This window comes from Thamnophis sirtalis, unplaced genomic scaffold (genome assembly GCF_051295495.1).
Source record: "Thamnophis sirtalis isolate CommonGarterSnake01/CBP01778 unplaced genomic scaffold, rThaSir2_p1.2 scaffold_8, whole genome shotgun sequence".
In the NCBI taxonomy this organism is placed as follows: Eukaryota; Metazoa; Chordata; class Lepidosauria; order Squamata; family Natricidae; genus Thamnophis; species Thamnophis sirtalis.
In genome coordinates this window covers 41,999,187-42,071,275 of record NW_028261388.1, presented here as the reverse complement: position 1 = coordinate 42,071,275, position 72,089 = coordinate 41,999,187, and positions in this window count along the sequence as shown.

Here is a 72,089-nt window from a genome sequence, read left to right as displayed (position 1 = left end):
TCCCAGCTACCCACTCTTACCTAAGCCAATTGCAAAATAAATGAATATGGAATTCCAGGGAGAAGTTTAGGCAGAAGGAAGAAAATATACCACGCTTGAAGTAGTGGTACATGTAATTTTTCCACTCTCAGTCCAACAGTTGTTTTATTATTATTAGTTCAGCATTTTACTATTTATTCATAGAAGCTTTTAAGGATTTTTTTACATCAGAAAAAAGATTAAAAACAAAGTAGAGGATGAGACAAAACGTTACTGTTCCTCATGGGGTTGTTTATTCCAGTTATGGCTATTCTAAAAGTTTGGTAATTTTACCTCCTTTACTTCATCATTTAGCTTCACTTTCAAAGATAACTTTGAATGTTCTTTGTTATTTTACCTACATTTATATTGCATTATGTAGTAGGCATGGATTTGATTTCAATGATATGATTTGTGATATTAAACTTTTACAATTTAGTATTGAACCAATTAGCATAAATATTCTTTACAATTTATAGTGATATCACCTAGTTACAATTACAAGTATTTTATAATAGTCCTCCTGGCCAGGATGCTATTGAAGTAATGAGTTGAATATGTACTTTTAAAACTCAACCATGCTTAGCAAGTGAGAATTGTAACTACCTGAAGGAAGTTTTAAAATATTCTGGAGCTCACCTTCTTATAATTACTGGTGAGTCTCCCTCTAGTCTAATAGCACTAAGTTGCAAATGGCAGGTATTATCAATAAATGTTCAAGAGTTCTAATTAGTTTGATTTTAAAAATTACACAGATTATAATACTACCAGTACCATGGTATAGAAATATCAGCAGGGACACAACGTTGTGTGTTATATACTTTACTTTATATACTTTACAGATAGTTGCTGGCAGAAAAAGCTTGATTTCTTAAACTGAAAGAAAAATCTTAAGCAGTCTTTTTTGGAAATCACAGAGAAGAAAAGTCAGGAACAAATGAAAGTGTGTTAAGGTGTTCATCGCAGATGTTAAATCCTTCCTTCCTTCCTTCCTTCCTTCCTTCCTTCCTTCCTTTCTTCCTTCCTTCCTTCCTTCCTTCCTTCCTTCCTTCCTTCCTTTCTTTCTCCCTAAATTGAAGTTCTTCTTTACAATAAAGTATATGAAAATATAATCTGAGTAAAAACTTGAATGATAAAATAAAATATACAGTAATAGCACCACTTAATTAAGCAGCAGCACAGCAGTTACTAAAAAATAAACCAACTTGAATTACAATAAAAATAAAAAAAACTTAACAAAATAGAAGAGTCTTTACTTGGTGCTGAAATTATGCTAATCTTGGCCACTGTTGATCTTTGCCAATAAAGAAAAATCTCATACATTTCCTCTTGAGTTGAAAACTGTTCATGGCCTTGTTGCTGTTGAATATCTTAGTAATGAATCTCCTCAAGCAGTATGAAAATTTCAGATAGATAGACAGAGAGATAGACAGACAGAGAGACAGACAGACAGAGTTAAATGGGTGGATGGATGACTGGGTGGATGGATGTAAGGATGATGAGAAGAGAATCATTACTGGAAAAGAAAATGTTAAGTTTTTCCTTCTTATGTACCTTGATCCAAGTACAGATCAAGGGTTCAATCCTATTTGTGCATATAATTTGACCTTGAGTTCACTAGTGCTACTATGGAATTGCTTTCTTAATGGTATTTCTCTGGGAATGATGCCAGGAGTAAAAAGGCCTAGCTATTGCATTAGCGTGCTTGCAAACACTCCAGAGATAATGAGTGTATATTTTACCTAGTTCCAGACCTAGGTAAAATATAGCAGCAAAGACAGTTCATGGTCTCAAAAGTTTTCCTTTGTTCTATAATTTGGGATTGACCAAAGACCATATGCTAGTTTATGTTGAGTAGACATGATAGTCTTCATGCAATTGTACCCATGCATATTCTTCATGTTCTTTTGCTGTGCCATGTGCTTCAGCTGTCAAAAAAGCTGATGCTCTCCTAGGCTGCATAAACAGAGGACTAGTTTCAGAATCATGTAAAGTGATAGCATTGATCTATACTTCACTAGTGAGGCTTCACATTGAATACTATGTCCAGTTCTGGTCACCATGACATACAAAAACTGTTGAGATCTTAGAAAGAGTCCAAGAGTGTAGAGAAGAACAATATACATGATAACAGTTCTTCAGGCTAAACCATTTTAAGAACTGAGGGAACTAGGTATGTCTAGTCTAACAAAGAAAAGTGCTACAGATTATAAGTTCAGCAGTCTTGCAGTACTTGAGAACTTGCCACAGAGAAGAGGGACTCAATTCATTTTCCAAAGCACCTGAAGGCAGTATAAAAAGTATCAGGTGGAAAATCATTCAAGAGAGATTCAACCTAGAATTAAGGAGAAATTTTCTGACAGGCATAACAATTAATCAGTGGAATGACTTGTTTCTAAAAATCATGGGTGCTCCATAACACATTAGAGGTCTTCAAAAAGATGCTGGCTAAGCATTTGTCTGGCATAGTGTAGGATCTTCTGGCATGGACAGGGGATGGATTAGAAGAGCTCTAAGGTCATTTCCAACCCTATTATTCTATGTTCTCCTTGATAAAGCAAGTGTACATTTGTCAGTCAATCAGAGAAGAATTCATTCCTGTGGAAGTTTTAATGCAAATGAAATACCATAGGAAAAGAAATTAAAGTCCATCATAGCAATAGCACTTAGACTTATATAACACTTCACAGTGCTTTACATCCTTCTATATTGCCCCCAACAATATGGGACCTCATTTTACCAACCTCAGAAGGATGGAAGGCTGAGTTAACCTTGACAATATATATTAAGATATATACTTCATGAGCCAGAATAATATAGATTGTATAACTTACTTTAGTCTTTGTACAATATTTTCAACTATTCCCAGTGGATTTTATTGTTATGATTTTGTTGCAATTTTATCATGATATTTAAGATTATATATAGCTATCCTTTTAATGTAATGCTATATTTCTATACGGTACTTTTTCCAAATACAATTAACATGTAACAAGCTATTTTTTCACATAAATATTGCTATGCCTATTAAATTAATTTAAATAATTCTGTGAAGAATGATGCATAATCTGTTAAAACAGTTTATATTGCTTTAAGGTAAATGAATATATATTTATATGTTATATTATTTATGACATTTAAGTCTGGATTCTGATACTTTGTCCATATGTTTATTTTTCCCATATATTTTCATTATTTTCTTTACAATGTAGAACATTAATTATTAGCAACAAGTAATTATCTTATCTTAAAAAAAAAATTCAATGTATGTAGATAAATTCTTAAGAGATAGTCATGCAATTGGTGAGACCAACTTCCCTACCTGATAAGAAGTTTCTTCTTATTTCTATTTCTTTCAAAAACATATAACAGTTCACCTTGGTAGCTGCTCTACTTTTGTTTGTTTGTTTGTTTTTTAGTTTGGTCACTCTCTGATCCTAAAAACACTTGCTCAGTATAATGCCTATACTAATGATTTTTCCATTTGAGCAAAAGAAAAATGAAGTTGGAAAAAAACTGATTAATAATTAGTGTCCTTTTGCTTGGTCTCAGTCATCAGAAATTAAGTTTATAGCCACAAATAACTTCTGGTAATGTAGCTAAACACTTTAAAAAATCCTTAGAAAAGAAAAGAAAAATGACTCAGAGAATTGGTTTTCCAAGTTTCCAAATTTAATAAAATTTGTATGCCGCCCACTCCCGTTGGGACTCTATTAAAATTCCACCATTCCATCTAAGCGAGGCTGGATATCAGTCAACAGCCCCAGGCCTGCCGGAACAGCCAGGTCTTGACGGCTTTACGGAAGGCCAGGAGAGTGGTAAGGGTCCGGATCTCTGTGGGTAGATCGTTCCACAGGGCCGGCGCAGCAACAGGGAAGGCCCTCCCCCGGGGAGACGCCAGACGGCATTGTCCGTTGGACGGCACTGGAGAAGGCCCAACCTGTGCGATCTTGTTGGTCATTGGGAGGTAAGCAGCAGGAGGCGGTCTCTCAGTTAGCTAGGTCCTAAACCATGTAGGGCTTTAAAAGTAATGACTAGCAACTTGAAGCGCTTCCGGAGACCAATGGGGAGCCAGTGCAGCTCGCGGAGGATAGGTGTAACATGGGTGTATCTGGATACACCCCATATCGCTCGCGTGGCTGCGTTCTGGACCAGCTGAAGTCTTCGAACACTCTTCAGGGGCAGCCCCATGTACAGCGTGTTACAGTAATCCAGTCTTGAGGTGACGAGGGCATGAGTGACTATTCAAAGTGCCTCCTGGTCCAGGTAGGGCCACAACTGGTGCACCAGGCGAACCTGGGCAAAAGCCCCCCTGGTCACAGCCAACAGATGGTGCTCTAACGTCAGCTGTGGATCCAGGAGGACACCCAAATTGCTGGCCCTCTCTGAGGGGTGTATAATTTCACCCCCCAGGCTAAGAGGTGGAATGTCTGGACTAACCTTGGGAGGCAACATCAATAGCCACTCAGTCTTGTCTGGATTGAGTGCAAGCTTGTTTTCATTGTCATATTGTTCAACGGCACAACTATTAGGAGGTTTGTCATCAACATGTTCTCCAAAAGACTGTTGCAGAAGTACTACATTTGGAAACACGAAAGATAGCCAAAGAAGATTAAACTGTAAGTAATTCAGATAACTTTGTAATAAGATAACTCATATTGTGATAATCTACCAATATGTAGGCTGTTGTCATAAACATGTTATACAGTACATGTGTACAATATGAGAATAAAAAATATATAATCTACCCTGCAGTAGTCTGTCAAAAGATCTATCACATTATAATTGCATTTCATTCTGTAGTTGGGCTATTCAGAAGTTTAAAGCTTATTTTTGCATCATCTATTCTGATTCAGATGTAATTTTCACTGACCACAAATGATGAGAACATTGTTACAACCCATATGAAGAACATTAGGTTTGGAAATGCTGGTTTACTAAGTCAGCATTTTTATTTTAACTGCATTAAAGCAAATAATCACCAATATTGAATAAATTTTCCTGATATTCCGTGTATTTCTAAGATTAAATTGGCATTCTAATCCTAATCCTTGAAGTCCTAATATGTCTAAGGATCAGGTATCTAAAGTAGTTCAGCACTGGTATCAAGTTTAATTAAAACCAAATCTGTTTTAAAATTGAGGAAAAAAACTTAAATATTTGGGTATAATCTTGAGTAATATGAACTGTATGTTGTTTCAGAACAACTATGTTAAGGTATGGATTGAAGTTAAAAATACTATATTTGATGGGAAAAATTGCATTTGCCATTGTTGGGAAGAATTTCTGTGATTAAGATAAATGTTCACCTAGAATGTTATTTTTATTCCAAACAATACCTATACTCATGACTGATGTAGTATTTAAGCAATGCAGAATATGTATATTTCCAAATTTGTTTGACAAGGCAAGGAACCAAGAATTAAATACAAAGTGCTACAGAATAATAAAGAAAGAGTCCCCAAAATTCATTTTATTAGGTGTGCCATACTGACAATTTGGAAAAGGTAAAGGTAAATCTGTTTCCAAAAATACCTTTACGGTTCTCATTCCAGAAACCTTTTTTAGAAGTTACCGGTAAGCAATATTTTAACAAAAATGGTAATATATTGATCTGTTGAATTTTTCTCAAAGAGAATTCAAGTTAAAAACAAGAGAAAACCTGGAATTGAGAGGCTTTATATGCTTTTATGCTCAATTAACAGGAAAAAATAAGTTTGGTAAGAAAAAATATGAATCTGAAAATGTTAAGATGTTGGTGTGCATTTGTGTACAAATAATAACCATATTATTGCTAAGCTGTATAATGTAATTGAAAATGGAAACAGAATGAACAAGTTAAACATTTTATTATAAAATGTGAAAGAATGGATAAAAACTATAGTTAGACTAATGGGAGAATATATGGAATAAATGGTTTAAATTTACATTGAATTACGATTTAAAAGAGATTTTTTTTAAAAAAAATGTTGCAAATTCTGTCAACAAGAAAATTTTAAATAATTGTTGGAAATGTAATCAAGTTGTAAGTACATATATTTAATATTTGGTGGACATGAAAAAAGCTGGAAAATATTGGGACCAAGTATGTATTTTGATTTAGATTTTAAAAGAGAATACACAATTAAAACTAAAGACTTTTTTCAGGTTTAATGGAAATATCTTATGAAAGTTTGCTTTTATATATGAAAACAACAGCAAAACTTTTATATGCACAAATACCTACAATGGAAAATGGACACTGAACATGATGGAATGGCAGCAATAGCAAAATTGACAGCTTTGATTAAAGAAAAGACTTTAACCAATTTTATTTCTATTTGGAAACCTCTTCTGGATTTCTTTTTGTGAGAAACTGAAAGGAAATAAAGAAAATAAATATAAATCAGTCCACTGCTGATGAAGACTGAAGGTAAATCATGATTATCCAGCAGGAAAGTGGCCTTCCCTCAGGGAAAATAGAAAACCTCATTTGTGACCATTCTTTGTTACAACCTTATGAACTCCAGTTGGCCTGCTGCACATCTGACTTCTTGTCTGGCTGGAAAAGTCTGCACCTCAGTTTTCCAAAATCATGGGATTTCTCTTGATCACAATATTTATTTTATTTTATTTTATTTTATCTTCCTATCTATTCTAGTATAATTGTTCATTGCCTCCTGAGCATAAAAAAATGAATGATGTCACCTTCTTCCCATCTTAGCCCCCTGCAAATGTAGCTTTTCTTTATGTTGTGGAAATAGTCATAATTTTATGGTAAGAAATCACACTCTTTTCCACTGTCCCAAAACGATCTACAGCAGCCCAAGGCAGAAAAGTGTGTTGTGAATCAAGGAGATTTTAATAAAGATCACCAAGCGACATCTCTGCTAAGCAATCAACTGATAAATAGTATAAAATCAATTACCTGGGCAAGAGTAATTAACCAGAGAAAGAATTCATTCACCCACTCTTCCCCAAACCAAGAATGGGCTGCCCAGTCACCATCTACACAATAAAAAAAGCAAGTGAGACCTAAGGAAGGACAATTAAGGTTGGCCTTTTAACAATCTAGAATCAACACATACACAGTCCCTCAACCCAAAACCAAGGACTAGTCCTCCTATAAAACAACCTCTCTGTAGCCCATTTTCTTTGTAATTACCTCTACAAACAAGCCTGTTGCTTTAGTGAATAAATGGATCGCTTCTTTCCACAGCACTTTGCCTGGTGTCTTATTTCAGAAACCCAGTTTGGATTGGAACCTGGAATTCTTCCAACAATATTTTCCAGTTTCTACTGGGGAACAGAGATTTTACTGGAAAATAACATTTTGTTAACATTTGTCTGTACATTAACATTTGCCACTGTTTCCCTCATTTTCACCACTGAAATCTTATTGCAATTTTTCTAGAATACAACTTGCATGAAAAGCTGTAGAAATGAGTCTTTGAAATATTTGCCTTATATTTAGGTGGGTTATTGTATTTCCAATGGATCCTATCAAAGTAGTGCTGGTTTGGCACCCATGGAGACTTTCAGCCTCCAATGATTTATAACATTTTCTGAGGTGAGTCAACTCCTCATATAGATTTCATTTTTTCAGCAGACACTGAGTATCTTAGTCACTGTACTTATAATAGATCTCCTTTAAGAGGCATTCCATTTTTTACCTTATTTCTCTTTTACCTTTCTTTCACTCAGATTTTTGCTTTCAACCATTTTGTTTTTATGATTCTTTATTAAAAGCTTCCTTTTACAAACATGCAGATTTAGAAGAAAACTTGCTTTCCTTTTACATTTATTCTTGAGATCCTTAACAAACGTACCAAGTAAACTTTTATATTATTTTTAAATTACTGTTTTGTATTTGCATTATATCCTTAAATATTGAAATGTTATGGTTTTTTCAGCCTATAAACTGTAACCCACTATATGAAGTACAAAATAAACAAATAAGCAAGCTGATATTACATTTCATGACATATCTATTAATAAATTCATATTTATTTACTTATTGGATTTATACTGTGCCTTTCCATCCAATGAATAATATTCAAAGTGGCTAACAACTAAATCAAAATATTATTAAGACATTATTTTAAAAAAAGACTAAAATGTAGCAAAACCCCAGTTAAATAAATCCAAATTCTCCTCTCGGTAAGTACAATAAGCTCAAATACCACCAGTTTGCAGAAGGCTGTTTCTTACTTTTACTTTTTTCTTTGTTGGCTAATCACAGCATGGTTTAAGCAATTAAATGCTTTCCTGCATAACTGTGTGGTCATTTTTGATTTGCTTGACATGAAGACACAGCTGTACTAATTATCACTGTGAGGGGTGGTACTAGACAGTAGTTAAAAGATTTCTGAAGACGAGTCTCAGAAAAGTCTGTGTCTTCTCTAGAAAACAGCAATTGGAAAAGAGCCAATTTAGTTAACTGGACCAGAAGCAATTGGACTGAATTCTAATCTTCTCTCACACTTGAAAATTGTTGGGATGACTTTGGGCCAGCTAATCTTTCTCATCTAACAGTTTGGAGGAAAAAATTAAGTGAGATTCCTATGTGATCCATCTTGAATTGTACAAAATAAAGGTGGGATATAAATCAAATAAATAAATGTCAATAAACATCATAATAATATCAAATCATCACTGTATCAACATTTCCCTGAACTCTTAAAGCTTATAAAATCACCAATATAGAGATAACAAGAATGTTGAATGTAATATGTAAATGGTAAATTAGAATAAGCAACTTAAAACAAAAAAGGCCAGATAGACACTCTGCTTAGTTATGTAAATGAACATCAGATCCTAAAATGTAAGTTAATATTTTGCCACTATTTATTTTAACACCATTTTGCCTTTACTGTATCAACATTTTCATTTATTCCTCTCCTCCTTTTTTGAAAAGATTTATGGATGAATTCAGTGTAGATTTTTTTACTGGTTCATATTAGATGGATTCAGTATACTTTTTTTATTGGTTCAAATTAGAAGGTTAAAGAGTACTAACTGTTGAACATGCCAACTGTGAATTTTTAAAGTGGCTTAAGATTTACAGAAGATTTCAACGTATTTTATAAAGTGGTTAGGACATTGAGAATGACTCCTTTGAAGCATGCTTCTGTATAAGAGCCTTCTTGTCAGCTTGAGGCAAATGAACTAGGCCATCATTTTTGTTTCCTGAATGTGACACTCAAAGAAATTCCTATAATTCCCATTTATTGAATTTATAAGCATGTCTGTTTTGTAACATTTTAAAAACATTCAGTTGAATGACAAAATTGGATTGGGAAGAGAGGGAGAAGCATATCATCTTCAACAACCTCATGATTAGCCAATCAATGAACAATCTAATCTTCCACTTTTCATGGCACTACATGTGTTAAAGTCAAATACTTGTGCTGCACTTTGTCCAGAATGAAAACTCCGGGCACTTCATACATCAGAGTATTTGCACAACACCTTATCAGGTTGACAGTTTTAAAAATAATATACTTTCCACACACAGACACAGACACAGACACACAGACACACAGACACACAGACACACAGACACACACACACACACACACACACACACACACACACACACACACACACACACACACACACACACACACACACATATATATATATATATATATATATATATATATATATATATATATATATATATATATATATATATATAGTGGCTTTTCTCTAATGATGCAAACACCCATATATAATGAGCGAGTGGAACATGGACTTTTATTCTGATATATCAAATTTTTATTTTGCATCACATTTGTGCATGACAAGACTTTTTTTTCCTTTCATCAGCTATCAATCACATTGGAAGCTGGATTTAAATTAATAACCAATTGTAAAATATTGGTGGCAAATGACAAGTTATCTAGATTTTTATATAATAGTTTTAGCTTTTAAATTCATATTTACGGCTATCATGATATATTTACTATGTCATAAATTAAATATTAAAAAAACTATCTAAAGGTTTATAGAGTTGTGGTATCCGAACCAAAGACCCTGTGGCACTGCAGCAAATTTAGATGGGTGAAACATGATACTTTATTACATAATAAATAAATGGAATGGTTAGTGACATTTTTTACAGTGCTCGAGGGCAAAATTGAGAGCTCCTTGGGAACTACTAAGGAGGGCAAAATAGCTAAGACACCAAAGGTGCCATAAACTGAAAGAGTTTTTGGAAACTTTTTCATAAGATTATAGAATCATAGCTTGTATGACAATAAAACAAGAACAACAGTGTTTCTATTTGCAGATAAGTTAAAAGGATATCTATGGAACGATTATCTGAAGGACTTATATGTCAAGCACTGTGCATATTAAATTCTTGAAAAGAGCCATTATTTAATGAAGTAATAATGCACTTTAATAAAATTTTCACAATAATGAAAGTTTGCATTAGGTATAAAACCATTAATTATGGCCACCAAAATAAACTGTATTAAGTTTAAAAATACTACTAACCACAATGATTTCCACAATTGACGAATGGCTGAAAAAGTTTATAGCATTAGCAGAGTTGATCAAATTGTCTGCTTTGATTAGAGAAGACAATATAATTAATTTTGTTTCTACTTTGAAACCATTTCTGGACTTTGTGCTTGAGGTGGAAAAAAAGGAAAAATTGATTTTTGGTTTTGGTGATTAGATATGTTTTCTGTTATTGAAATGGCTAGTATATATTATTATGTAAAAGAAGAAAGTTGAGGTTGAATGTTATTATCTCATTCTACTGCACCAAAAGAAGTCAGAAACTAATGCTTTTCTTTTTCCCTTAACTCTACATTTTTCCCTCGTCATCTTTCATCTTTGATTTTCCTTTGATTTTCCTTTTTCTTTGTATTTTTATATTTTATATTTTGATAAAAACTAATAAAAATACAACATGAAAAAAATTGCTTATCTAAATCCATTTCAACTGGACTTTCAGAGTATTCTTCAGAAAATAATCTCTGTCAGAGAAAAGTTAATGAAAGTACTTTTAAGATAATGGTTTTCAATACATAGATTTCTGGCTGGACTGGGCCCTATACCATACTTGTTCAAAAAGTTGCTGATTTTGTAATATTCTTAAAACTGTGTGTCTAAATCCACAATTGGATCCCTAATTGGATCAGTTCTTAGCAACTCCAATTCTCCAGTCATGCCAAGGAAGGCCAAAATCAATGCTTGCAACAAGCAGCTGTTTAAAGTAAAAGTGGGCCACTTAAGTGCTAGAAACTGCTGTCAAGCAGGTATAGTTAGATGACAACAGAGTCTGCCTGACACGAAAATGGAACACCCTTAGAACACTTTTTTTTCTGTTGGTGGTAAGGAATATGTATGAAAATGATTCTAACATAGATTTTGCAGGCAAAATATGACCTGAAAGCACATTCTTATCCAGGTATTTGCTTTATTGTTAGACATTCCCAAAACTATTTCTTGCCAAATACCATGGACTTTTTTTTGTACAGAAAGGAATAAATGTTCTATGAGCACCTATTAGCTTCCGTAATAATCATTATTCCTACCAGCAGACAAGCATAATGGAATCATTTATTTTATTAAATATTTCTTATGGTAATTTTAGTTCCTTATTAGGAAGCCTCACTAGCCATTCCTTTCCCTTGTCATTCTTGTGATCTCTAATGTGATGTCTAATGAAGTGCCTGCTGTTTTATATATCTTTTCCTAAATTCCAAATTGTTAACACAAGTTACAAGTCTGTATCTGCCGTGTTTTGGCTTTGTTTTATCTTTCTGCCTTTAAACTTCCATTAAAAAAATGAATGGTACTTAAAATAGAAGAATTAAGAAGTGAGATGGGAGAAAATAATAGTTTTTCAGCCAACACAGAAAAAAATATATCCATAGGCTGCAGCTTGAATTTTATTACACTTTATCCCATTGCTGTTATTTGGATCCTTTTCAGTCAGGTTTCAAGCCAGAATATATTATTAACATATATTATATTGCATTGATTACACCTGTAAGTGACCTTTAGTTGGCCAAAATTGCCCAACACCACCAATTGTAGTTTCAGTTTCACTAAGTAACATAAAACAAGATGACTGAGCAGATTTTGCAGCTTTGGCAATTCAAGTTAGTGTTAGTAAGCAAATCCAGTGACAGGTTCCTACTGGTTCGGATCAGTTTGGATAGGTTTGGCTGAGTAGGTTGTAACTCGGCCGTCCATGCCTCCAAACCGGTTCTATCGGCGGCACTGTAGTTGCTGCCATCTTATTTTTTGCTTTTGTGCATGTGCAGAAGCAAATTTTTCACAACTGCACATGCACACATAGCACACATCAAACGTGTGCCTGAAGCATGTCCTGGAGCGAACTGGCAGTAACAGAAGCCAGAACCCACCTCTGAGCAAATCCGATGGTATGAATAAGTGGGACGTCAGGTGATTGCCATTTCTGATCTCCTGCTGGTTTCCCCATTGACTTTCCTTGAATTTGTCATTGAAGGTCTCAAATGGTGATCACATGACTGCAAGATGCCACAATCATCCCAAGTATGTGATTGCTATTAAGGCCAAATCACATGATTGTGAAGATGCTTGAAGGTCTGCAACTATGCAATTCTCCTAATTCAACACTGCTGTCAGTTTGAACTATTGCTGAGTAATGGTCATTAAAAGAGGACTACGTGACCATTAATTATCTGATTCCTTACATGTATAAGAACAAATATATATAATTAACTAAAGGTTTTATTTTTTGCTCACATCTTCATCAAGACTGAAATTGTGTGCATCTTTAATTAGTAGTAACTCTTACAAACATATCTAGTTCAAACTTCCTCTTCAAGATACCACATTTTGTTATTTTGTTTTTTTTCTTATGCTGCCCATCCCTGCTACTACTATACTAATTCTTAGCTGTGAGATTATTTATTATACATACATATATATATTTAGCAGATTTTTTTCAAGCCTGAATGAATTTGGCTATCATTATTAAATATGTTATCAAAATGATATTTACCCCTCCCAACATTGCAATTATTTAGCAATTTTGAACCATCTCATTTGAGTTACAGGGCATCCATACAGTCCAAATGGTATTTTAATAACTATTTGAGCCTGTTTCCACTTGGCTGGAGTGGACCAAACTAATTTCTAAGATATGCCAAACTTGATGATTGAAGATGCATCATTAGAAGAACAGTGTGCTATGTGGAAGACAAACTGAGTGCAGCAAATTCAGTTTTCTTCATATGTTTAAGATGTGCTGTTTCAAGATAACACATCTTTATATCTTTCCTTTTAAAATATAACATAAAAATAAACCCGTTTAAAATACCTCCTTTTTAGTGAGGCTAAATATTTCTGTTGGTTATTTACCAATTCAAAACAACATTGACTTTATTTCAATGAGGATTCAGTAAGTAGCATACCACAGATTCATCAGATTTGGGAACTTCTAACTAGTGCCATATGATTTCTTCAAGGAGGAAAGTCAACTTCTTTGTAAACTTAATCTGTCTTTTTATCTTTGATTATGCAGACGCAATCAACCTATTACCTTGTCTAGTGATTTTTTAAAAAAAACCTCTCTTCATAGGATTATTTCTTGGAATTATTCTGATGTCTATTGATTATCCATCTTTCAGTGACATCTCAGTTGAAAAGTTCCAAAGAAATCCTTTCCTTTTGCTTCTTATTCATGCTTTTTGATTTAGAAAAACAAACATACAAATCAACAAAACACAGGTAACTTTCTTTCATTATTTCTTTGTCCAGAATTCACTTGAAACATGGAAAGTTAGACAAACTGCATACCATGGAAAAGGTGATTTACAATAATAAAAAGCCAGTGTGTACATTCTTGGGCCAATTTAATAAATAAAGGTGAGAACAATATATCCCAACCACAAATTAATTTTTCTTTCTTCCCTCCTTCATTCCTTCCTTTCTTCCTTTCTCTCCCTCCCTTCTTCTTTCCCTCCCTCTCTCCCTTAGTTATTTCCTCCACATTAGAAACCTAAAAATAACCTATTTTCACCAAAGATTTCTTAAAAATAAATTTTGTTCCTTTGGGTTTCAGAATATTTTAGCTGTACTGATTGAAATTCTGATTCTTTTCTTTTTATGGCCCTGTACTTGATCACATTCTATTCTATTCTATTTTATTCTATTTTATTCTATTTTATTCTATTCTATTCTATTCTATTCTATTCTATTCTATTCTATTCTATTCTATTCTATTCTATTCTATTCTATTCTATTCTATTCCATTCCATTCCATTCCATTTTTTGTTGACTGGCTGACGCAAGCAAGGCTATTGCTACACAATATTAATGATTGTTACATCTACTGAAGTTTTACTGAAAAACTTCATCAATTTATTTGATTTTTCATTAAAAATCTAAATGGAACTTAAAGACATTTCTTACATAATGCAAGTGTTGAAATATTATTCTATAAGAACAAATATGATCAGATTTTAGGGAAATTGTAGAAATATTTCATCTTGAAAGTGTTTGGAAGAATTAAACAAAACAAAACAAAACAAAACACCCAAATTATTTAATATTATCAATACTATTTAAAATTTAAACTGTGATACCCCCCCCCACTTTTTCCTAGTCATCCAATTCCACAATAGCAAGCAGTAGTCTTGAATGCTGGTTCAGGTTGTTTGGGTTGATACTGTCTTTAAAAAGCAGGTTTGCAATTGTGAGGTAATTTTTTTACTTTTAGGATGTCTCTGGACTTGCATCAGTTATATCCATTTTCAATCAAATTGGATACAGTGATACTTATTCTTATCTTTGTTATATTTGTCTTAAATACTTTAAAGTGCACTATTGACAAAATCACAGAAATTCCAGTTGGTATTAAAATGCAGCAATTAGCCACCAACAGTGCAAGATAAATCAATAAAAGAAAGTTTAATTTTACTTTCTGACAGTAACAATGATTCAAAGTGCCTCCCAACTGTAGCATGCACGAAGTCCTCCATTTAGGCAACTTTAATAACTATTAATGGAATTTTTTCTGGCCTTTTCTAAGTTTAAAGTAATCTTGTATTGTATACATATTTGGGCACTACATATTTAAGAAATATTACAGCTCAAGAGATAGACAAGTCATGGGACCATCAATATTTTTTTGGATTTCTCAGGTATTTCTGAATTACTGCTGGCTAAAAAGAAAAGAAAGAGAAAAACAATGGAAGAGTACATTTAGAAATAATCTAGGGAAATTCAATAATCAACATCAAGGACTGTATTTTATTCATCCAATAGAAATATCAGTTAGAGTTAAATTAAGTGTTTAATTAATGTTTAATTGTTCCATTGATGCTGGAACAATTTTTTGTCTACTTCATGTTATATTTTTTCAGCAATCCTGGTTGGTCATATAAAAAAATCAAATTAAATATTAACAGAAGTATCTTTAAAGAGGTTTAAAAAAAGTCAAGATAGTTGCATACTTCAAACAATGGAGAGATACTGAACTTCCCACAATGTAGAAATGGATATTGAAAATGGCACAAATGGCAAAACTTACCTATTGGTTAGAAGAAAACAGTTAAGTACTCTTCTGAAAGTCTAGAAATATTTATAGACTTTTTGCTAACAGAAATAAAATGAAATGATATATGGACATTGATTGAAAAATATAAGGAATAAATAAGGAGCTGAAGGGATCATTGTAACATGTAAGGGTGAGGGAGAATATGTGTTTATAATATCTGTTGAAAAGGGCAGAATTCATATACTTTAGGATCTTTAGTTATCTCTTCTCCTTGTTTTGCATCTTTATCTTTTTATTCTTCCTTTTTTAGATTTGTTTTTTACTTATGAAAACATATACATATACATATACATATACATATACATATACATATACATATACATATACATATACATATACATATACATATACATATACATATACATATACATATACATATACATATACATATACATATACATATACATATACATATACATATACATATACATATACATATACATATACATACATACATACATACATACATACATACATACATACATACATACATATATATATATATATATATATATATATATATATGTTGTATTTGTGCTGATAAATAAATAAACGGAGACTAGTATAGATCTATTTCAAGCTATTTAGCTCTCATCAGCTCTTTAAATAGCTTGAAATAGATCTATACTAGTCTCCCTTTATTTATTTATCAGCACAAATACAACACAAATGTAACAAAGGCAACAGTAAAAATATTGGGTTTCTGTCTGGATGGTCTCTTATGACGAGCCGATGGACAGAGAATGGAAGCAGTGAACTTCCTCCCATATTTGGGCATACCAGGAGTTGTGACTTTAAATACATACATACATACATACATACATGCATACATACATACATACATACACACACACACACATATATATATATACACATATATACACACATACACACCCACACATCTGTTTGTGAATGTATACATTGGAGATAGATAGATAGATAGATAGATAGATAGATAGATAGATAGATAGATAGATAGATAGATAGATAGATAGATAGATAGATAGATAGTAAGAAGAGACACAGACAGACAGACAGACAGAGACAGAGAGAGAGGAATTGTGCCCAGTTGGGATGAGGTTTTGACATCAGCTGAGACACAGGGATGGGGGAGGATGTTGAGTCATTGAAGTAGTATTCCTACCTGAGAAAGTAGGAATGAGAATTGCTCATGGAGTTTAATTTGCCAGTTGGTAGTATCAGCCTGCAGTAGTTCAGAATTTATGAGTGTCAGAGAATCTATGGACCTGTCCCAAGTCATTGATGGCCCACACATTGAATTTGTTCTTCTCTCTCACCTCGAGGCAGTTATGATATGATCTGGTAATAAAATATGTTGATATCATTTTGTTGCCATATATAGATTGATTGCCTTACTTGCAATAAAGTTGGAAAAATGATCTTCACTTTCATTGTACCTATTGATAGTTACCCAATAGTCATTTTTAAAATGACCAGGTTCCTGCTAGGAAGAGACAGATTATAAACCATTTACTGACAATGCAAGGGTTATTCTGGCAATTTGGCAGATAAAGTCATTCAGATCCATGCTAAATTAAACTAGACAGGTCCAGCCAAGGTACATGGGGACTTAATCTGGCATTATGATCTCAGGTGGAGTGAAATCAGTAACTCTTGAGGAAAGGAACATAATTCTCTGTTATTTATTTGCTCATTGGTTTGGAGACCAACTGTTATTAATATAGCAAGATGGGTAGAGTAGTTGGGTCTATGTGGTGTTATTGGGTTCTTTGAGACAACCCAATGGGTTAGTGTCAGGGTTGTCTGTTTGGAAAGAAGCAGTGGTACACACGCTCTCCCTTGAAGAGGCTGTCCTTTGACTTAATTATCTTAGACATCTATTATCCATTCTTCAACTTTGCATTTTTAGGCAAGGTTGTTGAGATGGTGCTCAGGTTACAATTGTAGTTGCAAGGGAACCTGAGGGAAGCAGATTATATAGATCCATTTCAATTGGGTTTCAATTGGAGTTCAATTGGTTATAGACTTAGTCACTCTTGTTGAAGGCATGTAATTTAGCCAAGATGAGTGTGGAACATCCATTATTGTGTTCCTTGATATCTCAATGGCTTTTGATACATCAACTATGACATTATTTTGAACTGGCTCAAAGGGTTGGGAAATGGGACACTGCCATATGAAAGCATCAGAACCATTCATGAAGAGTGTTACTAGCTCACTAAATTTCCTTAGGAATGGTAAAACAAGGCTTCAAGGATTCTAGGGAAGGTCAGGACTGTAACAGTTACTTGACAGTTACTTTGTTATGCAAAGATTTAAATTTGCCTCCTATTAACACTCCCTCCAGTCAGGTCACCAATGGGACCATGTAATTATAGTTTTCTCCCTTCTTACAAGGCTGGGTCCACTTAGTGGGTTTTTTTTTTAAGACAGCTTTAATTAAAAGCAGAAGTTTAATAAAGGGGTACAAGGAAAATAAATAGTTAATTCTAAACATTATAGACCAATTCAAATATTTTTCAATTTCACAATAACGTAGAAAGTATTTTTAAGAAAAATGTAATAAATTTAAGTATCCTTACTATGTTTTGTTTTGTATTTAGAATAAAAAATGACATTACTTCTAACTTACTTTTTATTAGCTATAAAAGTTTGCATTTTTCTCAAAAAATAATTTCTTGGGATAAACAGACTCCTACCAACATTTATGAAAATTCATTTGATGATGGTGTCAGCAATTCTGAATACTTAACTAGATATGCTCTTCATTCAAGACTATCAATGAGTAAAAATTTTCAGCTCAGTTTAATGTACATAAAAACAAAACAACTTTTGATACAACTATCTACAATAGTCATGGTTTCAGAAATTGCATTGCTACAGACATCCAGCTACTTTTATGAATAAACAGAGACAAACAAATACAAATTGAAACTGAATTTTCACACATTGTAATAAAGCTGTTGAGCATACCTTAGCTAGCTTGGTATCACAGCGAGCCATAAATTAGAAACTACAAACTACAGTGGCTAGGTTCGCACGTCATGTGAAGGCAAAATCAAACAATTCACACATGTTTTAATGTGTTTTATGAGAAACAGTTGAGTATCTACTGGATCTGTACATGATGCAATATTTCCAATTCTTCCTTACTAAACTGAGAAAATATACTGCGTATGATGGAAACAGCATATAAGTGCAGCAATTTTATGGGCAAAGTGGGTCTGAGGTTTTTGTTCTAAATACATAATTCATTCAGGCAAGAGTGATAATCACATTAATAGTTCAGTCTTATACATATTTATTCATTGAGTTCACTGAGTTCTACTCCCAAGAAAATGCATGTAGGATTCCTGTGTTAATTAACTTATGCTTTTTCAAACAAACAGGCTGCTTTGGTTGAGTACATTCCATTTACAACACATGTATGCTGCAACTACATTTCTGTCATATTAATATATAATGGTCAAACTATAGCAATAGCAGTTAGACTTATATACCGCTTCATAGGGCTTTCAGCCCTCTCTAAGCGGTTTACAGAGTCAGCTTATCGCCCCCACAGTCTGGGTCCTCATTTCACCCACCTCGGAAGGATGGAAGGCTGAGTCAACCCTGAGCCGGTGAGATTTGAACCGCTGAACTGCAGATAACAGTCAGTTGAAGTGGCCTGCAGTACTGCACCCTAACCACTGCGCCACCTCGGCTCTACATTAGCTTTACTATACATTAGCTTTAAGGAAAAAATCATAAAGTAGTGAAATTTGGGATCTCACATATACCCACGTATAACCCCAAAATAATAGTCATTTTATAATGGTACGTTACTATATATATATAGTATATATGTGTGTATATGTATGTGTGTGTACATACACACATATACCTATACCTATACCTATACCTATACCTATACCTATACATATACATACATATACATACACACACACACAGAGACACACACACACACAGACACACACACACGTATTTAGGATTAATAGTATGTAAAACATAGTCACCTTTAATTGCATAATAAGCTTTTTGACTTGAAGCTTTGTTGCTGAGTCTATTCAGTCTTTAGTCAAGTTTGGTCCCACAAGGTTTTATTTCTTCATGTCAGGGAATACTAATTTAGATTCCAATACTAATTGTTTCTTTGTAATCATGAAATCAACATCTGGTGAGTTTACAAACCTCAGGTTGCATTAAGATGAAAGATGCCTAGAACACACTGTACTGAAAATATAATCATTGTTGGGTCTTTTCTACACTGTAATACTATTATCATATAATATCCGAATCAGAAGTTAAAGTTTGCTCTGGGAGAAATCCTCTAAAGTAATTGCAGAAGAGATGACAGATGTGATAAGCCTGAACTTTTGAAACAAAGAGAAAAACATTTAACTAATACAGACATACTTGTCAAAACAGCACAGAGAAACAGAAATCTGTTTTTCACAGGCTGCATTATTATGACATCCAGCACAATATTGTCTACTTTTGTTCTTAGAAATTGTCCAGAATCACAAGTAATGTGGTGTTTTTCCCCCCATTTCCTGCTGCCTGATGCTTTTAACAATTAGGACTCAAAACTTGGAGTTGCCGCCTGCTTCATGTAAATCTTGTTTTCTCTTTTATACAATTGTTGCTTTAATACAATCTCAAAATTATGCATTTTTTGGGGGAAAAAATCTAGAGAGATAAAAGGCCTACATTTAAAACTGTGTGAAAGTCTCCGTTTTAATAATCAGTCCATGCATTCAGTCAACAATGTATTTATCAGTGCATTTGTTTTGCCTTTTTAATATCAAATACAAGACATATTTTGGATAAGTGTGTAAAAATGTGTATATTTAAGTCAGTAGATCCTACTTGAATGCATTAGGCTCTCTTCTGATATACTCCATCTGTAAATGAGTAGATTACACAATATTGTCCATAAATTAGCAAGCACTCCAACTAACTATTCTTGATTTTAAATAACATGCATAGCATGACTTTTATCTTTTCAGGATTAATTTAATTAGCAATTACATTAGTGCTGGCAAATTTTGTATCAGACGTAAATTGAATATTTTGCTATATCATAATTGTTTGGGTAATGAGGGAAAAGTGTTTGAGATCTAATATATTCATTGAAAATAAGATTAATTAGTTTAGATGAAGAAGCGGAAAGGAAAATTAAAGCTTTAACAGTATGTACTGATCATGACATTCTTTTTTCAATGTACCTTCATTCACTGACCAGTTTAGCTTTAAGAGTCCAAATACTATATAGTGTATACTTTGAAATGATCAGATAAACTATTTATACATTATAGTTTGAAGATGTAGCCGCTGATGAGTTTTCAATGAAACTCAACAGAATGAAGAACTGTTTACAAGTCTGCTGATACTTTTTTCCCCTCAAAGAGGGAAAGTTTTATTTTACATCTAAATTGAATGCATACCTTGGTTTCAACCTTTGGTATTCTTAAGCACAGGATCAGCATACCAAAGTTCCAGAAATACGAAGCATAGATAATTGCCTAGTCCTAAAATTTCTGTGTTAAGAAGCTGACACAAAAGAGGAGAGGGAAAGAGACTGGTATAACTGAGAAAATAAGTAAGAGAAATATATAAATATTTGAAAGGCCAAAGTTCTTGACTCTGTATTAATTTATTTAAAAATATACAGAAATGGCATAATTTCTTTAAACTCCATGTAGAGAAAAATCTACAATAAATTGTTATAAAACTTAAAAAGTAGAACTTGTTTTTGGAATTTATTTAAAAGGAAAAGAGAATTTGGATAACATTCGGTTTGATAGATTGTAAGTTTTCTGTTTAATTAGTTATGTAGGCCAAGGAATATGTAGCAAAGTTTTAGTTTTTTAGAAGAACTTTAGTAGAAAAGCATTCATTCAATGACCAGCAGTCTTCATATTTCTCTCACTTATTCAGAGTGGAAGAAAACTTTGCAAATTGTTCTGGAGATTTTGATATACCATTGAGTAAAATTGCATTGTTGCCTTAGAGTTCAGATTCACATACTGAGAGAAGGTAATTGTATATTTTCCTCTTATAACATATGTGTTGCCAAGTGAATTGATGTAGCATGCTATCTTTTCCTGTCATTCACAAATTCTAATGCATGCCAGTTTATTAGTCTTCCTCTGTTCCATCCCAGTCTCTTTTCTTTTAAATCTTACCTCTTATACTAGAGCCAAGGTGGCGCAGTGGTTAAATGCAGCACTGCAGGCTACTGCTAGATCAGCAGGTCAGCGGTTCAAATCTCACCGGCTCAGGGTTGACTCAGCCTTCCATCCTTCCGAGGTGGGTAAAATGAGGACCCAGATTGTTGGGGGCAATATGCTGACTCTCTGTAAACCGCTTAGAGAGGCCTGAAAGGCCTATGAAGCGGTATATAAGTCCACTGCTATTGCTATTGCTATACTGTATATGTGACTGCCCAATCAGATTTAGACATCAGTTGTCGCTGTCTTCATATTTCATTTTAATTTCTTATCTTTGGGCGATATGCAACTTTGCTCAGAATTTCTCATAAATGACAAATCATTTATATATGTCATTGCTTCTAGACACTTGCTAACCTTTGTTGAGCCATTTCCTATATATATATGTGTGTGTGTGTGTGTGTGTGTGTGTGTGTGTGTGTGTATTTATTTGTGCTGATAAATAAATAAAGGGAGACTAGTATAGATCTATTTCAAGCTATTTAGCTCTCATCAGCTAGCCATACCCTTACTGGGATTTGAACCTGGGCTATATTGCACACTAGGCATACTAGGCAGAGATCTTAGCCATTAGGCCACAGGCTCTTATCCGTTTATCAATGGTAAAAAAATCTTATATATATATATATATATATATATATATATATATATATATATATATATGTATGTATGTATGTATGTATGTATGTATGTATGTATGTATGTATGTATGTATGTATGTATGTATGTATGTATGTATGTATGTATGTTATATTTATGCTGATAAATAAATAAAGGAAGACTAGTATAGATCTATTTCAAGCTATTTAGCTCTCATCAGCTAGCCATACCCTTGCTGGGAATCGAACCTGTGCTCTATTGCCTCTTAGGCAGATGTGTTAATCATTGAGCTACAGGGCTCGACTCCTTATCAGCCAGGCCAGGGTGAAAGGTATATATTTAAAGTCTGTATATTTGGGCATACCAGGAGTTGTGACTTTAAATGTATATTTAAACACACACACACATATATTTAGAGTCACAACCCCTGGTAAGCCCCAATTATGGGAGGAAGCTAACTGCTTCCATCATCTGGTAAAGTCTGGTATATTTGGGCATACCAGGGGTTGTGACTTTAAATAAATAAACACACACACACACACACACACATACACACATATATATATAGTGTCACAACCCCTGGTAAGCCCCAATTATGGGAGGAAGCTAACTGCTTCCATCATCTGTCAATCGGCTCGTCACAAGAGTCCATCACGACAGAAACCCAATATTTTTACTGTTGCCTTTGTTATATTTGTGTTTTTTATTTGTGCTGATAAATAAATAAAGGGAGACTAGTATAGATCTATTTCAAGCTATTTAGCTCTCATCAGCTAGCCATACCCTACTGAGATTCGAACCTGTGCTGTATTGCATCTTAGGCAAACGTCTTAGCCATTTAGCCACAAGTCTCCTCCTTATCAGCTGAAGCCAGGGAAGAAGGTATATATTTAGTGTCACAACCCCTGGTATGCCCCAATTATGGGAGGAAGCTAACTGCTTCCATTCTCTGTCCATCGGCTCGTCACAAGAGACCATCATGACAGAAACCCAATATTTTTACTGTTGCCTTCGTTACACATTTGTGTTGTATTTGTGCTGCACAAATACAACACGCACACACACACACTATATATATATATATATATATATATATATATATATATATATATATATATATATGTATGTATGTATGTATGTAGGTAGGTAGGTAGGTAGGTAGGTAGGTAGGTAGGTAGGTAGGTAGGTAGGTAGGTAGGTAGGTAGGTAGGTAGGTAGGTAGAGAGAGAGAGAGAGAGATACAACCCCCGGTATGCCCAAATATGGGAGGAAGTTCACTACTTCCATTCAATACAGCACAGGTTCGAATCCCAGTAAGGGTATGGCTAGGTGATGAGAGCTAAATAGCTTGAAATAGATCTATACTAGTCTCCCTTTATTTATTTATCAGCACAAGTACAACATATATATATAATCTCCCATCACCCATTTTCTTGGATATCATTCTTGTTTTTCTGAATTTATCCAGAGATGGGATTTCTTCTGCTTACTATATTCCTAATTTAAGTACAAATTGGAAAAAAAATGTTCAGCTAATAAATTATAAGATGATATAATAATAACTTTGTTTATTACAGTTTTGCTATTTTTTTTATAATCTGTTAAAGGAATTAAGCAAATGTGATTTTTTTAAATATTAAAATTAAAACACAAAAACATTCTTACTCCTGGGAGAGCTATTTTGCCATTAGATGAGATAATTTTGGGTTAAATGGGCAAATGATTTAATGTAACTTCTTGCGTTCCTAGAATTGTAATGCAAATACTATGATTATTTCATTAGCTGTAACATCTGCTCTCAAATATTTGCCTACTTTGCACAGGCAACTGCTTCCAGCTAAGCCAAACTATACATCTTACACTCATGTCAGAGAGTCAGATTATAGGACCTTTAATTCAGGGAACGTTTACCAGCCCATGTTATCCAAAATCAGTGTTCCATTTATAAGCGTTCAGCACAGTGTGTTAAGTGCTGCTAAAATCTGTCACAGAGTGATCTGAGAAGATACATGGAAGCAGTCAGTGAAGCTCCTTTTCAAGGTTAATAGCTCACAACTGTTCTGTCTGTTTTATAAGGAGGGGAACAGAAAAAATTCTATAAAGAAAGCCATGAATGTGATTTTACTAACTAATCTGAGAACAAGAAATATAGAGGTACCTACATGAAGTCTACAAGTTCATGCATAGTTGATAGCCCTGTAGCATTCTTAGTAGTACAAACTAATGTGCTTGTTGTCTGTTTATATTCAGTCTGAAGTTTGATAATCCACAATACAGTGCCATGTATGTATAAGTACATGAAAATCAGGTTTTATGAATATTTAAGTCAGTCCAAGTTTTAAAATATTTCAAAAAAGTTTTAAAGCATTTATTTTCTCTCATTAACAGTATCTCGGGATTTATACACAGTGCTTTATAATCCTACAACTTTCAACAGCTTCATTTCCATTTATAAAAAGACACAAATGAAGTTGAATTATGAAATTTCTTTCCAGATCGCAGCCACTTTGTTCACTTTATCACAGTGATGATTTTGTGTTCTTTTCACACATCCCAGATTTGCTTATCTCCTTACCCCTTTATCATTGCTGGGGAAAGTAAGCACAGATTATCTAAATTTTCATGGATCTCCAATGGCATGGGATTTCCACTGATTTCCATTTTCACTGACTGACCTTTATACCGGATATCAAACCAAGCTTCCTCCCAGAATCTAAGTATAAGGAATCTTATCTTATTAAAGGGAGGGAGGGAGGGAAGGAGGGAAGGAGAGAGAGGGGGGAGAGAGGGAGAGAAGGAGAATAAGAATGAATAAGAATGAAAGTCACTGTTTATCACTGGAATTGTAAAATATTAGCCAAGAAAAAGAAAAGAAAAGAAAGACACATCCAGTGTTTAGAATGAAGGTATAAAGGGAGAAAGGGAAAAATGCACCAGTTTATTGTTCTAGCAATGAATTTAGGACAACCTTTCACAGTTCCAGAACTTATGGATATACGGAACAATAGTGCATAATATGTTAGATGTGTGTTTATATACTATAGCTGTGTCTACAGCTTTATTTCTTTTACTTCCAGTGTTACAAAGTCAGCAGCCAATACTTTTTAAATATTCTCTGAGATATCTAATAATATGTAGAAAAATATATGGTGCTAAATGAATGTATTGTAAGATCATAAGTATTTATAGTTCAAGAACTATATTAAATACTGAGTAGTCCAAATGCTTTATTTCAAAGCTTCAAAGCTACTGTTTGCTTTCAAAAACTCATTAAGTGTCTGCAAAATTTGGAATGTAAGTGTTGAGATTAGTAAATGCTATTTAAAGTTCAAGACCAAATTGTGAAATTAAAAAATGTTTTAATACTATATAGTGTCATTCCCATTCTTTATATACACTTTTGCAACAATTCAGATATTTACAAACTTCATTAGCAGTTATAGGATCTAAATTATTAATATCCTTGTCAGGTATTTATTTATTTATTTGTTTGTTTTATAAAATGTACAGTATTTGGCTGTCCATTCACTTCCAGGGACCTTAGGTGGCTTACAATTTTTTTTAAAAAAAAACAATGTACAAAGCAGTGGTGGGTTTCAAAATTTTTTGGAACCTCTTCTATAGGTGTGGCCTGCTTTCCGGGTCACTGATGGAACCTTTTCTAACCAGTTTGGTAGATTTGATGAACCGGTTCTACCAAATAGATGCGAACCCACCTCTGGTACAAAGAGTAAAAACAATCTCCTATCACCTTGGTGATAGCAATTAATCAAACAAACAACTTGATGGGCTAAATTTATTTACCTCAGCAAACTTTTTACCATGAGAAAAATAGGACTTTGATATTATTAATTATTAAAAAATAATGAATAACCTTCAAGGCAAATGCTCACATTCAATATGATTTGAACACAAAAATATGGACATAAACTTACTTACACATATAATTATAACAGTACAATAGAATAAAAAGAATTGGTGAAGATCACAAAATATCAAGAATTGAAAATCTAAAAATGGGTATAATAAAATCTTGATCAGTTCTTAAAAACATGAATATTAATAAAACAAAATTCCATTTCTTAATTGCACTATTTGGATCCACATATATACTATGTCAATACATTATGACATGCTATATTTTTAGAAAGAACTCAATGCTCATGAAGGCCAATACAAGCTAAAACCTGTCAGTATGATTTCTCATTTCTAAGTATATAATAATACTGACCTGAGAGCTCCTGGACATCTGGTGACAAATAGGCTACAGGACTCAGGGGCAGCAACTGCAGGTATTTCTGGAAGAAAAGTTGTTTACTTGTTGCAATTATAGAGATAGAGAAAAAAAGAAATAATGGTTTGCTGTTACAAATCAACTCCAATGAGAACAAGATATATTAATATAATGTACCCATACCAGAAAGAACAATATCCAGAATAGTAACTACCAGAACAAAGATCAGCATAGCAATAGTCAATTATAATATAAAATAAAGTATTCACAGAAATAGAATAGGACAAAAACTCAAAGCCTTCCCAGAAGTAGTTGACATTGTAAAAGCAAACCAAAGAGGGTCAGCAGTAAAGAAAGCCAGGTCATCCTTGATTTACAACCACAATTGAGACCAGAATTTCCAGTGCTAAGCAAGGAAGGGGTTAAGTGAATCATGCCTGATTTTACAATCTTTTTTTTTTCAATTTTTTTCCATGGTTAGATGAATCACTGCAGTTTTTAAGCGAATCATCAGGGTACTGTCGTGGCCCAACAGCGGCGGGCTGGCTGTTGGTAGAATCTGACAGCGATGAACTGCCTTGGAGGCTGAGGAAGACTCTGGTGGGTGTTCAGGGTCAGAGCAGGGACTAGAGAGGCCCGTTGGCCACTAGGTGACGTCTGAGTCAGGGAGCAGTGAGGAAGAACAGAGGGTGGCTGTCCCTGACGTATGTATGTGTAGGGCTGTGAGGAAGAGGGAGCAGCTTTGGAAAAAGGGTCACAGAAAGGAATAGGAACAGGTGGCTCCTGATTAGCCCCTCCCAGAGAGCTTATAGGTGGGGCTATGGGAGGGAATTTTGCAGAAAGCAACAATTTACTGATCCAGCCATAGAGAAAGATTTGGAGAATTTCATGAGTTCAAGCCTTGTTTCATAGCTTTCTGGGCTCCCAGCCAAGGGGTTGCTTATCTCCCTCCTTAGTTGTGGCAGACAGCCAAGTCTGTGTCCGTATATATTGTAGAGGCTTGGGACAGAGCATATACATTAATTGAATCTAGCTTCTCCCATTTATTTGGTTTTCCAAAGCCAGATGGAAAGTTTTCAACAGGCAATCACATGAACCCAAGAAGCTGCAACCATCATAAATATATTTCAATTGCCAAAACACTGAAAGTTTAATCATGTGACATTGGAGACAGTGCAACAGTTGTAAATAACTTTTTTCAGTTATGTTGTAATTTTGACCAGTCATTAAACAAATGGTTGTAAGTTGGGAATGAACCTGTATTAAACCTCTTTGATTTCCAAAGCAGGCAACATCTATTCTATCTTCTACACAAAGATGACAAGGTCATGTAATGAGAAACAAGGAGAAGTGAAACAAAAAATAACTGAGCATTTAGAATAGCACAAAAATGACAAAATAGATTTTATTGCATTGATGCTTGTTCCAAAGAAAGAGTTAGCACAATTATTAAAATTCCACTAGTGTAATATCAAGCATAAGCACCACTTTACTGCAAGGAACAAACCAATTGATGTACAGCATAGCCACATTTATAATTTAAGATCTTGGATGCAAAAATCAATAAACAAGAAAAAAAAAGCAAAAATGGAAGATCAGGTTGAAAAATAAGATCAGATGCAAACAAGCTAGAATAGACTAAAGAAAAACAAGCTAAATACCAAAGAAAACTTTGTCAAGAAATATCACCTGGAACTAAGGAAGATTAAGGAAGAAGCAGAAATTATAACACAGCAAATAACAGCTATATCTAAGAAGATCAACATATACAGCAAGCAGGTGACTTTGAAGATTGGTTACTCTAGTGGAACCTACCTGATAACAAAAGATCCAAGAAAAGGGACAGCACCAGGCAACTATAGAGCAATTACCTGCTTATCATTAAGTTTCAAATTGCTCACTGGTTGTTAGCTTATACAACATCTGGTTGAAAGCAATCTGTTTCCATCTGAGCAGAAAGGAAAATACCTAAACTGCACAGATAAAAAGTTCAGCTTCTAATTGAGAAGATGATTTTAGAAAAGGAAGACCAACTTGAATGTCAATTTGATACATTACAAGAAGCCATTTGACTCCCTGCTACATAAGTGTATAATCAAGTGCCTAGAAACAAAAGGAGTCAATAGAAACATTGTATGATCTGAACAAAGATCAATGGTGTAATGGAAGACACAGTTACTGGTTATTAGGGATAGATTGGGAGAGGTGAACACCAAGAGAGGAAATTTCCAGGAGACTCACTATAACTACTATGATTTGCCACTATATTGAGTCCTCCCTGTCAACAATACTGAACAATTCAGGCCATGGCTATCAAACATCAGAAATATCTACTGACCTTTCTCACTTTCTTTACATGGAAGTTCTGAAATTGTATGGAAAGAAACAGCATAAGAAAAGGGATGACTGGTCAATGCTGCCTGAATATATAGCGAGGATATTGACTTATAGAAATAATACTAAGAATTTGAATGAAAAAGATCACTATAAACACCTGGTCATCCACGAGAGAGGATTGTTTAATCATGTATAAATAAAATACCACCCTATGATGAATTAACCCAATTTTGTATTGGATAAGAATACACATGATGCTGTAGTTTTCAACAATGTTTTACTAATGAATCTAACTACTAGAAAATTTATATCACTATTGTATAGTTATTATAAAAGGAGTAAAAAAAAAGCCTGAATTTATATTTAGTTTTATCATATTTATACTGCTTAAAGTATGTGTAAGAGCCTTTAAAATACTTAGCTTATATTAATCTGGGATATGTCTTTGCAGTTTACAGTATAGGCCACACTGAGATTAATTTGAAAAAAAAATCCTGTTTGATAAAATAAATATTAATTTAATAATATATAGACACACTTCTGAGAGCATACCACACTATTAGTACGTCTGTCATATCTTTTTGTTTTATTTTGGACAAATTAGTTCTATGTATAAAAGTCTTTATTCTTCCATGATTGAATATGTATTCTAACACTTCCCCTTGGAATATTTTAATCTTGCAACACCTTTCCAATGTTACACTCAAATATTTCAGCTGAGTAAAGCAGACATTTGAACTTGGATTTCCATATCAAAACCCATTACGGTATCTTGAATTTTACAGCAGTGACCTCTTAATACTTCTCATCCTTGCAAAGCTGAACAAGACATCTAGCTGATTGTTTTCAGTTCCCATTGAATGCTATAAAATAAGTCTCTGTAACTCAAACTTTAATGAAGATGATAATGACTATGCTTTGGATTTTTCAAAATTTTAGTAATTTGCATACCAAGTGAACCACATTAATTGGTTAAATAGATGGGAATGATGTTACACAATTAAATATAATGTGTGTTGACAGTTCTGTCATTTATAGCTCTGAGTCTTTCAGAATAAATCAGAATTTGGCATCAGCAGTTTGGAAATCTGGCAGAAACACTAGAACTTCAATCATTGTTCATGTTAATTTGAGAACATATATTACTGTCTTTATTTCCTAAAGCAAGGACTATATAACTTTGTTGAGCAGGAAATGTATTTTATACAATGCGGTTTTCCTGGCTGATCAAATTACCATAAAAATAATGTTTATAAATTGTGAATTTTAAGAGTTGCCTGATTTAATAAGCAAACTAATTGTGTTTCTCATAACAACACTGTATCTATAGCAGCAGGCTTTGGCCCTTCAAGTGGGTAATTAATGGGATTCTGGTTCAGCTATATCCACCATAATGTTATTTTCTTGAACTACCAAAATAGATTTGAGGCTAACACCTTTGTTGCCAGCTACTTTCTTGACCAATTAGCAATTTGTATGTATCTTCTATTCAGTCCTAGAAAATAATTCTTAATGATCACCATTATAAAAACAGATTTTAAAAGGGATGGTGATTACACACCATCTGGAAATGTACTCAAGCTGTCAGAAAAAAATGTGGATGGTTAAATATACAGTATTCAAATGTCTGCAAGAAATAGCATTTGGTTATGGGGAAGAATTCATTTAAGTTCATTTGTCTCTTCAAAAAAAAACCCAACTAAAGTTCAAAATAAGAGCAAGAGTTTTTACTTGGAAGAATTGTAATACAGTGCATATTAATTGGATGAACTGCATAAATTAAGGCATGACATTAAGAAGAAGAGAATTAGTTCTAAACATGCTCAATAGAGCAGTAGAAATGCTTGATGTGGCTGAAAAAAAAATCAGGTGTGTTGAAAGGATACTCAGCAACTGCTGTAAAGCTGGAAATAGATAAGCAGATAATCACTGACTCCTCTGAGTAGTTAAGGATCTGGAAAGTACTCCAAAATATGATCTTATCCTGCTAGTGTTTGCTAGTGTACCTTTGGTTCTGTGTTTCCTGGCAACCAGATCTTTAGAGACCCCAGTTGGGTACAAAATTGGTATTAAGCAGTCTTCCATGTCTAACAACCTGGCACACTTTCACACTGCTTAGATTAAAAACACAATTAAGCAAATTTGCTTGTCCACTAATGTGAATTGAGTAAATGGGGGAGGTGGATGAAAGGCCATGAGATTCTTCTTGCTGCTGAATTGAGAAAATGTCAACTTATAAATAATATGAATAATAGAAAAGAAACAGCTTCACACAACAAGAAATTCTCCTCCAGTGTACAATAAGAGCACATAATATGCAAAATTGCTTTTTTAAACAGAGATAAAGCTAAAATAAAGACACTGTATGTAACATTTTGCAATGAATTGAAGTAAATAAGGCACTGAACATCAACCAAATGAATCAAAGACACCTTGTAGAGAAATAGATACAGTAAAATGTATTGTTTTCCTTTTTGTATTTAGAGAGTGATTCCTACATATACTGTTATAGAAAATTCTGAAGTTGCACATAACTCAGAATATTTAAATGTTGTATTTAATTAATATGCTTTATTGGCAATTCATTGTTATACTTAATCAAGAGGCTTTATTGGCAATTCAAAAATTGCCAGTGATTAAAAAAATGAAAAATCCAAATAGCCCCTTACTACAATTTATAACCTGCATTGATTTATACAATAGACTTACAATAGAAAAATATATTGGATATCATCCATTTGGATTCAGAAACGCAAACTGTTTTTTTTTTAAGAAGTAAATTTATTAGGCTTTTCTAATTGATATTTTTGTCTATGTTCTGCCACCATTCTGCCATTAGGTTATGTACTGAGACTAATAGGCAGAAAAAACTTTATACTCCAGCAGAAGTATATGTTAAAAATTGAATTTTGTCATCTAGTGTGAACATTATAATGATCAAAATGATATACTATTTTTAAAATAACATAAAAAACAGAAACTCGTAACTATGTCTTGTTCATAAAATATATCTAATATCTCAAAAGACCTTTCCCTTAGTTTTATCCATTTTAATATGTTAATATTGATAATTTTAGAAAGACAAAATTTTCATGCAGCATAAAAATCTAAATATCTTGAATAGACTCCTGAGGAAACAAATTCTGGTAGGCCCATTGTGTCTGTTTTTTTGCCCTCCCCAGACTCTGGAGACTTTCCTAAAACCTGGGAAGAGTGAAAATACCCCCCCCCCAGCCCTCTAGAAGCCAGAAACTGATCATTTCTGAACTTCTGGTAGACATGTTTTTCACCCTCTTCAGGCTCTGGAAGCTTTCCCGAACCAGGAGGAGGGCAAAAACACTCTCCCCGACCCTCCAGAAGGCCAAATGTCAGCTCCGGCCAGCCCAGAGGCCTAGAGCTGCCATTTAGGGGAGAAACCTGGGCCAGCTGCCAAGACTCACCAGGCTTCACTCCTCCACAAACAGCTGAGTAAATCTACAAAGCTAGTGATAGCTGACTGACAACAATCCATGATTAATTGCCAGGTGGTTTTTGTTCTGGATTATATGAGGATGGGTATGTGCATGTACAGGGTACAGTTATCCTAATTACTAAGTAACTATAAAAGTGGTGGGGAGCACCAGGTGGCAGCTCTGACAATTTATTCATTGCTTTAGTGCTTTTTTGGTCAGTTCGTGCGGGAGGAAGAATACAAACTGCATTTACAAACCGTTTCTGTGTTTGGCTGTTTTCATTAACCCTTCGGAACCTGACACTGAAAATAAACTGGCCAGCACATGCATGCATGCTGAAATTGATGGCTCATGTGCCAGCAGATATGGTTCCACATGCCACCTGTGGTACGCGTTCCATAGGTTCACCATCACGAACCTAGGCCATGCAATTTTCTCAGGTATCACTATTATATTTCATCATCGACAAATTCACCTAATCAATAATTTTAGCTTCAACTTTCTATAGAGCAAGTATGCTTTCATGATGTCACTCATAAATATTATTGCATAAACCTTCACGCTTCCACCCAAGGTACACTGTCCAATCTATCTTCTATAACTAGGTTCTATCTTACAACCAGATTTATTTTGACTTTCTACACAGAAATGCTCAACTGATTCAGCAGAATAAACTACCAGAAGATGTTAATAGAAAAATTAAAAGAGCCATATCAGAAGGACACACCACAAAAACAATATAATGCCTCTATCACTTAATACATTCAAACATTAATAACTAGCTACAACCCATGCTATATAATGACATTGTATTTTCTGAGGTGTTGACTAACAGGCCAATATAAACAATAATCACATCTGAATCTGAGTTTCACAAGCAACAATAAACAGGACAATAAATATAATATGATGAATAAATATAGAATCTAATAACAAGACCCTGCAAGAAATCCAGACATCCTCTATTGTGATATATGGCATTTCTGCTAGAAAGGCCTTGTTTGATTGTAGGTATGGCAAATATCACACAAAGTAATTGGAAGTAAGTAAAATCTTTATTACGGTCAAAGACCAACAATACACATTGGTTTTTACACTATATCAAAAAATACTAACATTAAAATATAATTAAAAAGTATTGACATTAAAAGTGGATAATAACATAATGGTCCAAAGATTGTTAAAGGTATGTCCAGATAATTGGTACAAGATGGTACTATACTTCTGTAGCCAATTTTTTTCTTATGGACATTGCAGCAGCACAGAACTTTACCACGCGTGCGTGGTAACCGGGTTAGTGTCCTGGAGGAGAAAGCTTAGATAAAAATGGTCTGCCCTCCCTGGCAATCTCTCTAATAAGGAGAGAATATGTGCAGACCTACAAGCTCTGTATAGCTCGCAGTGTAATAGAACATATGAATTATCTTCCACTTCTCCTTTACCACATATACAAACCTGTTCTGCTATTGTTGTTCTCTTATACCTGCCCTGGAGGAGAATGTTGAAGGAAGAATGTTAAATCTGGGTCTGAAGAAAACTATTCTTTGTTTTGGGGAGATCAGGTCATTTAGATAGGTTGCCGATTCCCACACACCCTGTTTAATTCTGTCCCTACTGTGGAGAGGCAACCTATTTAGTTCTTCTTGGAACTCCATGTCCCTCATTCTATTAATTACTACTTGCTTTGCTTGCTCAAAGCCTAGGGACATTAAGAATAATGGTGAGAGCCCATAAGAGCCAGGTTGTGGTCAATTGCCTGTTTCCAGGGGGATGGGAAATTGTCAGACAACGCTAGTAGGGACAGTCCCTCGGGAAAGAAATGCATTTTAAGGCAATAAATAACCATCATCTTCCAAGCTCTTACCTGAATTTGAGGCATGCCTATCTCAATTCTTAACTGGGTATTTGTAGTTCCATTGGGTGTGGCTAAGATGGCTCGCAGGAATTTAGTTTGTATGGTTTCTAGCAAGTCTCTCTTTGCAAGGATTCCTGTTTGTGCCCCGTAAAGAATTTGTGCCAATGTTTTGGCCTCAAAAAGTTTTAAGGCAGCAGGTATTAACTGACCTCCACCTGTATAAAAGAAATGTTTGACCTAATGGCTACTTGCAATGTGTGATCCAGGTGTGCCTTCCATGTCCCTAGTGAGTGGAAAACCACACCAAGGTATCTAAATGTTCTAACCTGTTCCAAACTATGCCCTTCTATTTGCCAGGAGTATTGGCTTGGTCTTTTAGCAAAAACTAAAATTTTTGATTTATCGAAGTTAAGGACCAGCTTGTTTTGCCTGCAATAGCCGAGTGTTGCCCTAATTGCTCTCTTCAGTCCTATGGGGGATTGTGAAATTATAGCGGCATCATCAGCATATAAGATAATTGGCACTTTGCGTTGTGCTAGGTTAGGAGGATGGAAATCAGGGTTCTGTAAGAGATCAATCAGGGGATTAATATAGAAGTTGAAGAGGGAGGGGGACAGGACGCATCCCTGCCGTACCCCTTTTTGTACCCTTACTGAGCCGGTTAAACTCCCTTGGGGATTGCACCTCACTTTCAGGGTGGAATTGGCATACAATTTTTGAATGAGGAAGAGGAGGCGTTTATCGATAGTGGTGCATTTTAATTTCTCCCAGAGGGTGATCCTGGATATTGAATCAAAGCCCTGTTTAAAATCCAGGAAGGCCACAAAGTCCCAAAGGCACAAAGGCAATCTCAATAAATTTCAATAAATGCAAAAGATTTTTACACATTATAATTATTAATTGATAATACACTGTTAAACTGTCTGATATGAAGCCTATATCTGGATAACCAACTACCTTCTCCTCCCTATCTTCCCTTCTTAATCCCACTACTTGCCTCAATTTAAATCTTATATGGGCCTAGCCCATATAATAAAGCTGATAAAGTGAATTGCAAGTTGTGCAGATAGTTATGCAAGTTATGCAGGAAGGCACAAAAGTTTTGCCTTTTAATAAAAATTGTTAATTGAAAAAGGTGTTACAAGAATCCTGTTTTGGCTGTTTTCCTTATGATTGACTTGAAAAGTTCCTGCAATGAATTTTTTTTTCTTCTGTACACGTGGCTTTCTCAGCAGCTTGATTTCCAATTTAGATGATGCATAACATACTTTGAAAAAGAGGTCTAAAAAAAGGAATGAAGTTTCTCTATTGTAGGGTATACAAACATATCTTGCCTAAAAGGGAGAAGTGGAGATTGCAATTGCATGTTTATTTGTACAGCAAACTATATGTAGAATTCAACAATTTCATTTCAGCTGCATTCTCACAGACAAATCATTACTTAAATAATAGATATATTTTGAAACAATATATATCCTGATGAAATATAAAGTGTAAAGTGGAGAAAGAGTTTTAAATTATAATATTCATCATGGAAAACAAAGTAAAATGATCTAACATGCAAGATTCCCTTCCCCATTATTCTATTTTTCCCTTGAAAATTTTGAGGCTTTCTGTATCTAAGCCAATTTCCTTTTTTTCAACAATTATTTTTTTTAGAAAAAAAGAAAGAACAACATATATGTGGAGGCTACCGAAAAAAGAGAATCAATAAAGGAGAAAAAAGAAATAAAGGAATCCAACTAAATTTTGACATATTCGACAGATGGCTTGTAAAATATAAGATTGCAACTTTGGGGAAAAAAAGAGATATCTATACCAGGAAATACAAATGCTTTCAAATTGGAGATACTTAAAAATTTGAAGAACTTATTTCACTAAATCTTATTTATAAAATGGCCACTCATCTCACATATGATCCCTATTTTATTTTTCAATAAAAACATGTTGTTGTTTGTGTCTTTGTACATGAATTGTGCATTATTTAACCTAGCTACTTCCATTCCCTCTTAAATCTTTTCTGCTGCTTCAGCCTTAATGGAACAAAGAGCAACAAAGTTAGATGGAGGACCTGACATTATTGCACAAAGATACATGTTGTCTAGTATGGTCAGGAGTGATTGTCAACAATTCTTCTTTCTCACTTCTATTCTGGCAACTTTAATGCATGTAGTAAAGATATGCGATGGCTAGGAATACAGATGTGAAAAGTGTTCCCTGAAAGGAATACAAATTCAAAAGAAATGTGATAACCAGGACTACAAATGCTACTTCTAATCATTGGTGATAAAGTAGAGTATAATTGACTTTAATGAATCTGTTAATAAAAAAAATCCCCACCCAACTTCACACTCTTTGGTAGAATATGAAGTAAATGGAAGAATAATCAGAGTTCAATCTTAAATAAATCAGCCCGAGTAATATATTATGTAAGTTGTGATATTGCTCTCTATACTAAGTTGACATTTATATCATATACTTATATGAGCTGGCATTATTTGTATTTGTGCAGATGCGTAGATTTGATGGAGCTACTAAGAGTTAATCTATCAAGCATTCTTGAACAGCCTCATATGGTTGTAAAAGTTCAAATGGTCATCCTTTCTACAGTATATTTATAGCATACAGAGATACAGAGCATACAGTTAATCAGCTATTAACATAATAACATGTGTTTAAGCAACTCCCACTAACCACAGTCATATACAATTGGTCAGTCTTCCTCCTTTTTAGTCTATTGTTGGCTGATGCTTGGGATTGATGGGAGGATTTTCAAGCAGTGCAAATAAATTTGTGTGGGCCATAAGGAATGAGGCCACAACAACCTTGTTTCCACTGTAGGAAGGCTAACACTATAAAAATAAGTTTCTGTGGACATGTAGAAAGGAAAATCACAAGATGAGAAGCAGAAAAACTTGCAGGATTAACTCTCTTTTGCTGCTGCTATTGCACTGTATGCAATTTCCATGATGATTTATAAGCTAGATTCAAGCAATATACTGTAAATGCAGACTTTTTTTAACCTTTTAACACAAAAATGCTAGTATCAATAATGCAAATGATATATTTCTGAATTTGAAATATACTAAACCAAAGCACATGGCCCTTCCTATAAAAGCCATTATTAAGTAAGAACTAAATTCTTTATATGGATCACTGGATTACTGTTTCTATGGAATGCAAAGAAATCACTATTATTTTCCTTGGAGGGAAGGATAAGATATAGGTGTATATACCATTCATTGATTGCAAGAAATCAAAGCCTGAAAAATTCATGTCATTAATCTTCATGAATGCAAACTAGCCAATCTCATGGAAGTGGGATACCAGTCAAATTTGTTGATCATGATTTGTTACCATATTACAGGGATCCTCAAACCTTTTGAACAGGGGGACAATTCACAGTCCCTCATACTGTTGGGAGGGCCAGACTGGGGGGGGCAAGGCTAGGTGGTTATGTGACTGCGGGGACATGGCTAACTAGATTTGTTTCACCCTTAGGAAATTTCTCCTTAGGCCAACACACAATAAAATAGCACTGTTCCAATATTTAGAATAGAATAGAATAAAATAACAGAATGGAAAAGAGCTAGGAGGTCTTCTATTCCAACCCCCTGCTTGAAGTGGTGTAGGAAACCCTACACGACTTCAGACAAATGATTGCCAAATCTCTTTTTAAACACTTGTGTTAAAGCATTTGCAACTTCTGGAGGCAAGTTGTTCCACTGATTAATTGTTCTGTCAGGAGATTTGAGAGGCTCCTACAAATATGAGGGAGTCAATCTATTTTCCAAAGCACCAAAAGACACAACAATAAACAATGGATGGAAACTAACCAAAAAGAGAAGTAACATAGGACTAAGGAGAAGTTTACTAAGGGTGAGATAAATCAACCAATGGAAAGCTTGTCTTCAGAAGTTGTGGGTGCTCCATCATTAGAAGCTTTGAAAGAGTGAGGGAAGTACACCAGTGGTGGGTTCCGGATCCCGGTGCAATCGGTACGGTGCAATGGGCCCTGGAGTTTCCCACATGCATGCGTGCAGCATGCGCTCACACACATGCAGTGTGCACATGTGTTCTTACCTCCAAAATGCCTCTGTGATGTTCCAGGTGCTCGACAGAGCATTGCGCATGCACTGTACACTCCGTGCGGAAGCACCAAAGAGTTCAAATACAGGTAAGGAGCTTAGGCAGATGGGTGGGCACTCCTGAGCACCATATCGGAACAGTACCTGGTGCTCCCGGCAGACACCGGTATGCCTGTACCAGAGCGTACCACCTGCAACCCACCACTGAAGTACACCCCAAAATGACAGTGCCAGGCACCACTAAAACAATACAGAAAACTTAAAACAGCCATTCTCTTTCTTTTAAAAAGTCAACCCCAAAGCAAATGCAGCAGCTGAGAGGAAAACTAAGAGCAGCTGCTCAAGCTAATTGAAAGCCTGGGTGTGCTGCTAAAAGCCATTAACCCTTCCAACTTTATTATTCTATTTCTAAATTGGTTGCTTCACAGCAAAAGCAATACAGCTGGCTGGACCACACATGCACTAAACCTATATGATTAAGCTGCATCATTGTCCCCTCCTGTATCTTTCCCCCCAGGAAGATACAAGAGGCGGCAACATTGCAGCAGCTATAAAAGGTCTTGGGAATCTCCAGCTATCAGCTGATCACAGAAGTGTTGCTTAATACTGTTTATAATGAAAATGTTTGCAATATTGTCCTTTTTCCTGAAGGGAAGAGTTTAATCCCATCCCTACTTGGGTGATTGATGGGTTTCCCTGCCCTAATCCTGTCAGTTTCTGTTGTTTATTGACTTGATTCAGCGTGTATCGGCTGCATTCCAGCTGCAACTATTAAGTGGAGCTATTAACTAAAGGAGGGGGGACTCTCTTGCACTTTATTTTTAACCAGTTTTCAAAACTGCATAAGCAATTAACAGTTGAATCCCACCTGTGGTATATACACACATGAATATCTACCAAAATTGTGAAGCAACCAATCTGGTGGATATACTTTATGTATAGGAATAATCAAAGCAGTAGGTGAATTCTCCTTCAGACATTATACTACAGTTGCTTTTGAATTAGTGTTAGCCATCTTCAGCTAATTTTGAAAAAGCTAGGGGATATGGAGATGTGTCCCCCACTCACCTACCTTCTTTTAAAGTGCTACTTTAAAAGCAGCCCCTTCCCTACTCACCCACTGACCCTGGCTGTGAAAAACATCTGAAAGGCTGTTTTTAAAGACTTTTAAAGCACTATTTTACAAGAAGAATGATTACTTGAAGAACGATTTCCAGAGCTTGGATTAGGAATTTAGTAGTATAGGTTGTAGGCTTATCTTTTCAGAGGTTTTACCAGTATAGAAGGAAGAAAAAGGGAAGGGCCAGTGTGTAGCAGAGTTTAATGGGTGGCTAAAGGAGTGGTGTAAAAGAGAGGGCTTTGGTTTTATTAGTCATGATGTCTGCAGCTGGTCCAACTATACAAAAGAGATGGTTTGCACTCATCCAAGAAAGGGACTGAGTTACTTGGCATTAAATTCACAGATTTTCTGGATAAACATTTAAACTGAACAGTGGGGACACAATTAATTGATACAGAACATTTCTGTCCCCAGCAATCTAAAATTCATAGGGTTATCAGTGCATGTAACACAGATGTTTCTGTGGGTAAGATTATCACTCCCGCTGTCAAGCAAAGCCAAGCATTTAATAGTGAGTGCCACACCATGTGCAATAATCATACAAATGGTGATAAAATAGGGGTAGTCAGGCATAACACAAGTTATGTAGACAGTAAAAACAGGGTCAATCAAACTGGACTCAAATGTCTATACACCAATGCAGAGTATGAGGAATAAACAGGGCGAATTAGAAATTCAAGTAAAAGAGGGCAGATATGATATTGTTACCATTACAGAAACTTGGTGGGATGAAACCCACAAATGGAACATACAGCTAGAAGGATTTAAATTATTTAAAAGAAATAGACCAAATAAAAGAGGAGGTGGAGTTGTACTATATATAAGAAATAATTACTTCTCTACAGAAATAGAGCACGACAATGATGAGAACTATCTTGAATGCATTTGGGTCAATATTAAAGGTTGGGGGGGATGACATTGCCATAGGTTTGTACTACAGGCCATCCAACCAAGCAGAGGAAGTAGCTGAACGTTTTGCTAGTCAGCTAACTAAGGTATGTAGGAAGCACACCACAATAGTAATGGGGGATTTTAACTACCCTGACATCAACTGGGAAACAAACTCTGCACCAAGTGGAAGATCCAACAGGTTCCTAACAAACCTAGCAGAAATCTTTGTTTCCCAAAAAGTAGAGAAGGGAAGACGAGGATCAGCCATATTGGACTTAATTCTCACTAACAGAGAGGAAATGATAGAAGGTGTTGAAGCCACAGGAACCCTGGGGGCAAGTGACCATGCAATATTGGAATTCAACATTATGCAAACACAAGTAGTAAAAAGTGAAACTAGAGTCTTGAACTTTAAGAGAGCTAATATCAATAAACTTAGAGAGAGCTTGGGAAAAATTTCATGGATGAGAATCCTCAAGGGGAAAACAACTCAAGAAGCTTGGGAAATTTTGAAAAATGAGATTATAAAAGACCAGTCTAGCACAATACCAATGAAGAAGAAAAATAACAGCTCCCAAAAGAAACCAGCATGGCTGCCTAAAGAACTCTCTGACAAATTGAAAGACAAAAAAGATAAGTATAAAAAGTGGAAAGGGGGGGGGAACTAAGGCATAATATCAGCAAATAGCCTGAACATGTTAAGATGAAGTGAGGAAAGCTAAGACTCACAATGAAGAAAGGCTTGCCCCAAAAGTAAAAAAAATAACAAAAAAAAGCTTCTTCCAACATGTTAAAAACAAGAAAAAAGTTAAAGAAAGAATTGGTCCATTGCTGGGAGAAAGTGGCAAGAAGATGACAAGCAACAGGGAGAAAGAAGTATTTAACTCATATTTTGCATCTGTTTTTACACAAAGGGATAAAACAGTCCAACCTATCAAAAACAGCACCACAAAAATCAGTTTAGGAACACAATTTGAAATAGGGAAGAAAATGGTAAGTGAGCACTTGTCTACCCTAGACAAGTTCAAATCACCAGGACAGGATGGATTAAACCCCAGGGTTCTGAAGGAACTGGCAAACAAGATCTCAGAACCACTGAACTATAACTTTCAGAGATCCTGGAGCACCAGGGAACTACCAGAGGACTGGAAAAGAGCTGATGTGGTTCTCATCTTCAAAAAAGGGGAAAAAAACAGATCCAGGAAGCTACAGACCTATCAGCCTGACCTCAATACCAGGGAAGATTCTGGAAAAGATAATCAAGCAATGAATTAGCGAACACCTAAAAGCAAAAAGAGTAATAGCCAAAAGCCAACTTGGGTTTGTCAAAAACAGATCATGCCAGACTAATCTTATTGCATTCTTTGATAATGTGACCAGAAGAATGCCGTCAATATATTTTACTTGGACTTCAGTAAGGCATTTGATAAGGTAGATCATAACCTACTACTAGATAAAGTGGAAGAATGTAGGTTAGACAGCATCACCACCAGATGGATTTGTAACTGGCTGACCAACCACACTCAACGTGTGGTCCTCAGTGGAATTTCATCTTCATGGAGGGAAGTATGCAGTGGAGTATCCCAAGACTCTGTTTTGGGCCCAGTACTCTTCAACATCTTCATCAATGATTTGGATGAGGGAATAAATGGGGAACTCATCAAATTTGTAGATGACACCAAGCTGGCAGGAATAGCCAATACTCCAGAAGATAGGCTAAAGATACAGAAGGATCTTGACAAACTTGAACATTGGGCACTATCCAATGAAATGAAATTCAATGGTGAAAAGAGTAAGATTCTACATTTAGGCAACAAAAACGAAATGCACAGGTATAGTATAGGTGGTACCTTGCTCAACAATAGTAACCGTGAAAGGGATCTTGGGAGTCCTAGTGGGCAACCATTTAAATATGAGCCAGCAGTGTGCAGCAGCTGCCAAAAAAGCCAACACAATTCTAGGCTGCATAAACAGAGGGATAGAATCAAGAACATGTGAAGTGTTAATACCACTTTATAATGCCTTGTTAAGGCCACACTTGGAATACTGCATTCAGTTTTGGTTGCCACGATGTAGAAAAGATGTAGAGACTCTAGAAAGAGTGCAGAGAAGAGCAACAAAGATGATTAGGGGACTGGAGACTAAAACATATGAAGAACGGTTGCAGGAACTGGGTATCTCTAGTTTAATAGAAAGAAGGGCTAGGGGAGACATGATAGCAGTGTTCCAATATCTCAGGGGTTGCCACAAAGAAGGGGGAGTCAAACTATTTTCCAAGGCACCTGAGGATAGAACAAGAAGCAATGGGTGGAAACTAATCAAGGAGAGAAGCAACTTAGAAATGAGGAGAAATTTCCTGACAGTTAGAACAATTAATCAGTGGAACAGCTTGCCTCCAGAGGTTGTGAATGCCCCAACACTGGAAGTCTTTAAGAAGATGTTGGATAGCCATTTGTCTGAAACGGTATAGGGTTTCCTACCTAGGCAGGGGGTTGGACTAGAAGACCTCCAACGTCCCTTCCAACTCTGCTATTGTATTAAGCTGGCAGCTGCTTTTCATTCCACCATTCTATGGGCCCAATACTTTGCATTGGCAGGCCGTATCTGGCCCATGAGCTGTATGTTTGAGGATGCCTGCCATATTGTCTCTAGTCTATGTTTTGGAATGAGTGTCCTAACAATGCTTAATGCCAACCTATGATATATTATACTTTGAAAATTAATTTTAATATATGTTTCTACCCAGTGCAGTAATTATTAACATTTTTTAAAAACAAATCAAATATCTAAGACAAGAACTATCATAACTATGGAAGAGGCTTTTCATACTGATTTTATCCATGGTGGGTTTCATTTGGCATCTACTCTTTTGTGTTTCAAAATTTATTTGAATTGTCCAGTTTTTATGTTCCAACAAAAGCATTATATTGTCTTTTCCCCTAGAATTATTTTAATGATAGTTTTAATTATTTTAATTTGATACTGATATATTTAGTTAATTTTAATGTTGCTGATTTGCAGTTTTATATAAAATATGTTAGGGATTAATTGATGAAAATACAGTGTACACCTGAATATGAATATGAATGTTTAAAACAGTTTAACACAAGTACTGTTGAACTTTGAAAGTAAAACTGTAAGTAGCATCTGTTCAATACATCACCATCAATTTTGTCCTTGTTATTAATTTATTTATTAGAATTTTTCATGGTATTCTTAAGTAAAATATTGACCTTGAATTACTAACTTAACTGACCTCTTAAAATGTTGATCAGCTATATTAATCCATTGATCAATAACTGATTAAAAAAAACCTGATTAAGGCAACTTGAAAAAATTAAAGTACCAGCCAGACTGCTATAAAACTAAAGCATTTTGTTTAATGACTTTTTTTCTATCTTCAGCTCTTTAAATTCCTTAATGCTGATCTTTATGGAAACAAATCTTGGTACGCTTGAGAGTAGAATTGTTTTTTTAGTTAGTTTTTTTTTTTAGTTTTTTTAGTTTCCTTTATTTGTATGCCGCCCTTTTCCCTGGGGGGACTCAGGGCGGCTCACAATTCAGAAGGGTGGGGGGGCAAGACAAACAGTATTCCAAACAAAAGACAATACAACATATTAAAAGAAAGCACAACAGTCACACAATTCAGGTGGGGTTAAAATCTTAACCCCAGGCCAGCCGGGACAGCCAGATCTTTAAAGCGGCGCAGAAGGATTGGAGGGTGGCGAGGGTCTGAATCTCCACGGGGAGTTCGTTCCAGAGGGTCGGAGCAGCCACCGAGAAGGCTCTCCTCCAGGTAGTTGCCAGTCTGCACTGGCTGGAAGATGGAATTCGGAGGAGGCCTAATCGATGCGATCGGATCGGTCTAGTGGAGGTAATTGGCAGTAGGCGGTCTCTCAAGTACCCAGGCCCACTACCATGAAGGGCTTTATAGGTGATAAGTAGCACCTTGAAGCGCACCCAGAGATCAACAGGTAGCCAGTGCAGCTCGCGGAGGATAGGTGTTACGTGGGTGAACCGAGGTGCACCCACAATCGCTCGCGCGGCAGCATTCTGGACTAGCTGGAGTCGCCGAATGCTCTTCAAGGGCAGCCCCATGTAGAGCACATTGCAATATTCCAGCCTAGAGGTCACAAGGGCACGAGTGACTGTTGTGAGGGCCTCCCGGTTCAGGTAGGGATGCAACTGGTGTACCAGGTGAACCTGGGCAAATGTCCCCCTGGTCACAGCTGACAAATGATGTTCGAAGGTCAGCTGTGGGTCCAGGAGGACTCCCAAGTTGCGAACCCTGTCTGAGGGGCGTATAATTTGACCCCCCAGCCTGAGAGATGGAATACTTGGCCAATTCATGGGAGGGAAGCACAACAGCCACTCGGTCTTTTCTGGATTGAGCACAAGCTTGTTGACCCCCATCCAGTCTTTAACAGCATCCAGCCCCTGGCTCATCACATCCATCGCTTCGTTGAGTTGGCACGGGGCGGACAGATACAACTGAGTATCGTCCGCATATTGATGGTACTTTATCCTGTGCCGTCGAATGATCTCACCCAGTGGTTTCATGTAGATGTTGAAAAGAAGGGGGGACAGGACCGAACCCTGGGGCACCCCACACGTTAGGGGCCTAGGGGTCGATCTCTGTTCCCCAACTAACACCGACTGCGACCTGTCCGAGAGGTAAGAGGAGAACCACTGTAAAACAGCGCCTCCCACCCCCACCTCCCACAGTCGTCACAGAAGGATACCATGGTCGATGGTATCGAAAGCCGCTGAGAGGTCAAGGAGCACCAGGATGGAGGCGTGGCCTCCATCCCTGGCTCTCCAGAGATCATCGGTCAATGCGACCAAAGCGGTTTCTGTGCTGCAGCCAGGTCTGAAGCCAGACTGGAACGGATCAAGATAACTGGCTTCCTCCAAGGACCGCTGGAGCTGAAAGGCCACCACCTTCTCAACAACCTTCCCCACAAAGGGGAGGTTGGATACTGGACGATAGTTATTTAAAACAGCTGGATCCAAGGATGGTTTCTTCAGGAACCTTTAAAGCGGGGGGAAAGATCCCCTCCCGAAGAGAGGCGGTAACAACCGCCTGGATCCAGCCTCGTGTCACCTCCCTGCTGTTTACAACCAGCCAGGAGGGGCACGGGTCCAGCACACATGTGGAGGCACCTACAGCTCTCATGGCCTTGTCCACATCCTCAGGGGTAACAGCTTGAAACTCAATCCAGCGATGACTTACCAGATCATCCCTTAGTGCCTCGGCTGGTACTGCAGAATTGGAGTCTAGATCCGCCCGGAGCCGAGCAACCTTGTCTGCAAGAAATTGGACGTAGTCCTCAGCCCTGCCCTGCAGCGGATCGCCCGTATCCCTCCTATTTAGGAGGGAACGGGTTATCCTAAACAGGGCGGCTGGGCGTGACTCAGCAGACGCAACCAGAGAGGCAATGTGTGTTCTCTTAGCCGTCCTAATTGCCCGAACGTAATCTCTGGTGTAGGTTGTCAAAAATGCTCGGCTCGAATCGGATTTTCCATTATATTGAAAAGTAGGGATACTCTCAAGTCAAGCTTAAGTCTTTGACTGTATGCATGTGGTTTTCTTAACTGCAATTCAGAAGTGGTTTATCATTTCTAGATAATTAGAGCTATACAAATCTCCCCATATGCGCGCACACACATACACACATTATACATGATGGATTTTTTCCCTAAAATATATTGAAAATGGTAAAAGAGGAAAAAAGTTGAAAACATTTGATTTTCCCTCTGCTCAAACTATTATATTTGACCAAAATTTGTATGATCCATTACATTTTTTTCAATTAATCAATACGACAATAATAAATTATTATGCACAATTTCTTTGAACAGATAGTTCATGCAGCCAACAAATTTAATAAGAAATGAACTCTAGTAATCAAGAATGTGAAATTGGGTAAATTTATTTACCAGCATATAACCTACTATGCTATTTCATAATCCTTATAATATTTCAACCTCCTCAAATGTGGTTGAGAAGAAAGCTTGGTAAATTTATTACTAAGATGCATAGATAGGGATTGCAAATAAGTATTTCCTAGAATTTTTAGAACTTTGAAGAACTAATTAGTCATATGGCAATACATTTTATCTGATCATTTAGGAAATTGCCCTGATGAAGTCCTGGTCAAGTGAAGCTGTTATTTATCAAGACAAGACAGCATTTGCATAACTGCAAATGTGAGCTTTTGTCCATTCTATGTTCAGAGAAGATACTGCATTTTTTTGGAACCAATATTTTTCCTTAAGGCAAAGGTTAATAAATACATTTCAAGGATGTGAACATTCTCAGCCATGGAATATTTTTACTTAGGGGAATAATGTCACAAAAGTGGCTTGAACACCAGGCTTGAACAATATTTTTGTATTAATCCTGAATAGCCTGCTTTCCTGCCTCCCTGCTTCCCAGTCTTTCGGATGTGCTAAGCCTATTCAAATACATAACACATCTTATTTCCTTTTATTTCCCCTTTGAGATTGGTGAGAATTCATAGATTTTCTACCATGTTTCAATAAAGCAATCTGTATCCTAGCTAACCGTACTCTTTCTGAAATTACTAGGCTAGGAATATGCTCCTGTATATATAGTTATATTTTAAAGAACTTTTGTATGAAATATTATTTTCTATATATTTTATTTTAAAAAATCAAAATGCATAATTTTGTCACATTCCAAGTATGCTAATGCTGTCTTGTTACATTGCACATGTTTTTTTTCTTCATTGTAAAATCTGTGTGCTTTTTCTTAACTTCTGATTTAAGATCTTTAACAACTCACCGAACCATAAAATGTTATAACTTTATATGACCAAATTTCCTCAAAAGTATTTCATGAAAGAATTGATCAAAGATTTTGAAGGGTCAAAGAATGAAATCTTTCAATGATTCTACTTTATGGGATCTCTCTTTATAATGCAATATAATATAACATTGATTTCCACTCCTACAATGATAGACAATTTTGCTTTTTTTCCCCCCTGCACAATTCTGTGTCATCTGCTGATGACCTGATCTGAGTACAATTTCTATTTTTTATTACTCAAAACAACTGGTAAAGGACTTTTTATTTGTGTAGTTTATTTTGCATAGCATATTTCCCCCCATTGTAACTGGCCCTGAGTTTGCATTCTATAGAAACCCCATTACTTTCTTATCTAATTCTTATACAATATCCTTCAACCACATCTGCTGCATGGAGAACTAATAAGTACTTGTCTCCTTCCAGTTTCATTAATTAATGAAAAAGCAATTTTACTGTATTATCTTAATTAAACTAAAGTTAAATAACAATTCTGTTGAATGAGCTGATTTGTATAACACCAGAAGCATCACAAGAAGCCAAAACTACAAGACTACATCTGATTTACTTAGGTCATTTCACATGTGCAAATTCATTGGAGAAGTCAATGGTGCTGGGAATGGTTAGTGGAACAAGAAGAATAGGCAAGCAAATAACACACTAGATTGATACGACCAAAGCTAATAGAAAAAAGAGAATCCAACAACTAAAATAAGCTGTGCTTGACAGAGTAACATGGAAAGCAAGTTACCACGTGCTGGATATGACTGAACAGTAAAACTGCTACTACTACTGTGTTGAACACATTCTCCTCAGCAGCCAACATCTGAATAAGCAGTGATTAATATCAGACAAAGAATAAAGTAGAAAACAATACCCTAATCAAGGAACTACCAAGGAGAAAACCATACCCTCACCAAAACTGTCAAGCAACATACATAAAAAGGGCGCAAACCTCACATTCACTTCTACTGACGATGCTATCTAGGTGCATAATGAAATTTCTGAGAGCAATAAAGAGAATTCTATAGTTCAACCATGGGCTACATATATTCTCTTTTACTGGAGTTCTACTATGTTATCTACATTAAAATAATAGTAATTATCTGCAACAAGATTAATCCCAGATAGAAGACTAACCGATAGATGATAATATTTGTAACTCAGAGTTGAAATGAGGGATCTCTGATATTCTCTGAGTATGGTTGCTTTCTTGCAGATGTTTCATTTTCCCAAACTAGATAACAGTGATAGATGGAAGTGAGGCTTGCTTTCAATGTATATTCAAGTGCCTTCTTCTGTCAGTGGGAGCTGTTGGTGGGAGCTGTTTTGGTGGTTTTTGTTTGGATTGTTAACTGTTGACTTGTTTGTTTACCACAATCAAACAACTACTAATAGTAATCAGGAAGGAAGGAAGGAAGGAAGGAAGGAAGGAAGGAAGGAAGGAAGGAAGGAAGGAAATAGCTAGCTTTAGTCATGAAAACTCAATTTTATTAGAAATTCAACTTGTTTTACTTTTTCTTAACAGTTACCTTTCAGCACCCTACCCCCTTTACCTGGCCCTGAAAATTCCTGGATTTGATTGCTGTTATTAAACAACTTGTACCATACTTAAATATTTTTATGTCTAATTAATCTCTTACTATTCCAGGTAGCTTTCTTATGTTAACTACTTACCTCATTTTTACTTTTCTTGATCTGCTGTAGCTAAAGCTGGTAAGTTCCTAGTCTGCTTTTCACCACTCAGTTTATGATTTATTTTTTATATTTTGCATTCTACAACTCCACATATTCTATAGTGTGTTCCAATTTAAAATCCTCTTAGATCGTTAGGGCAAAGAAGACTTGTCCTTTAAAGAAAAAAAATCCCAATTTTTCATTTTTCTGCGGGCTCTATTTTATCTGCTAATCTCAAACTGTGCTAAATTACCTGATTTCTCCTATTCATGCTAACATCTAAATCCTCTCTCCATCTAGTTAATTTCCAAGTCTAACCTGAAGTCTAGTGTTGGACATATCTTCTGCCTCTTTTAGTAAAATCCTACAGTACTACCACCATAAGAAAGGCTGAGCACCAAATAATTGAGGCATTTAAATATGGTGATGGAGAAGACTCCTGTGAGTCTTTTGGACTTAAAGATGATCAAACCAGTCAGGATATCAACCCTGAGTGCTCTTTAGAATGCTAGATCATGAAGATGAAACACAAATACTTTGGCCATTTAGTGAGAAGGAAGGATTCGCTGGAGAAGAGCCTAATGCTGGGAAAGATTGGGAGCAAAAGACAAAGGGGATGGCAGAGAATGAGGTGGCTGGATGGAGTCACTGAAATGGTAAGCGTGAGCTTAAATGGACTCCAGAGGATGGTACAGGATAGGAAGGCCTGGAGAAACATTTTCCATGGGGTCACGATGGGTTGGACATGCGTTCGAAACTAACAACAATAACAACAGCAATACCACTATTATATATTTACACAGTTTATTGTAACAATCACTGCCTGCAGGTTAACATACAAAGGTTTGGCTAACTTTAAAATTCTAGCATTTTCCTAGTCCAGATCACTTCACTTCACTTCAGATTAACCAAGTGTTATGCATTGGTTGCAATAGAAATTGACTGACCCACCTGTCTTCTGAGTGTAATGATGTGGGCTGAGACAAAGTGATGTCACCCAGACAGCTTTCATACTAAGAGCAATAAGATAAATAGAAGTCTCCTTGTTTCTAACTTGCTGCCTTAAGGTCAAATTTGGATGCTATATTAATGCATATATTATAGGTTTCAAAGCAGAAAAATGGATAACTGTGATTGAGTTAATTAAAAATTAATGTGATATTGGTTAATACGAAACTGGTCAAGACCATTGTTATTGGTATTTTAAACAATTATTTTCCAACTTATAATGTTCTTGATATACACATGGTATTCATTCTCATTATAATTTATACAGTGGAAGTAAATAGAACACATTGCCTGGGTAAATATGAAAAGCCCTTGACTTTGCATGTCTACTGTGATTCACAGGGTTTCAATAGATTATTAGCAGTTAAATTTTCATGAAGGGAAAAATTGTGGCTTCTAAATTCGGCACATTTTCAGATATGGATGTCTATAGAGATACAAGCATTGAAAATCTGGGCCTTTTATTCATTATTTTCCTTCCCTAAAGCAACAAGTAAATAATCAAACCTTGAGGCACCAATTTGCATTATGGTAGGAAATTCATGATACCACATCTGGCAAGTAAAGCTCAAAATTAATGTGCTAACTTAAATTCATGAATAATCAGAGTAGTTCTACAAATGTTCTCCTTTTATAAAATTGCTCATAATGCATGTATTTGTATCATCAAAATGGAAGAAAATGTTATTTTACCTTTCTTTCTTAAGCACTGCTTTAAGATTGGATGGCATGGTAAGATCAATACATGCAACATTTTGTGACCCTATAGTATTTTAATAATACTTACACTAATTCCATGTTTAGAGATATTGTTTATTTACATATATTTGTAATAGATTGCACCTTGATTTTTCTGTTTCACTGTTTATTGGATATCCATCCCCTTAAAATGAGACTAGAACTGATATATACATGAAGAAAAAAAGATCATTAAATTTATACAAATAATAACTAAATGTTTCATATATTTTTCAGCTCCGGAGTTCTAGTTCCTCAGTAATCATGTAATAATGCTGCCTTTAGATTTTTTTTTCTTTATCATTTTATTCATATTACAATCTCTTCTCCCACCACTAGAAATATTGTTCACAAGCTCAATATTTTCTTTATCCTGATCAGTTACTATTACCAAACCATTTTTGTAAACTGCTTTTACAATACAAATTTATCTTGCCACTTTAGCTATTATTATTTCTTTTCTAGTAAGGGGGAAATTACTTTTGTATTGCACATCAATTATTTTATATAATAAATTTAAAAATGATAGTAGCAGCATTTCTTTCTGAAAAAGGACTGAATGCGTAGGCTATATTTTAAAACCATCCATAATAATACCCCAGACAAGAGAATAGGTCATAGCTCTTAAACAAATAAAACTCTCTGAGTAATCCAAGTATGTTCCCAATTATTTACCTCCTTCTCCATCCATCTTTTGTTGCATGAATATTTTTCAGAGTATAAATGTCTTGCAACTCATATTTACTGCAACTGATAACCAAATAGCTGTTACTTAAAAAAGAAAAAGAGTAATAATTAACAATATGGATCATTGAAATATTAGCCACTCCATAGCAGCTCCACTGTGCACATAGAAGAAAAGCAGATATCTATAGCAATTCTTTCAACTTTGCTGATAACAAACTGTTGGACAATTTGGTGATCAATTTGGTGACAAATTCATTTTAACATTGTCTGTTTAGAGGCTGACACTCACCAATAGCCTTTGTAGAAAGAATTATTTAAGGAGACTGCTGGATGGGAAATCATGTTCTCGTTTCTTCAATTATCCCTATCTCTTTTATTAACAGAAGACATTTTATCTTATCTGCAGTAACATTCTTCTTCTTTATCTGCTGTAACATCTTTAAAGAACAGCAACTCTGCCACATGAAGAACAAGCTAAGTGTATATATGGCACTTTGTAATTCCAGCTGTTCAATTGTTTGAAATGTGTCTCTTTTTCATGCTTAATCAGCTCTTTTGATATATACATCTGCTATTTGAAATACTTAATTTGAAAATAATATTCTTGTATCATCATTTGCAAGTTTATATTGGCTATATATTGGCTATAATTTGAAGGCTACCAGGTACCTTTTCTGTTATGTCTGACCACTGTTGCTTTAGAAGATCATTTGAAGAAAAGCTACTATTCATTCATTCATTCATTCATTCATTCATTCATTCATTCATTCATTCAATTTATATGACTGTCCATTTCAACCAAGTGGACAGCTTAAAAGTCTAAAAACAATAAAACATTTAAAAACATTTCATACAGCAGCATAGATAATTAACCAGTTAACACTAAACCCAAGAAATGGGGCCCTTAACATATTCAGCATCTAAGGCCTGGATACACAGTTAAATTATTAAAGGCCAACAGGATTGAGACCATTCATCTCTGAAGGGAGAAATTTCTCAGGGCATAGACGACCTACTGTATCTTCTAGATCCTTCCAGCCAATATTCTTTGGCTGATGGGATCCATGGGAGCTAATTGGAGAATAAAAACTATTGAAAAAAGGACACTTCCTTATGTAACCAATCCCATGCCATGCAGGACTTTAAAGACAATAACCAATACTTTGAATTGCACCCAGAAACACAACAAGAGCCTGTGCAATTCACATAGTAGTACCATGTTTCTGATACCATTGATTGCCACCTGCTCTTTGACCAGGAGAGGTGAGTCTAGGGGGGAGGGGGGAGAATGTACACTGGGTCTGGCAGTATTACTCCATCTAGAACCAAAGATAGAAAGTCTTTATTGCCAGAGAATCCAAAAACCTCTAGACACTCAGAGTTGAGTCAGAGCACATTTCAAACTATTGGTAAGCAAAATAAACACCTATTTGTATCTCTTCAAATCATTGAAGTGTACAATTAATACTGGTAGTGGTTGACTTATGATTACACAACTGAACCCAAAATTTCCACTGTTAAGCAAGACAGTTGTTATGTGAGTTGTTCCTAATTTTACAACTTATCTTGCCACAGTTGTTAAGTGACCATGAGGATGCTTCACATTTCCTAAATGTGAAAACTGGTCATGTCTATTTATTACTGTTGTAATTTTGAACAGTCCTTAAACAAATGGTTTTAAATTGAGGATTACCTTTGTGGTATCATTATATTGTCACTTGTCACATATTGTTTTACACCTGCATGGTTATCAACTGCAAGAACGCAATGCACCTTTTCTTTAATCAATTGAAATTAATGGGTTTAAGTAAGTTAAAGACTACATTAGAAGCAAACACTATTATGTTTTAAAAATACCCTGAAAAAAGAGCCACAAAAATATTAACAAGATTTTACTTAGTATAATTCTTTCAAACAGCTCAGACACAGCACAGCATATAGTGATGCTGAAATGCTGCTTTGTTCAAATAAAGATTCTGATTAATCTGCAGTTCCTGTAATGTGTGATTTGATCAGAGTGCTCCTGAAGCAATTTAGCTGAACTGCCTTTTCTTGTTTGTTTTTGTACTAGAATGCCTGTGAAATTTGTTTAATCTCAGTTTATGTACTGAACCAATAAAAGACAGAAAGGAAGAAAGATTTTTAAAAAATTGTAAAGTTTTTGCTCAACTAAGCAGCAACAACAAAAAATAATTATATGACCTCAACAAAAATAATGAATGGTTCTTTTCAATTGGCTGCAGGCAGTGAGTTTGAACTGACTGTTGTGCTGACTCTATAGCATTTCATAGATGTTCATTCATGGTAACTTGAGCACATGGGAGGAGGAAAAGCAGCTTGTGGAAGCAGCATGTGACCCCCTCCATATCTTACACATGTTGATTAGAAAATCTATAGAACAGTAATTTTGATTTGGTATACACACACACACATACACAGTTTTGGATCCTGTTATGTTTGTTTTTCATGGAGGACTGAGCATAGACAATTCACAGCAGTCTTCTTTACCCCTTTCCATCCAAATTCACAAACTAAAGTAAAGCACTCTTCTCCTTGAGTTACGCTGTTTATTTTGTCTACAATTTGATGCTTTAGGATTTGTCCAGTCTCATTCTTATTGTCTTTTCCATGAAAGAAAGAAAAATAATATTTATTTTGATGATTCTGCCTTTCTTAGAATGGTTTTGAACTAAGTAAAATTGAAACACATGCCATATTCATGCATACAATCACTTCTGGAAAAATCTTCTGGTTGCTTTGAAATAACTGTTCCAGAACTGTGAGAATGACTTTAGTTTTGGATGCTACATATAAATATTAAAAGGGTTGGGCAAAATAAATGTCCTTAGAGCTGTAAAAGGCAGCGGCATTCTGGACATCCTGTTTATAAATCAGTTCTGCATTGTGGTGAGTAAATAACCCTTTCTGTATTGGAAAGTGCTACATAGTTCAATTCAACTGCAACCAAAAAATTACAAAAGAAAAAGGGACAGGAAAACTTCTCCAGTCTCTAGATATTGCTTGGAGAAATTCTACTCCATCTGGAAATTAAAGGACTTGCATATATAAGAGCAAACATTCATATTTCTATATATTTTTCTGAAAAATGGTAGATAACTTCTTGTTTCATCTTTTTTCAACTTAGCAAATGCGTAGACATACTTAAATGCACAGACTTTAAGTAGTCAGAAAATTCTCAGCTGACACAGAGACTCTGAAGACAGCAGAATTGTTTGACTAATGTTCCTTTGGTCCTTTGTGAGTTTGGTTGTTGTCCTGCAGACATTTCATTACCCAACATCTTCAGTTCTAGAAGGGAAAATGATTGTTCTCTATTTTCATAAAGTATGTTGCTCTGCTGGAGTTGGTCAGGGTCTGGCTTTCTCCCTAGCAATTCCTGAATTAGGCTATTATTTACTTCTTGTTTGTCTAAATTGGTAGTTCCTTGATTATGGTATTGTTTATTGCTTGATTATTTGTACAATGTTAATCCTAGTTTTAATCCCTGTTTATCTCAGTGTACACTGCTGTAGAATATACATAAATACTGGTCTTTTGTTCCTTGTTAAGCATTATTATAGTTTATTTTGAATGGTGTTTAAATGTTGTTTATCTCTATATTCCTTGTTGATGACTGATTTGTCTGAGTGTCACTTTTCCAGTTTATCCAGAGTTTTTGGATTTAGCTTGCTTTAGGATACTCACAGTTTCTCAGCTGAAACCATGGTTAAATCTGTCCATATACTGTGAAATTAAGAAGTTTTCATTGTGGCTTTTGATTTGATGGGTGCACTTGGATAATCTTCTGCCTGACCTACATAGTGGCTATTACATTCCTTACACTATATGTTGTTAATGACTCCTGATTTCCCCTGCCCTTGGATTGCTGGGTCTTTTGAATTACTTAAAATGTTATTTTGGGGGGTGGGGTGGGGAGAGGTTAGTTGATTTGTGTTCTGTGATCATTGCATGTGGCTATACTAGTCTATTCATTATTTCTGAGATATTTTTGACTTATGTCAGTATTATCATTTTTGTAGCTTGTGCTAGTTGTACTGTGGTGGTTTGAATGATTAGGCACTTTTTGATTAAATTGTGTCAGTATCCATTCTGTTGGAAGATGCTGCATAGGTGACCTTTTATCTTTTTCTGGTGTTCTGTGATGCTGCAGTATGTTTTTGCTAGTCTGAATAATGTTATTACGCATATCCTCTTGTGAGCCATTTGGTTGTTACCTTAGTGATCTACCTCTGGGTTAATGTTAAATGGTTTTATGATAGACTTGTGTTCTAATTTGCCACCATTGCCTCTTCTGATGAAGATATCCTCGAAAGATAGTGGATTGTTATTTTCTCTTTCCGTTATGAATTTTATTCCTTTGAAGATGTTACTCTTTATTTCATGTATCTTTTTCTATTGTTCATCTTTTGACATTGAATGGAGCCATAATTTCATTTTCTTCTATTATTAGTCTTTGATATGTCTAGAGATACTGTAGTGGTAACCTGATAAAATATTCATTCCTGTCTGTGTCCAAGCTTTTTTGTAAGTTCTTTTGCTATGTTGTATGTTGACTTCCCTGGTAATGATACAATTTCAACAACAAGGTAAGACAGGTTTGTGTATTTTTGGACTTCCAGACAAATGTTGGAGAATGTGATTACTGCTTTTATTCAACCCATGTTAAAACATTCGGGCCCCACCACACACATTTGTAGAACCATTAGGATTGTCCTCGGATGCCCCTTTTCTTAAAAGAATGGCAGTGGCTTTATGTCTGAAACACGTCAATTGGCAGATTAATTAAATATTAATTATACATTAAACAAAACATAGCTTAGCAACTTTTAAATAATATCCTTTCCAAGCAACTATTTTCTATACTTTTCAGAGAGTCTAACAGTATGAGAAATAGTATATTGTTTTAGATGTAAACACCAATTATTTCCAATAGGTATAAATTAGTTTTTTGCAACTAGCCAACAAGTAAGAGAAGAAGAAAGGAGAAATAAAGGCTTACAGTAAGGATGTTGAGCTGCAGTTGCTTCCTCTCTCCCTCTGTGAGCTGTTGAAAACTACATCTGGACTGCTTGTTAAAAATAATTGGTAAGCAAAAAAGTTAATTAAAACAATTTCTATTAACTTTTAAATTTGGGGGAGATAATATGCCTCATGAACATAAGAAGCAGTCTTGCCTTCCCCTTCTATTTCACCCTCTGGGATGGCACCATCTCAAAAAAAGATGGAAAAATCCTTACCAGCTGTTGATCCAATTATCTCTATGCCTAAGAGTTCGGCTCCAACAGAAAAGGCAATTGCTTTGGCTGATAGATGTGCAGCAAACACTTTTAACTCCTGAGCTACTATATGGAATTGATTTTGGAGAAGTAACTAATTTTGAGCTGCTGATCATGATGCAAGTCATAAGAAAAAAGCTCCCAAAATATGTGTTAAATGGTGAAGTACTTGAAAGAAAACTTTGAAGGATATAAAGAAGTTTAAGAAGCTTAGGAAGATAATGTTTGGATCACTTGAGAAAATAATCCATACATTAGAAACCAAACCCATAGCAATAAGAAAGCATCTCCTCATGACTATATGGCATAGTGTCAAGGTCAAATGTGCAGAAAAGCTTTATGAATATCAAATCTCAAAGGATAAGAAGCCCTCTGTGATAGAGCTTTATAGCCTGACAGATTTCTTCCAGTATAGAGTCCTATCAAGATCTCATTCTCATTGACCAAATCCAGTTTTGATAGACTTTCTTCAAAGATCTGCACATTATAACTCCTTCCATGTTTCTAGGAAAGCTACTTCTTCAGGATATGCTGGATAAAAAGTAATGATATTTTCTTATTTGTTTTACAAAGTTGTTTAAAAGCATACAATTTAGCTATGTTTGTGAGAGAGCAAGGCAAGGGATAATGATTGTGTTTAACCTGCAATTTTTTGCTTATCTTTGGATGGTGTAGAAAAAAATTATGAACCTCATTTGCTTCAAATTATATGAAACTAAGTCCTGATAATGTTTAAAATCAATACATTCTTCATAGTAATGATAGAATTGTCAAGAAAATATGGTGGCTTTTAGTTTTGTTTTATGATAATTTGTGCAGTACATCTTTTTTTTTAATTTAATTTTGATGTGCAATAAATTTAACTCTAAATTTAGCCCTGGGAAATTATTTTTGGGGCTCCAGTGAGATCTAATGTTGTCATTACACTGTTACTCACCTTTACCTATACCACAAAGTCATTCAATTCAACAAGTATAGATAATTGTGCATGCATTCTACCACTGAAAATTGCAAGTTGATTTTATTTAAAGTAGTAAAGTTATTTTAGGGATAACAAAATCATACATACTGAAATGTGATGTTCAGAATTTAATGAAATACTTATTTCAAAGAGATAAGTTTAATCCTAGTGAGAATAAATATGTTAAAATATGTGATAGATAGTTAAGCTTTATTATAGCAAAGAGATCAGCAGTTTAAATAACATGGGAACAAAGAGTCAGGTAATAGTATAGTACAAAGAAAAAGAACCATTTATAAATGTAAAATATAAAAGGAAAAGTGTTAAAAATAATATGATATGGATACAACAATTCCAATAAAAAAATGCTAAACTGCAAAATGTAAATTCCAGTTAAGTCAGTGGCTTTTCACAGCAGTAGTTATAGTATACTTTCTTGGAATTTCTTGAATTGATGTTTTAGTTAAAATGTTTTTTAAAAAATTATAGGGGTTTTCGGTTCTGCTTTCCAGGGCAAATTTATCTGGCAAGCTATTTCAATTTCCATATAAAAATAGATATACAATTTATTGTTGTAACTCCTTGTTAACACTACTGAGGAAAAGATTTCTAGATATACCAGAATCAATGTCCTTTTTGTCTTATGATACAGCAATATCTTAAGAGATAGCGAAACATTATAAAGTGTCTTCTTGCAAGTCAACATGTTAAATCTTTTTTTAACTTTGGTCCAAGCTTTTTTTAAATCCCACATACACAGAGTTTGGTAAGTAAGTTTTCAATAAGCCATGTGAGATGAAATCTGATTCCTTCTTAGAGGAATGAGCCAGACAATCTAACAATTTGCCTCAGTCAGAATTTTCATTAGCATATGAGTCTAAATACATCCCAGCATGGGTAACTGAGCAAAGGATTAAAATTTTATATCTCAAAAATATAGATTGTACTAGGCAACCTGTGCCCCACTGGGCCATCATGTCAGAGATATTTCTTTACCTAAACAGAAGAAAAAATGCCCACCTGTGGGCAAAAAAGCACGGGAATGGAAGCCTGCCTGCTTCCCTCCCTCCCTTCCTCCCTCTAATTTAATTTCATGTTTAATTTCATTATTATAGTATATACTCATTCTCATTTCTATACTATGTTGAGGAGTCATGAAGTAAATTTGAATAATGGTATATTGCAGTTGTCACCTCAGAAGAATTTAGAATCCCTGCCAGCTTTTCCTTGAAGAGACAGGATCACATGATATCCTAAGGGAGGGTGACAGAGGTGAGTCCAGCGGGTTCTGACCACTTCTGGAGAACCAGTAGTGCAAATTTTGAGAGTTCGGAGAACCGGTAAATACCACCTCTGACTGGCCCCATCCCAGGGGTGGGTTTCAGGTGGTTCGCAGCGGTCCCTGCAAACCAGTTGGTCGGCGAACCCGGAAGTAAGTAACTTCCGGGAATGCCGAAGGATCCACCCGCCCGCCCGCGTTCCTTACCCGGTTTTGACGACTTCTGCGCTTCCACGCATGCGCAGAACGCATACAGTGCCTGTGCGATCCTCCAGGAGCAGCTGGAGCATCGCACAGGCACTAGTACACATGCGTGCACTGCGCGCGTGCATGAGGACGCCGCCAGCCCCGTTCCAACCGAACCAGTTGGAACGGGGCGAGAAACCCACCCCTGCCCCATCCCCATCTATTCTCTGCCTCCCAAGTCGCAGATGATCTGGAGGAAATGGAGATTTTGCAGTAACCTTCCCCTGGAATGGGGAGGTAATGGAGATTTTACAGTATCCTTCCCCTGCACATGAACCAAGCCATGCTCTAAATAAAAAAAAAATGAATTCCACCACTGGAGGGTGAAACTGGTGTACCTGATCTCTGGTGTCTGAGGGAAGGGTTTCAGAGTACAAAGCAGTTGAAACATTAAATAGGATGGGCAAGGACAATGGATATTGTATTTGGCCGACACCAAAGAGGTCCAATTTCTATTCCATCTGCAGCCATAGAAGCTCACTTCATGACTTTTAGCCCAACCTATTTTAAACGGTTGTTTTGAAGAAATACAGAAGATGAAGTTTCTTCAGGTAGTAGGACACGAAAGAATTAAATGATCTCTAGCAAGAGACTGACTATTGTTCTTCAAGAGATTGATGGGATTATTTTTATTTCAACATTATTTGCTATAAAGGGCTAGAAAGCAAAAGCTTAAATTTGCATTAGAAAAAAAATACTTGTTTAAAAGTCATTTAAATAGCATGGAAGGAATTGTTGGATTTTAATCTTATCACAAATTTGCTGATATCAGAAGAGCTGGAAGGATGGATGAATGGAGAAGTGCTATTTGGGGGAGGGAGGCCAAATCAACTTAGCAGTATAAACATGGGCAGGTATTCCAAAAACTTAACCAATGTGTCAAGTCTTTAATTTACTGAGTTTACAATTGAGTATATCAAAGGCACTATATTGGCTACAAGTGAGCACTGCTCTGCCAGTAGCTCTGGAAGGGAATACACTGTTTGGAGAAGTTTGCAGGTATAGTAATGTGTCTGGCTATTCAGAGATCTGTTTGAAAGTTCCAAATTACAGGAAATGCAGATTTTTAAAAAGATATTGAGCATTTATTGGAATATGTACAATGTCCAGTTTTAATTGCATTTTCTGGGTTAAAACAGTATATATAATAAAGGAAATACCTATATTTATTGTATTCATTTTCATAAATGGGAATAATGCTTCAATTTTCATCGGATTTCCTCCTTTTCCCAATATGGGCAGGTTGAAATATATATTTTTTAAGTATTTAAGTATTTTATTTTAAGTATTTTTGAAGTATCATCTCTGACACATAAAAGTTGCTGAATTAAAAGGATAATTCAAGATACAAAGTCAAAGAAAATAGGAGAAAGTAGAAAGAAGAAGGAGTGAGGGCTACGCCTTCCATAATAGTATTGAGGACTAGACAAAGCATCTAGTATATTCTGCATATTGCTTTTACAGTCTGGATTTATGTAGAAAAATCCCATGTACATATGTGTGTATGTGTGTATCATTCTGATACTTTTATTACTGTTTAATTACTAAATATTTATCCTTGAAAAACAACCAGTTGTACGCCGCCCTGAGTCCTTTGGGAGAAGGGCGGCATATAAATCCAATAAACAAACAAACCAGATTAAATATAGAGTATTTTTTTATTAAACACAGTCCAGCTTTATATGCACATTCAATAATTACCCTCTAAACAGTTTTTCCCCATTTCTTTTAATCAGCAATGACTATTATATATTGCCCAGAGTTATTTCAAATGAGATGGGTGGCTCTCCATAATAAAATCTCAAATTTCTTTGCCAAAATAAAGTTGTTTTATGATGAAGGTAGTTGCAACCTACCAGATTTTCAGACTTTGATTTTAGCACCTATATTTTACTGAAAGGAGACTTTTTTGCATGGTACTCTGAAGAATCAGCCATTAATAGATACATAAACATTAACAACTATAGATTATGCAAAAGAGACAATCAACCAGCCCCAAAGAGAACAAAAAGACTCTAGCACCTCTCCACCAGTAATCAGCATCCAGATCAGAATAGATTAACTCCAAGGTTAACTTCAAACCAACAATCAAATAAGCAATACCCCAATCAAGAGCCATCAGTAAAGAGCCCAACAAAAGAACCACCGAGACTTACCCACACAGACAAACAAGTCACCAGGATATAAACTGACAGCAAACAGTACTGCTTACTAGCACTGATGATGTTACCTAGTTGGGTAATGAAACATCTCCAAGAAAACAACAAAGCAAAGGGAGCACCAAAGACTCTTCATGAAACATTTTGTTAGATATCACATATTTGGTTCCTGCAGGTATTAAGGTTCAGGCATGTAAAACAGATTTTTTTATATTCATCCTTGAAAGCTACTAGACATATTTGGTTCTTATAGATAAATGATTAAGTTTAGCTGAAGAAGTACATAAGCACATTGTCCTGTAACCCACATGTGAAAGTAGAGGGGATGATATTCTAATTATTCTATTACAACATAAACAAAATCTTACGTGCTTTCACTTTAATAACAACAATGTATTGAATTGAATAGCTTGCTACAGATATCATAATAACTTCATCCAAGATAAAGTTTAAAAGTTTCATTGAAATATAGAAATAAATTTGATTATGTTTTTATGCATTCGGATGAGCATATATATGATAAAAGCTGAGAGGTGAGCTATATGAAATTTACAAATCTATAAAGAATAAATTAGATTTCTATCTCTAACCCTCTATTCTATGGTCAACCAATTTATTTCCACAATGACAAATTATTCCTTTTCTAATCTATTCTGTCTGACTAGACTTACAAATTAAGTAAGAGTAGAATTTACAGAGGTTTGTAATATAGTAGGTAAATTATTCACAGGAGTGGTGTTGCTGGTATTCAGTGACTAGCCTTCACACAATAGGGACTTGTTGTGATATTTTTAATCTCCTTGAATCACACTATTTGCCAATAATTCTAACAGTAATTTCAGAGGTTTTTTTCCCCTTTATACTGAGGCATTCAATGTTTCTTCCATTTTCTAATCTTCTGTGGAATCTATTCTTCTTCTTACCTGTCACTGCTCCTTATATCAAGTTTTGCCACCATGCATTCAATTCTTTATTGTCTCTCTGAACATGACTTTATTGGCTCTTTAAATTCACTAAGAGCCTTAGGTATGCTAATTATTTTCTTGAATTTCATATTAGATGAAATATTTTATGTGTTCAGTTTCTGAATTTGTTTCTAAGTTTATCTGCAAAACACTTCTCCTGGTGCAACACAGTTCCTCTCTGATGATTGATATTTGGGACTAAACAGTCATTCTTGTCAACTGAAGCTTCAGAGGGAGAGTGATTTAAACATTTACTACTATACAGCATTTCCTACATAATTTATAGTAGCATTAAAATATCTGCTTTTCAAATACTGCCTGCCACACTTTGATTTCTACTAGTTTCTTTAACTATTTTGGCCCACAATCAATACTATAGTTTAGTACATGGAGGGCACACCACAATATCAGAACTAGATATTGTGAGCAACAGGACTTGGAGAAAAGCAATTTTGTACACAGATGACTTCTCCGATTTGTAGCAGGGTAAAATAAAATCAGTGATAGGCTCCTTGGGCAGCAACCTGCTTGTTAAATGTGCTAAAATGATGAACACATTTTGGTTTATCAAAGCAAAGACAGATGAAAAAGCATCCTCAGAATCTTTCTATAATGTATTTATCCTTAAATTTTAAGCTTATGTTGTATTGTATAATTTATATAGTAAGGTAATTTCTGTTTGATTGATTAATATATGGTTGAAAACTCCTATTACTGAAGTATGCATGCTAAAAATCATTTTTTAAAGAAAATACAGAAGCTGGTGGAGGAAAATAAACAAAGGGGAGAGTGACTCAGAAAAAGATTTGAGGTTTCCCCCATTTATATAATAGCCCTTCAAAAATTCTTTTAGGAATATTGAGATAAAGTATAACCAAAACTCAGGAATGTATATCCCTTGCATGAAATATAACCTTTCCAACTCAGTAAAGTATATGTTTTTATCTAAGCTTAAACATTATTTCCATGTACAAAGTAATTTGTGTGACAACAACTCAACCAAGTTATATACAGATTGGATGGATCCACCCAGAGTCCTTTCATTGTAAAAACTGCAGCGGTACGGGAATGCATTTCATAAACCTTAACTATCAAAAATAAAGTGAGGTAACATGTTTAAAAACCAAAGATTAAAATTTGCCTTAGAGACATTCTAATAATTCCTTGCAATATTGTAACAACAGAGCAGCTTTGAGCAGAAAATTCTAATTTCTCTAGTGATACTTTGAAAGTGGGGTGAAAGTTTTGCATATTTGTATTCACAGAGAACTATTTTCATTTTACTGCTTAGCGAGGACAACAGACACACACCTCTCAGCTCACACATACATAAAAGAGCAGTCAGGGGATAAGAGAAGAAAAGAAAATAGAGATGCAAATCTATCAATTGACACAACAGCAAAACGTGGAGGTAGGGTATACCTTAATGACAACATCTAGAGCAGTGATGGTCATGCAAAAATGTTGCATACGCACTTGCTAGGGCTGTCCTCTGCAAAAACTGAACTTCCAGGTTCCAGTGCACAAGTGCACACGACAATCAGCTGACCAGCATGCATGCACACACTGTTTTTTGGCACTGCCGCGCGCTAAGAAATCCCGCTCTGGAAAAGCTGAACTTCTGAGTTCTTGCACACATGTGCACCCAACAATCAGCTGGCCAGTGTGCATGCACACACCAGTTTTGGGTACTGCTGTGTGTGTGAAGATGCCAGAAACCCGAAAGACAAACAGGCAAGGCCATGCGTGCCAAGCGACATGACTTTGAGTGCCACTTTGGGCACGCTTGCCATCACAGATCTAGAGGATTTGACTTTTGTGACAAATAAAACCAAAGTAATGTTGTGCACAGACGGTTTCTCCAATTTGGGTCAGGGTAAAATAAAATCAAAATGGTAGCCACTTTGTGAAGTGAGCTGCTTGTTAAATATACTAAAATATATTGGTCACATAATTGGTTTATTAAATTAAAGTCAGTTGGAAAAGCATAGCTTTAGTCAATCTCAAGAGAAACTATTGTATCTCTCTTTGATATCTTTAGATTCCTTTTACCTCCTCCATAGCCCAAAATATCATTTCTCAATCATTATGTAGTTTAGCTCAGCATGTTGGCTTATTTCAAAAAGTTTATAGCACCTTTACTGCCTTTATGCCAAACTAAGTCTTTCCCTATGTTCCATGCTGCCGCTTGACTTTGACTTAAATTGTTCAAATTTGGTCTCTTTGATCTTTTATTATCCTTGATCTTGGGCTTTATTGGTCTATCCTGCTCTCTCTTCAAAAACATTATTTCAGTTGCTTTATTCTTTAGCTTCTCATTCCTGCCAATAAATCTATGTTTGAATTTATACTGTATTTTTGGGGTCATTTGGCCACATCTTTATTCCTTTATTAATTTAAAGGTTGGGAGCAGGAAAAAAAGTGAAAGGGAGAAAGAGGAAAATGAGGCATGTGGGGAATAGAAAGGAATCAAAGAAAAGGATAATTAGAAAGAAAGCCAATAATATCCTCTGGATGTAAAAAGAAAAGTTTTTTGAAAGGTTTAGGGTTTGGAATAAAATAGCTATCTTTTGTTATGGCAAAAGCAAATAAAAGTCAAGTAGTGCTTAATCTGTAAGGAAGTGAAAATATTTAAATTACAGTATTATAACATACATCCTACCTTGTCGTTTTCTATGCTAGTTCTTTGCACTATTATATTATCTTTTTTCTCTAGATCATTTGGGAACCTAAATTATTTCTATTAAAAATAACTTGGTTGAGATAATGTTCACATGACAGTTACCGGTATATAATTTATAAAAAGAATGGTAAGCACATTGATTGTGAATTCAATGTGTACAAACTTTGCTTATTGAAACATTATTTGGTCAGGCTTCACTAATTGTGAGATTTCAAAAACAATCTTATGGTGAATGTCACATGGTATGTAAAAACATCTGATATATATTCATGTGAGTGCATGAATATTTTTAGATGGAATTGGTATGTAAAATTTTCTCTTTAGAGTCATATATTGGAATATGTCCAATCAAGCTTTTTATTTATATATTTATAAGCCTGCTGTTTATTAAAACATATGTATTAAGACATCTTCCTATAATATTTAATAATTAACTATGTGTTATGCCATGTTGTATTTGCCAAGCTTTGAAAAAGTTGCAGAAAATCTGAAGTTCAAGCGATAGAAGGAATGTTCATGATGACAAAATTCATTCCAGGATGCAAAGCTATTATAAAAATTTAAGAACTTCAAATTGCCCAAATGGTTAGGTTTTTTTCCAAAAGAATAGCAAAAGAAGGAAGGAAGAGAACTAAAGCAACTTCAGCAACTTCAGCTGTGTCTGTTCCTTATACCACAGCAAAATCTATCAGATTAAACTTCTAAATTTTACATAAGTGTAGTAGATCACGATTATCACAGATTTAATTATATGTATGTATGTATGTATGTATGTATGTATGTATGTATGTATGTATGTATGTATATATATAGTATTATATTTGTGCTGATAAATAAATAAAGGGAGACTAGTATAGATCTATTTCAAGCTATTTAGCTCTCATCAGCTAGCCATACCCTTATTGGGATTCGAACCTGTGCTATATTACATCTTAGGCAAACATCTTAGCCATTAAGCCACAAGTTCTCCTTATCAGCTGAAGCCAGGGAAGAAGGTATATATTTAGTGTCACAACCCCTGGTAAGCCCCAATTATGGGAGGAAGCTAACAGCTTCCATTATCTGTCAATCAGCTCGTCACAAGAGTCCAGTAAAAATATTGGGTTTCTGTCGTGATGGACTCTTGTGACGAGCCGATTGACAGATAATGGAAGCTGTTAGCTTCCTCCCATAATTGGGGTTTACCAGGGGTTGTGACACTATATATATATATATATATATATATATATATATATATATATATATGTATGTATGTATGTATGTATGTATGTATGTATGTATGTATGTATGTATGTATGTATGTATGTATGTATATATATATATATATATATATATATATATATATATATATATATATATATATATATATATATATATATATATCCTTATTGCACTGTATAGTCATATTTCATTATAAATATGCATTTAAACTTTATGTTTGATTATGTTAATTTAAACTTTATGTTTGAAAAATATGTGGATATAAGCAGTATTTTTCTGTTGCATTAGCTCTGAACATCTAACACAAATGAATCTGTATTGAAATACTTAAAATGATTTCAAGTTACTATCACCAATCCGCATCTACATATACATGTAACAAATCATTTATAGCTTTGTCTATATTCCAGTCAAAATGATATAGTAAGTGTGTTTATTTTGTGTTTATTGTTTGCTTGTTTATTTCATTTTTTAATATGAAATATGGCTGCAATGGTGCATAAATCTCTCCAGACCCTTTTCATACCGTATATATAAATGTCCCCACTGATATCAGATTATGGCTGGTTCATTCATGCATATACATCTCCTGTTATTATCTCAATTGAAAATCTACAGCTCAAGTGTAACTATTTCTATTGGAAAGATGTATGCCTTGATCTGTTATTCCCATATGCAGGCAACCATATGTGTGAATCTGATCATAACTCTTTCTATAGTTACAAGCAATAATGAAGAACTTGGTGGCACAGTGGTTAGAATGCAGTACTGCAGGCTACTTCTCACTGGCTCAAGGTTGATTCAGCCTTCAGTAAAAAGAGAACTCAGATTGTTGGGGGAATATGCTGACTCTGTAAACTACTTAGAGTAAAGCACTGTGAAGTGGCATATAAGTCTAAGTGCTATTGTTAGGTGCTATAAAATAGCCAAAAATGTTCTTCCTATGTCACAGTTCTTTGTTCTTGGCATTAGATACATTCAATGTAATAAATGTTGTACTTCAACCTTAAAATTACATCCTGAGGGGCTGAAAGTAGAATCTTGTTCCTGGATTTTATGCACATCTTGCATATACCCATATTGTTACAGGGTTTTATGTACATTGTGATAAGTAACTGTTTTTAATATAAATGAGCTTTTCCTACAAAGAAACAAAAACAGAACTGCTCTATTTTAGAACCTAACTTTTTTTTTCAAAAATATTTTTTAACATATATGAAAATAAAAAGGGGGAAAGGTTTAGTTTATGGTTTTGATTTAAGATGTTATTTAATTTTCTACAACAAATAATTGATTATAGTATTGTATCATGTATGGCTACCACTTCTATTCTCCATATATAGAAGACAGACCATTAATTTAAAGGAATGTTTATGGTTATTAATGGTCTCTGTGGAGCCTTCCATTTCCCAATATCTCTAAAGCTCTTTAAAGTAAGCATCAACTTATTTCACAACTTTGATCTTGGAACACTGGCAGTACTATGAGAATAAGTGAATTTAAGTATTTTCCCACTAGTTGACCCATTAAAGCTTTGAAAAATTATTCTATGATTAAACTAAATCCAAGCCTAGATGACTGTCACCATCATCACCATCAATCACATCATCATAATTATCATTGTCTCACTTCCATTCTATATAGAATAAGTCATACAGGAAACAATATGCAGGAAGTACTGTGTAAATGAAGCTAATGAAGACTCTTGCAGTGTTAAGATAATGTGAGTGTCTGGAATGTTTAGAATAGGTTAAATGACAAGATCAGAAAGAAACTTGATTTACTAGCAAGAAATTATTGCAGCAGTCTCAGGATAAAACAATCAAGGCATGTATTAAGAAAGCTCATGACTCCTCATTTATAAATCACTTCCCCCTCACATATTATGAATAATTACCAAATGAATGTTAGTAACTCTCTCATATTCTCATTAATCAAGAATTTCAGACTGGAAAAAAACCTGGCAGTTAAGAAACCTTGTGTAAAAATAAGGGAAAGACACAATAGATGATAGGCAGCTTAGTAAAACCAGATTACAACAAGTTGCCTTATCTACATACAATTTAAGGTGATGGGGCACATCAAAGAGGAATCATTAATAAAATAATCTGTCTTGGTTGACCATAGATTGTTATAGATGGAAAAAGATAGATAGATCTGAATAAATCAGTATAACAGTTGTACTGGAAACCCTCATCTTGGATCAGTGCACCCAAAGAAAAAGTAATAAGTATTTTAAAAAAATCAGATCCAGGCCCGTTTCCCAATAGACACTGCCATAATTTTTTATCCTCTAGGGTAAGATCTGCCTTCACACTCCTACCCTTCTAAAAGCCCGAAGACCTGGCTCTGCTGGTTAGCCTCGCCACAAATGGAGGAGTTTCATGCTGGAGGTAGCTGCTAGATTGATGGCAGATTCCACCTCCCCATTCACTTGTTCTTTGCTTTCTACCTGTCCATCTTTTTGGTTATCATATTGATGTGTTCTCATGTTTTTTAATTGTTTATTTTATTGTTCTATTATTTCACTTCTGTTTACAATTTCATTTTTTCATTTTTATTATTGTAAGCCACCTAGCGTAGCCCCAAGGTGAAATAGGGGCAAATAACTTTAACCAATACATTTAACAAATCAATTTGCATGTAACATTACAAAAGAAGAATATAATCAAAATAATGTGATTGTGTGTATGAAATGGATGAGAAAGATAAATTAAAGATATAAGTATGGTAACATTGACGAAAATCTGATTGCAAATTCATCATACTTTATAGGACAAAATTTGAATCTTAAAATTCCAGAGGTATAAAAAATAACTTTATATTGATGAAATTGTCCAAATGAGTAAAATGATTTAGAGATTTAAAATTATGGTATCAAAACCATCTAAATGTCCTTGTACTACAGTACACAAATATTTATTGTTGAGTGATTACAAGTCAAAATATATTTTTAGATTACATGATCTAAAAATTTTTGACAATACATTACATGTCAGACCAAAAAAAAGGAACATGCTTCAATTGTTTTTACCAAAGAAATTGATGTTCTTCACTTGTGGTCTATCAGATAAGTGACTGTTGAAAAATAACCAAAAATATTATGTAGACGAATTTTTGAATTTAAGCCACTAGCAAGTCTTCATTGAAGCATAAATTAGTTTAGTAATCAGGGAAAGATAAGACTAAAGTGGGAGTGGGGAATTTACAGCCTCTTTATAGACTTACGCAAATTATAATATGCATTTACTTTTTATACATTATTGGATTACAGCATGTGTATGTTAATGTGCATAGTAATAAGGTGTTATAGGAGAGGGAATGGTTCAAATACAGTACCTTCCTTGAATTGAAGCAAATGTTCGAAGAATCCTTCCCTGAGTCTACCACTCTTGTAACTGCTATATAAAAAGGCTTGTGTTTTCAACCATTTGTTGTCCTAGTTAGTATTCTTGCAGTTAACACTTTCATTACTTCATTTTACTGGTTGCAACAGTCTTGTCTCTAAGCATTCATAGCACTTAATTGATTATAGCTGGAACTAATGCTTTGTTTTCTCTGGGAAGATTATTTGAGTAATGGGTATTTTAGCTTAACTCCAAGATGTCTATTTCAATTATAAGACAAGACATGATTGTGCAGCAAAATTCTCTCACTGGAATATATATAAAACTATGGTTTTGATGCTGGTAAGACCATAACATTGGAAAAATTGCTCCAGAATGACCATGTAATGATCTTCTAAATTCAGATGGAAAAATATTTAGAACTTTTATACCAGAAGTCACAGTAGTTGAAAAATTGGCAATGCCAAATGACCAAAGGAGGTGAATGGCTCAAAAGGAACTTTAAAAAAGTAAAATGTTAGGATTTAACAATTGAAAATCAAAGCTGTGGAATAACTAAAGAAAGTTTTCCCCTGAACTATTGGAGCACTTGGAGGTATCTTTGTCAACCATTCAGTCATGTTCAATCCTTGGTTACTTTATGGATCAGCACTTTCTGTGCTCAACCATTCAGTCATGTTCAATCCTTGACTACCTTATGGATCAGCACTTTCTGTGCTCCTTTGTCTTGCACCACTTCCTTTATATCCATCATGGACATCTTGGTGTCATTCTTTATAGTGTCCTGCCAATGGTACCAGGGTAGTGACTTCTTTTTCCACTGATCCATCCCAGCATGATTTACTTTTCGAGTGAGTCAGCTTGCATGACATGACTAAAGTATAATAGTCTTTGTTGGTGATCTTGGCTATGAGTGATTATTTTAGTGAGATTTGGTCTAGGACTTCTTTCTGATTTCATAGTTCATAGGTTATGTAATAGTCATATCCAGCACCATAATTCAAAAGTTTACAACTTTCTCCTATCTGCTTTTTTTTGGAGTCCAAGTTTCACAGTTGTAAATAACAATTGGAAAAAAATATTGCATTGACTAATCTGTATTTAGTTGATAGGCTAATATCTTTACTCTTCATGCTGGGCATTAGAGTTCTTTCAAGTACGAATGTCAGGAATGCAGTAATCAGATTGGTCAATTTTAAAGCCCAGGAAGATGAGTTCTTTACTGTTTCAATGGTCTCATTGTGGATCTGCACTCTGACTTCTGTGTTATCTGAAGTTGTCATTGTCTTTGTTTTCCTGAAGTTAAGCTGAGTCCAAATTTTTATTCTCAGTATTAGCCACCTTGTTGCTTTACATGAGCAATGTTGTTTCATCTGCATATGGGAGGTTGTTGATATTCCCCTCACGAATTTTAATCTTAATGGTAGATTCCTTCAAATATGCATTTCTCATAACTATTGCTATGTACATGTTGAATAGTGTAGGTGACAGGATGCAATTTTGCCAAGTACCTTTTCGAATTCTGAGCCATTTTGTGTCTCCATATTCTTTTCTTACAGTGGGTTCCTGATTAGAATACAATGACTGAATCAGTTGGATATGTTAAGGTCATTTTCCAAGTTCTTTGAGGTAGTTCCAAATCTTGTCATTGATGATGGTTTTTATGCCAACAATGAGGGTTTTTTGCTTTCCCTTTTCTTTTTCCTTTATCCAACATAGATTGGCAATATGACCATGTGTTCCTTTTCCTTTATAAAATTCCACTTGTAAGTCAGACAGTTCTCGGTTGGTAGTTGGATTCAAACATTGAATTACCTTCAAGAGATTTTTATTCACATGTAATATATCAAGGCTATATTTTGGCTCATTTTAACACCTTTTTTGTATTGGAATATTGACCTTTTCCAACCATTTTCCATTCTGACCAGACTTCCATACCCTTTGGCATAGTGCTACAGTACTTTGTTGGCAGTGGTCTCAGCAACTTTACATGAATTTCATCAACTCTCGGAGCTTTGCAGTTAGGCAACTGGCTGAAAGCTCGCACTACTTTTTCCTCCATTGTATCTGCTTTCATTTCTAACTTTATGGCTTGGGTTTTGTTTTGTTTTTTGTAAAGATGTTCTGCATATTCCCATCACATTTCTCTGATTGCTTGTTGGTCACATAATTCCTACCCCTAATTTCCTCTGACCATAGCCTTTCTTTTTTTAATTTTTTTTTAATTTTTTATTTTCAAAACAAACAGAACACATCCATCTTTACATACTGTAGAAAGTGTATCAGTTGGTTACAAAAAGGCTTTTGTGCATATCTTCCACAGTCAACAAACATAATTCATATTAACTCAAGTATTTTAACTCAGATATTTATACATGTTACCATCATCATACCTCCATTTTCATTTGACTATAATTGTTTAAACGTCCATCATAAATTATACCAAGATTTAATACATAACCACATACTGGCATTTCATTTACTATTTCTAAAATCCTCTAATAACACTGAATCCTTATGTCCTATTCTAGCTAAACATCCATAATATTTAATAACAACGTTTTCTAATCCTCCTTTCCAAATAACTGTTTACAATTTACATCCAGTTTCCTTATGTTGTACCCATACCTAT